This window comes from Semicossyphus pulcher, unplaced genomic scaffold (genome assembly GCF_022749685.1).
Source record: "Semicossyphus pulcher isolate SPU_LCO1_2020_fin unplaced genomic scaffold, fSemPul1.0.p SCAF_17, whole genome shotgun sequence".
Lineage (NCBI taxonomy): Eukaryota > Metazoa > Chordata > Actinopteri > Labriformes > Labridae > Semicossyphus > Semicossyphus pulcher.
This window is the reverse complement of record NW_027211681.1, coordinates 14,934,622-15,003,544: the sequence shown is the minus strand read 5'-3', so window position 1 is coordinate 15,003,544 and position 68,923 is coordinate 14,934,622. Positions and strand designations below refer to the sequence as shown.

General features: G+C 41.0%; 1 protein-coding gene across 2 annotated transcripts; it reads left to right on the top strand.

Annotated features, from left to right (window-relative positions):
• Positions 1 to 11,279: 11,279 nt before the first annotated feature.
• Positions 11,280 to 39,809, top strand: rnf24 (ring finger protein 24). Of its 2 annotated transcripts, XM_069665930.1 has the most exons (6): positions 11,280 to 11,763; positions 23,064 to 23,213; positions 27,679 to 27,721; positions 28,450 to 28,491; positions 33,124 to 33,203; positions 35,625 to 39,809. In XM_069665930.1, the coding sequence occupies exons 2-6, from the start codon at positions 23,071 to 23,073 to the stop codon at positions 35,764 to 35,766; spliced, it is 450 nt and encodes a 149-aa protein (XP_069522031.1). In that variant the 5' UTR covers positions 11,280 to 11,763; positions 23,064 to 23,070; the 3' UTR covers positions 35,767 to 39,809. The 2 variants fall into 2 exon arrangements, with proteins under 2 accessions (XP_069522031.1, XP_069522030.1); XM_069665929.1 differs by lacking the exon at positions 11,280 to 11,763 and having other exon boundaries at positions 23,010 to 23,213.
• The last annotated feature ends 29,114 nt before the right edge of the window (positions 39,810 to 68,923 follow it).

Sequence of the window (68,923 nt, the reverse complement as noted above, 5' to 3'; positions counted from 1 at the left end):
TAAAAAGCAAGTTATAATTTTAGAGTTGTGTCTGAGTAGCATGATAAACAAATGATTGATGCTTGTTAAAATTTCAAGGAAGGGTTGTTCCAGCACTCTAACCTACTTCTACTAATAACTACACGTCATTAAATTGTTTGAGAGACTGGTTGTGTGGCAACTTAGGAACCTGCTAACTGCTTTCCTGAACCCACTGCAGTTTGCATACCGGCTTCACCTCAGTGTAGAGGATACCATCATTTTCAGGACACAAAAGGCTTTAAATACCATCCAGCCCTGTCTTCTAAGGAAAAGGTTGTGGCGATGCAACTGCTGGATCTCAGATCACTGACTACCTCCCTGGCAGACTGACAGTGTGTCAGTCTCTTGGATGAATGTGTGAAAAGCAACACTGGTGCACCTCAAGGAACTGTACTTGAACCGTTCCTCTTCACTCTAGATGTAAGACTTCTGTACTAACTCAGGTTCCTGCCCCCTTCAGAAGTTTTCAGAGGACTCAAAGCTTTGTCACAGGCTCCTGCAGATCTTCTACTAGCTGGCTGTAGCTGCCAGGGCTCTGGTGGTGGCAAACACTTAACATGAATCTCCTCTTTGATTTTAGCGTGAGAATAAACACAAAAACAAACAGTAAAAAGCAAGTTATAATGGCAGAGGTGTGTCTATAAACAAATGATTAATGCTTGTTAAAATTTCAAGGAAGGGTTGTTCCAGCACTCTAACCTACTTCTACTAATAACTACACGTCATTAAATTGTTTGAGAGACTGGTTGTGTGGCAACTTAGGAACATGCTAACTGCTTTCCTGAAGGCACTGCAGTTTGCATACCGGCTTCACCTCAGTGTAGAGAATACCATCATTTTCAGGACACAAAAGGCTTTAAATACCATCCAGCCCTGTCTTCTAAGGAAAAGGTTGTGGCGATGCAACTGCTGGATCTCAGATCACTGACTACCTCCCTGGCAGACTGACAGTGTGTCAGTCTCTTGGATGAATGTGTGAAAAGCAACACTGGTGCACCTCAAGGAACTGTACTTGAACCGTTCCTCTTCACTCTAGATGTAAGACTTCTGTACTAACTCAGGTTCCTGCCCCCTTCAGAAGTTTTCAGAGGACTCAAAGCTTTGTCACAGGCTCCTGCAGATCTTTTACTAGCTGGCTGTAGCTGCTAGGGCTCTGGTGGTGGCAAACACTTAGCATGAATCTCCTCTTTGATTTTAGGGTGAGAATAAACACAAAAACAAACAGTAAAAAGCAAGTTATAATTGCAGAGGTGTGTCTGAGTAGCATGATAAACAAATGCTTGATGTTTGTTGCAATTTCAAGGAAAGGTTGTTCCAGCACTCTAACCTACTTCTACTAATTACTACACGTCATTAAATTGTTTGAGAGACTGGTTGTGTGGCAACTGAGGAACATGCTAACCTGCTTTCCTGAACCCACTGCAGTTTGCATACCGGCTTCACCTCAGTGTAGAGAATACCATCCTTTTCAGGACACAAAAGGCTTTAAATACCATCCAGCCCTGTCTTCTAAGGAAAAGGTTGTGGCGATGCAACTGCTGGATCCCAGATCAATGACTACCTCCCTGGCAGACTGACAGTGTGTCAGTCCCTTGGATGAATGTGTGAAAAGCAACACTGGTGCACCTCAAGGAACTGTACTTGAACCGTTCCTCTTCACTCTAGATGTAAGACTTCTGTACTAGCTCAGGTTCCTGCCCCCTTCAGAAGTTTTCAGAGGACTCAAAGCTTTGTCACAGGCTCCTGCAGATCTTTTACTAGCTGGCTGTAGCTGCTAGGGCTCTGGTGGTGGCAAACACTTAACATGAATCTCCTCTTTGATTTTAGCGTGAGAATAAACACAAAAACAAACAGTAAAAAGCAAGTTATAATTGCAGAGGTGTGTCAATAAACAAATGCTTGATGCTCGATGCAATTTCAAGGAAAGGTTGTTCCAGCACTCTAACCTACTTCTACTAATAACTACACGTCATTAAATTGTTTGAGAGACTGGTTGTGTGGCAACTGAGGAACATGCTAACTGCTTTCCTGAAGGCACTGCAGTTTGCATACCGGCTTCACCTCAGTGTAGAGAATACCATCATTTTCAGGACACAAAAGGCTTTAAATACCATCCAGCCCTGTCTTCTAAGGAAAAGGTTGTGGCGATGCAACTGCTGGATCCCAGATCACTGACTACCTCCCTGGAAGACTGACAGTGTGTCAGTCCCTTGGATGAACGTGTGATAAGCAACACTGGTGCACCTCAAGGAACTGTACTTGAACCGTTCCTCTTCACTCTAGATGTAAGACTTCTGTACTAACTCAGGTCCCTGTCCCCTTCAGAAGTTTTCAGAGGACTCAAAGCTTTGTCACAGGCTCCTGCAGATCTTTTACTAGCTGGCTGTAGCTGCCAGGGCTCTGGTGGTGGCAAACACTTAACAGGCTAGTAAGAAGGGGCAGCTCTGTGGTCCAGTTGGAACTGGACAGTCTTGAGTAATGAGCTATGGCAGATGGGCAGCTCATTCAACCAACGGATTATCCAATCCAGTCACAAAACGAATTTATCAAGCTTCCATTCAAAAATAAAAAGGACCAAAGCTGCTGAACTTTTTTGTGTTTTTATTTGTTGGTTTAAATTGTCATTAACTCGGACTTGTGCCAACTGTGTTATCTAATCAAAAAACAGAAACACACGGGAGCGATGAGGAAACAGATAAATCCAGAATCACAGGTAACAACAAAGACAATGAACCAGCACAGAGACAAGAGAGCACAGAAACTTAATAAACTTAGGAGGTGATGCTAATCAGACACAGTTGAGACAATCAAAGGGCAGGTGAAAACAATCAGGGCAGGGCACATACCTAAACCGCATACTAACGTACTGCCTACTACATAGTCAAACAGTATGTACTGCATACTGCCTACTAACCTGACTATTAGGATACCCTTGGCATCGTACTCAGAGCCGTCTTCTCCGTATCACGTGACTTAATCGTTTATGTACGTCCGGTCTGATCTCCGGTCCATCTCCGCCATAGTAGAAGCTGAATAGCCGCAATGCATTTTGGGGCGGTTGAGTACAACCAGTGAGCTCCCGTCTCATACTCAAATATCCAGGCCGATCTAATATACATCCGGGCATTTCTCGCATACACAAAATTATATACTATGAGATGGGAACGCACGACATACTCAATTTGACGTCACAGTTAGTATGATTAGTATGATTAGTATGATAGTATGCGGTTTCGGACACACCGTTTATCAAACAAGCGGGAAACACAAAGGCAGGAAATGGACCAACACGAGAGACAAGGTGACAAAGTAAAACCAGAAATGATTGAACCAAAGAGACACAAGTGAAATACTTAACTAAACAAGACTAAATACTGACAAGAACACAGAATAAACTAAATACAAAACTAAACGATGAGAACTCATGACAATAAACAAAGTGACAAGGTAAAACAAGAAATAATAACTGAACACCGAAATACAAGACAAACCCAGAACTAAACTAGAAACTCATGACAATTTCCACTTCTCTATCTGAATCAGCGGAAAAGGCTGCAGTCCTCTTTGACCTTGTTTTCTTAAACTAAAGCTTTCTGGTTTGTTGGATGAAACAGGGCTAATAAGTTGTAGAAAGACGCTTCAAGTCGAACCCTTTTGGATTTGATCCCAGTCAACAGAGTGGTATGTGTGGTGTAGAGAAAGGAGCATTATGTTAGCTTGTCTTCTGCATGTGAGCTTAAACATTTGATATTATTATAAAGTAAGGAAACATGAGGGAAAAAGTTAGACAAATATGAGAAGCCTGATAACACTCCCATGTATGTACAACTAATTGTCCTCAATACATTTAACAACCACAATTTCCATTCAACACAAAGGGAATATAGTTAAATTGATTTGTGACAAAAAGTGTGTAGGTGGTTTTATAATCTGGATATCAGGCACTTTAAAATTCAACTTTGCCATCTCTTCGACTTGATTTACTCAAATTATTTTGTGGTGAATTGTATCACAAACTCCTTATACCTTTCATTTTAATCATCTTCCACTACCATGATTCTTGATTTCCTTAACTGAGTATGATGAGTTAGGACTTCAAATTGATACAGCAAAGGAAGAAGAAGCAGTAAGATACAAGTTTTCTAGGAGGTAGGAAGCAGACAAAACAAGACATGAAGAGGGAGCGGCAGGATAAAAATATAGCTTCCTTCCTTATCTTTGCCCTGAAGAACAAAAAAAGGACGTATGAATTATTGTCCAGGCCTTCTGCTGTACCATCCGGTGGTCCTACAGCGAGGACATGAATGGGTGGTGAGCGATAACCCTTTGACCTGACCTGTTCAAATGTGGAGGTTATTTTAGAAGTCCAGGAAAGGGATGAGAGACCGGCGCCCTGATCCAGTCATTCTATGTCCTGCAGCTATTAATACTTCTTCTACACAAGTAACACGTACTGTACGTACCCGAAAGGTTTCGGAAATGATAAAACATTACAGATCAAAGTTCAGTTAAATGTGCTGATGATCTCAACTAAATCAGCATTAATTATCACCGTATAAACTAATATGGCAAACATGTCAGTACAACCTTGCTTATTTACCCACCAAGCATTAATTGGAGTCATTTCTTGCACACCTGACTCAGGTGAGTCCAAAATTTGTTTTAGCTCTGTTTTGGTCTCCTCTACCACCTTAGAAAAATATCTGGTTCTTTTGCTTCACTTCTGGTGACTTAATTTTTTGCTTGGTCTTTACACCTTTGCATTTCCTGCTAAAGATTACACTCTCAGAAGTGTTCTCACAACTTAACTACTATAACGCCAAACTTGTCACCACTATACATGACTTCCCATGCGTACCAATGAGCTACGGTCACCAGCAGGTCGCTACCTGTGTCTGTTAGAGATGAGAGGTTCGACTCTTTTTCACTTGAGTTTGTATGAGACACTCATTAAAGAGAGTTGGGTTTTCGAGTTATTCGAGTCACTTAAGTCACCTGAGTCACTTGGACTTAATTGATCAATTTGGTCATTTCGATACTCGGAGAATCTTGTGAGTCATTTCGATACTCGGAGTATCACAACCAGTTTGATACTCGGGTGAAAGCTGAGTCACTACGCTTAACCAACGAGATGAGTTCCACCCACTCCTAATATGCCCACTGATTCACACATAAAACTTGGATTATCTCAAAGACAAACTGTTTACTTTTTAAATATCTCTTTTGTTGTTAAAGTCCGTCAGCCAGGTGGCGAACTGTGGGAGTGAGTACTGAGTTGAAACAAGCGCCGAAGTGGTTGTTTTTATCACAGGTGGTCTCGCCTCAAATTCACAGTTTCTAGTGACTAGTTGCAGGTGGGAGGGGTGAGTCAGTGAACGAGTTCGTGGAGATGAGGACTTGTGACTCTCGAGTCAGTAAAAGGAGTCGTTCGTTTGAATGATTGACTCATGACTCGCACAACACTAGTGTCTGTCTGCTGTTTTGTGCTTTACAGGTAGTGTGCACTGGGTTTACAAGGGCTTAATGATTAAAAACAGCAACTTGCCAGATGATTATAAATGACACATTTTCTTAAAGAAATTATATTGGACAGAATTATGGGTCTCCTTCACAAATGTGCAAAAAAGACAGCAGAGCTGCTTTTAAGATACATTTGCAACAGTTGATCCTTGCTGCAAAAGTTGTGCATTGCAACACTCCCCCTTACTTTGCTCCACGTGAGGTCAGAAATCACACTTGTTTCCATCTTGCCTGTGTTTGTCACTGGACCCGCTGCCTCGTCACAGGCCACCCTGCTACGTGTGTGTCTCAGCGGGAAAGCTGGGGGAGTTATGTGACCATGGACCTCTCCTGTTACAAAACATACACTGCAGCCGCACAACCTTGCTGATTCTAAATGTCACGCAGACTGCAGAAGACTTTGATTCTCTCACATACATGGAGGATGTTTGACTAATTTTCAATCCAAGCTGACAGACTTTTAAACATTGAACAAAAACAAGTAGTCTGTAGCTGATCTGTAACTACAGCAGGAGTTCACTTTCAGTGGAAAAAATGTGGACGCATACAGGCTTGTTTGTTGAATAACTGCAATGGTGTGTATTTAAAAAGCAATGACATGTTACATATCTCAAGCTCAGATAAAATGATTAAGACAGCCTGAGCCAATAAAAAATCAACCATGATGATTCATCACCATATCAGTAAGGATATATCCAACCTTACAAATAAAAATAAATATATACCCAAATACAGGTAAGGTATATCATATGAACAGCAGTTTTGTCACATTTTCAAGATACAATTGGTGTTTTTATGCACTAAATCAAGACAGAATTTTTCTTACTCAGCAGGACAGGACTATTCGAGCAGCCATGTTCTGGCTGAGCGATACAGTGTGGATGCTATTTTAAACAGTCCAATACTTGCTTACACTAGTCCAGAACTTGCAACATAATCATGACATCTGTAATACAGTAATTGCACTGGAGGAGATCTTATGTTTCAGGAGACTCCACAGTATTCATAAAAAGCACCACTCTGCCCTCTACAGGCCAGCTCCACACCTCAACCAGGCTGTAGACGGGGCATTTAAAACAGTCTCATAAAGTGCACCTTAGCCCACATGACCTCATCCACATAAATCACATGTTTCAGTTCAATAGAAAATTACAAATATGAATAAGAAATATAAAGGCATATTAATAACCTTGCTACATATTTGGATGCAGAAAGCCAAAATATAACACTTATCTGAATCTTTTATACATCACTTTTTTGGAGTTTTGGAGTGTTTTAAAATCACACAGAACACCTTTAAGATAGAGATTCGGTCATCTTAGTAGACCTTAGCCTAACCTAAACATGTAATGCACTATCATAACCACCAGAGGGTAGCACATAGATATTAGTGCAATGACCTTTGTACCCATGCACTTATCAAACATGTCATATTTTCACTTCATGTGTCTGCCTGCAGTGCACACACTATGTTGACATACGGTACAGTAGGTCTGTGAAATATGTCTAACTGTCTAACTACATCCTTAGGCTTCACAACTTTTGTGTCAAATCTAAACACAAACATACAGCTGATTTAAAACACCTGAACAACAAGAGTGTTACACTGAATTATATGCATACATGAATTATATATGCATACTGGAGGCTGCAATCTACCACCAACAGAATATGTAGTGGTTCACATAATAATAGATGTGTAATCAGCTCTATTGATTCGTATTACAGTAACTGCACTATGCCTTCTTTTATTATGTTACAGTGCTGTTAGAGTAAGTGCTCTTATAGAACATACTGAACACAGTCCCGCTGCGCTTAAGATTGAGTGCATTTATCATCTTCCCATGCTGAGATGCGAGACGTCTTCTGCAATTGGGCAATCATTTTACAGACAAACTGGACGATGTAAAATGTTCTACACAATTTCCCCAGTCGTTAAACCGTCTGGACCACTGTTATTACCTCCAAGACTAGATACACACACGTTTGTGTTTATTCCAATCCTATAGCAGGATTGTGGGTAAAATACTGAACACAATGTTAAAGCCAGTCTAACAGGTTTGGCAGCTTTATTGAGTCACATTATACTGTGTTTTGGACCGAGACATTGTAATAGCACACATTTTTGAAACACACAGGAAATTGGGGGCAATCTTATGATGCTTTAAACTGTTTGACTCCAGTTAAGGTAGATTTTTTCAGTCAATCATTACATGTTCTGATTAAGGAGCTTTCTCTTTCGGCGTGACAGATATTAGAAAATGTTGTCAAGGTTGTGTTTGTTCTGGCCATACACAATTACTTTGACCCACGGCAGAGTAAAAAAGAACAGGAAATAGTGTTTTCCAAACACACGTTTTATGATGTTTTGTGGTGCTGATGACAAAACAGCCTATTCTATGCGCAGTGTTAAATCATCTGAGACAGTAGTGTAAGTGTATAAGCGGAGATAATGGCCATCAACAGGCTGAAGGAAGTGTAACATGGTGATAATAAACCTCCTCTCTCCAATTCTTGTGAAATAATCCCTCCATTCAGTCAGTACCAAGCAGCAGCCTCCTCCTGCCCTCCTATGGAAGGGAAGGAGGACCAGAGCCAGTCTTGTACCTCGTCTGCAACCCTTCAATTGCCCTTTGTTGATGCTGCCATCCTTCCCCCCCGGCCAACCCCCGGCAGCCCATTCAGGAGTGTCACATGGCACTCCCACTCTCAACCCATCTCACAATGCAGCCCTGTCATTGGCACCTCATTGACATGCTCTCATAGTGATGTGCATTGGGGAATGGTTGTGTTCCTCCACTACTTTCAAAGGAAATGAAGTGCCGGCTGGGTGGCCAAAGTGTGGCTTCCTGGATACCGTATTCATATTTCTTAAGAGGAAGTGCTAAAGTGTGTGTGAGTGTGTGTGTGTTGGGAGTTGGCAGCGAGGTTCAGTAAATGTGTTACACCAAGTGTGTGTTACTATGGAAAGGACATATTTAAATGTTGGTGCTAGGCTTCTGTGTGAAAACCCTGGCCTGTTGCAAGAGAGGTAACATAATATTGGCGTAAAAGACAAGTTGAATTATAGCAGTTATGATGTATGTAAATTACATTGGTTCCAGACTTTTTTTTCCAGACACCCACATCTAATTAAGTCAAATGTTGGGACTCATCGGCTCTGGTCCGGCGACGTTAGCTTCTGGGAGGGATGGCCAACTTTTCGTAGGTTTAGGTGTAGTGGTTAGCGATAAAATAAAACGTCTTTTTCTGTGAATTGCATTTTTTACAGGGCGACTGTGGCTCAGTGGAACAGTCGGTCATCTCCCAATTGGAAGGTTGGCGGTTTGATTCCCAGCTCCTTGGTCCAAGTGTCCTTGGACAAGACACTGAACCCTAAATTACTCCCAAAGGCACTTGCATAGCCTCTGCCAACTGTGTATGAATTTGTGTGTGAAAGGGTGAATGTGACATGCAATGTAAAAGTGCTTTGAGTGGCCGGAAGACAAGAAAAGTGCTTTATAAGTGCAGTCCATTTACCTTTGACTGTCTAACTAGCAACTCAGCAAGGATGGAGTTGGAGTGAGGCCGTCTAAAAGCTAACTGTTATCTTCGCTCGCATGTGGGTGGCATCAGTTCTAGGGTTGCATTACGGATGTTATGTGTGCAACCTCCTTTGCTCTCCACACAGACAAACCAAAACTAAAGGCCGTTGAAACGATACTACTCGGACTACAAACAGAACCAGAACAAATGTCACTTGCCTACAGATTCTTTATTCATCAGCAGAACCTGTTAATGTAATAAATTCAGTGTGATTATCAGGCTACATTAAGCCATAATGCTAATGGGACATTTGAGATCTGACAAAAAGACTTCCCATTAACTGACACTCCAGATAACAAGAGTTCATCTATTATATCACTTCGGACCAATTGTTGCTCTCTCATGTTCAAAGTTCTGAGAAAGTGTGTTGATTTTTTGTTAAACCTACTTCTAGAGAGTGATGTGTCAGCCTGGATGGGGGCAGCTCTTTGAGGGGAAGTTGATGCACCCCATCTGTTGAAGAAACCTTGGGCTAATTTGAGTCAGATAAAACGACATTGTGGACATGTTAGTCTACATGCAGCAGGCAAATTAGATCACACAGTCTCTCAAAGCTGACGTAAATGTCTATATTCAGGTGTTAAAAGATAGGACTAAACCAAGTATTTTAGCATTTAGAGCTAATTTAATCGGCTCAATAGTCTAAAACAGATCTTGATTGTCTGTCTGTGAATATGTCTGTTTCCTGTCTGTCTCCACCTCTGACTAAAATCAAATTACCTTCATGCATTACTTCATTTGTTTCGAAATAAAATTCAATGAACAAGGTTTGACTTAAATTTTGTCACAGTAGACAGTTTTTTCTTTTTTAATGAACACTTTCATATAATAAATGTTGTGATTATAATGATAATTAATGAAGTTTCAAGAGTTGTCGTATGTCCCTTATCCTGTAGAATGGCCTAATTTGAAATATTTCTGAAACTAAGTTTACATTATTCTGCATATGGGCATATATTAATTATCTTTGTAGTGTAGACATATTTTGATCCATCTCCAGAAAGACACGTGGCACATGACATGTTTAAGAACAAACTGACACTGCCTGAATTGTACAGTAACTAAATCCCAGGATAAAAATAGCCCTGACTTCTAAACTCATATACTTTGAGTTATTACCGCCATGTCTGACTCTCTTTACCAGACTTTTCCTCCCCTCACTGAAAGAGGCAGGAGTCATCACCATCTTCATTGAGAAAGACCAACAGCAAACAGTTCACTACAGCAGGCAGACGTGAGTAAACACTGTTTGCTGCTGTTGCAACAACTACACTGAAAAAATAAAGGTTCCAGTTTAGAACCAGTGGTGTTTCCTCATGGTGAGGAAATTTACACTTATCCTTTTTGTGTTTAATGATAGAAATGAATGAAGTTCTTTTCAGTACAGAATACCTAAGCCCTCTATTCATTAACATAACAACCCTCTTTAGTAGCTATCACTTTCACTTTTAAATTAAAGCAGGCTACACCCTATGCCATTGCCTAAAAGTACAGCCACTACTCAATGTTGCAGTGTATAACTGTAATTTTAATATCCAATGCTGCAGTGTTTACTTGTTATTTTTTAATAGCCTTTATTTTTATTTTATTTTGTCTTTAATTTTATTATTTTCTTGGGGGGGGGTTGGGGTGACAGATGTGTGATGTCATATGTCTTGTAAGCTACTGGATGGCTAAATTTCCCTTGGGATCAAGAAAGTATCTATCTATCTAAAAATGTAATTGGATATACAGAAATAAAGGACAAATCAACAAAAACTGTAGTGCATTCTAGGAATAATATAGGCTAATTTAGATAAGTTCGCCTATATTATTCCCAGAATGTGCAATACAATCTTTTGTTACATTGGTTATTGTCCTACGTTCATATCATATATTTTATTTTAAATGAATTCCCTTATTATAATTTAATTTATGCAAATTTAAATTGACTAATTTAATGGAGATAAAAGACTCTCTGGAAGTGTATCTTTTAGCATCACCACATTTAAAGCACCAGTATGCCCCTGATTGGTTCTTAGTTGAACACTAATTTTACAGGATTGCAATCAGCTACGTGACCATGTGCAGCATCCCCTCCCTCCCTCCCTCTCATGCCAGCATCACTCCCCTCGTACACGCTGTCCTCAAAACCTCCCGCAGCATTACTCGCATCGGTCTGCGTGTGTGCTGAGCGGACAGGGAGAAGAAGGAGGTGGGACATAGCTATTGGTGGTAGTGGGCTAGCAAACATTTACGTGCGGACCGTGCAGACTGCCAACCACGATTCCTTTTGCCAACGACGTTTTTGGGGAAATCACGAAGAGAAAGCCCCACACGGGATCCCCACCTCCCTGCCAACAACATACATTTACCCACTACAGTTTTTTTGCCTCCGTTTCCCACTAAGACCCAGCGAGGTCCCCGTTAACCACAACCAAGACGGTCGTCAACATCACAGGCGGGGTGCTGTGTGATGAGGTCGCCCTGCAGCGGCAGCAGCGGTTTGGTCAACTTACGTTAAAATAAAGACGGCTTTTGTTGCCAGGACAGTCTTCGCTTCCAGTTTGAGTCGATTTGTCGCCTTTTTAAGCCATCAAGCATCCCAAGTTTGTGAAGAAATACACAACCGAAGAACATACTACTGGGGAATCGCTGGTGAGTGAACGGTACTGTTTTTAACCCTTTCGCGCGACCTGCTAACGGTTATAATGAACGTGCTTGGCAACAAGGACTGATGCCGTCGTCATTCAAGTAAAATATCAGCCCAACGTATTGTGAATTCAGTAGTTTAGCCTGTCAGCTGTTGTAAAATGTTTGCAGACTTATTGGAATAACATGCCAATGTGTATGAATTGACCTCACACTACTTGATATATTATGTGTGTGGGTAATTTGCTGTCAGATAACGTTAAGTAACATTAAGGCTAAGGTTAGCCGTTAACACTGCTAGCTCGCGAGCCCACGCCCAGCTATCACCCGTACGTGCTGAACGTGAAGATACAAACACACTAAGAATTGGTTAAAGTTAGCGACAACGGAACGATTCCAGCTTACCCTTTATGTAGATAACATTATGTGAAATCATTAGAGATAGCTGACACAGCAGCCAATGACTGTTCAGAAGTCACCTGGCTCAATGGTGCCATATCACCGGTATAAGCGCTCATTTTAATCATGTCAGTGCTTTTCAGTGAGGTGCACTGACAGAGAAGCCACCGTGATTTAAACCTAAACTCCCTTCACTATTATCCACACAGCGGTCACTATTGTGAAAACGCGTGGTGGGGAAACAGTAGGGCTTTTCTCTGTGTTTCCGTCAACAGTGGCAGCATTGTGTGGGCTGTAACACGCCTGAGCTAAAACACGCTAATCCCCAGAGAGGGGTTTGGCTTGCAGCAGCTCGAGTATGAGGCTGAATAGGTTGTATGTCAAAGAAAAATAGTGCTTGTGGTCGCCAATTTAACAAAATGCTACATGATAAGAAAGTAGTGTTGTTTCTGAACCATGCAGAAAGATTTTCCAGTTATTCGGTTTAGCAATCATTATTATGAAAGGCAAGGTCATATAACGTCCTCCCCAGAATCCGTCATGATTGACCATCTAAAGACAGGATCTGTAAATCACAGTATGAAACAACCTTGCTTTTAGCCTTCTTCTTTCATACAGTGGTCTAAAGATAGAGTATATCATATGTTGTTCAGATTGTAAAGCCCACTGAGGCAAACAGAGGTTTGTTGAAAAGCTTGAGTCTTGCATTTGCACAGTATGCGGTGAATAGTGGCCTGCACCAAAGGTTAAAGTTTGTTAAACTTGTGACCCCTGCGAGTGCTAACATTGACGCCCCTGTGCACATGACTGAACATCATGTCTGGAATGGTTTTTTCAAAAATTGATAAGCAGTCCTTCTGGTTAAAGTAATATTGATACTCAGTTGTAGATCTGAAGGTGCTGCTAGTATATTTGAAACCTTACTGTGGAAACTGCTGTCAAATAATAATATGCAATGTACAATGTCACAAAAAAATTTTCTCCCACCTCTGACTGTGCACTACTGTGTCAGTGGTTATTTGACCACACCAGAAGTTCAAATTTGATAAACTTTCTGTGCACTGATCACTGAAAATGATACCATAACACACGACACTGTAGTCATGACTGTACCTCCTGTCCAACTTGGAGGAATACGTGATCTTGATTTCTTGAGCTCTGATTATAGACAGAATTGGTATAGACAAGAGATGCTTGTCAATATGAGTATTAGCACTCCCACGATCTGAGCCTGAGCTGAGGTGGTTAAACATTGCACAAGTGGAGCACAAATAAGGGATTTACCCCTGAAATTCTGGACCAATAATGATTTTTAAGATAACACCTTGGTCGATAGCTGATGCAGCGATTTGATGTGTAACTATTCTAGCTTGAAGTGCCTCCTCTTGAATGTCATTTGAACATTTCTTACATACTTCATGTCCTTGAACACTCTCAGAAACATTGTTAATTTCTCTATGGCCAGCATTTTCTATCACTTTTATTTAAAAACAAACCACAAGTGTGCTCTGCAGCTGTTGCACTCGTGCATCACGCCAGGGTTGTATGTTCTTTTCCAAATCAGCAGCTAGGTATGCTAGCTAGCTACTGTTGTCCAAACAGAGATTGCCAACACAACATTTAGCCATTGTAGAATAGATGCAACACTGCTTTTGGTGAATGTCATCTTATTTGTTGATAACTTGATGGCAGTCAACAAGGTCATGGTCAGCTACAGCTTTGAGTGATAAATCTCTGCATCCCTATCTCTATTGTATCCTTTAGTAGATGTCTGCTCTTTTGAAGGTCGTCTTGGCAGCTTTGAAGCGTTCACGTTGAAAGACTATCGTCCTTATAAATAGGGAGAGAAAATGCAGAAATTACTAAACAGAATAAAAACACAATGAAAAGCTCATAATGAATCACCCCAGTCAAAAATATGTCAACGTAAGTAGCAAATAATTGGCATCAGGTCATTTTTAGGTTATAATTTTAAGTAGGTTTTTTCAGTTGTAAGACACTTCATCATCTACTTTTTGATTACTTTGTGCTGCCAAAGAAGCATCATGGATCTTTTAACAGCTGTTGATTTGCAGATTGGACCATATTCTAGCGATAGGCCTTCCTTCATTAACCTATGTTGATTAAGTTATTATTCCAATGGATCAATGTAGGTTTAACATTGGGCTTCTGTAATGGATAGGTTTTGGTTTTTAGGTTTGAAAAAGGTTTAAGACAGTGTGGAAAAATGGGGGTCAGCTGTGTGTATTGACACCAAATATTACCATGTATACTTATATAATGAAAGGAATTACTGGTAAGAAGTTAACACCTTGTGAACACTCTTATACAAAGGTTCAAGTCAATGGGAATGTGATTTCATGCTGTATGTACTAATACCAGTTGTGTAATTTTCCAGTTAAGAGGAAATGAGCTTTAGTGGGCATTCATGAGGTGTAGGGAACTTACTTGAGGAAAGCAGTCAGAGTTTAAATACCGCATTACATAAAATATTTAAGACAGACTAGTGTCTCATTTACTTAACTGAACATTGCTGAGCACGTATAGGATAAATGTGTGTCTAATTTGTTTTTCTTAAAGACCTGTAATTATGCAAATCATTCACCAACAAAGCAGAAATCTCCACACACAGGAAAAGGCTGTGAATGTAAATTTAATTCCTATTGAGGTTTCATCATCAAAGCTTGCAATTTCTGTATCCTGAATTTTTTTTAAATTCGCAAGACATTGCAATGTCAGTTTTTCCAATATTGTACAGCCCTATCGGAATGTTTCAAAGTTTGTGAACTCGCCACCTTTTATATGCTCCGTTTTGGCTGCGGTGACTATTTGTTTATTTGCTTCAGGTCAGTAGCTGATAACCCCAAGAGCTGATGTGACTTATATTTAGCTCATGTTGTTTTCATCTTTCATCTTGACTTACTCACCCTCACATGACTACAGCTTTTATTTATAGTGACTGTGACCCTGCAATTTGTAGACCAAGGGTCCGGTTCCTCTAACGCGGGTAACGGTGAAAATAAGTCTCATAGTAATGGGCTTACTACCATTTCAATATGATCTTATACAGTTTTTAATTTCCATTAGAATAACTCACAAATCTTTATTTAGAGGAGTGTGAGTGTGACTACTAGCTACTTGAACGTGAAAAAATAACTTGTAGTGGCACTGGATGTAGTGGGGACAAGAGTGCTAGGGGACAGCTGTGTGTGTCAGTTCCTCTTGTTTGTGTCAGATTGTGTTACTGTGAGTGTCCACTGAGGAATGATGGGCTTCAAGGGGAGGGAGAGAGAGCAAATATAGGTCATAACAAACATTACATTTTTGTCCCATTTTATAGATAATTACTTATAGTCTAATTTTATTGCCACTATATGTTTTTCATCTTTTAGTGAGCTGCGTTTGAGCTTTTTTCAATTGATGTTACAGTTTCATCACTGGTGTTAAAATACTCTATTTGTCATGCTAATCTATGTGTTGTATTAGCCCCACAAAACAGGAGAAGCTTAATTTCCCAAGTTTAATGCAGTAACTCTAAATCAAATACATTTTTGGCAGTTGGTAGTTTTCAAATCTTAAGGCTTGGGAAACTTGTGATTGGCAACTTTTGTTAATCTTAATGTCTAATATCTATTTTAGATGATAAAAAAAATCATCAAAAACAGTCACTTATTTAATTTCATTATAAGATCTGATTATAAACACTTCTGGGGACTCTCAGAGATGAACTGCCCACAGGGGACCGACCCTTAAAAACGACATACCCGACCATCGGTTGGAATAGAGTTCCCCGTGTTCAGAGCTTAGTTTTAGTGGGTTTCTTGATAATTACAGAGTTGAAAAGGGGGAGTGCTAATTGAAACTCCACTGTCGGTCCATCCGTCCGCTTTTTGGTCAATCAATGTATTCTTATGTCTGGACCATTCACTACATTTTTCATGGGTGACTCTTTTTTTTAACATGCTGCTTTGATGCTTGTGGTTAAGTCAGATTGTATTGATTTCCAGTCTTGATATGATAAACCCAACACTTGACACTTATTACATTAGCCCAGTGCCTGAGGTCAACAACACATGGACCATCTAGTATGTGCCAAGGTTTGATGCATTCTTGTGAATAAATGTATGCAAGTGCTGGACGGCACATGCAGACGAATTACATGCATATCCAGTTATTGGAATTCTATCAGCAGCCTGCATTCATTTGCCTGTGTCCGCTCCACTGCGGTCCTGTGCCTCCCACTTCTCCATAACTGGAGTTATAGCTACAGCGACCTACTTACTGCAGAACTTGGCCCAACTCTGGAAAAACAAGCTTTTCGTGATGCATTTTTAAGGGCTAGAAGTGGAAACTGTTGGCTACTTTCATAAGTAATGGGGTGCGTGATAATAAATTTCATCTTCATTCCTCTCAGGAGGTAGAATAATACAACTCTGCTTCATCTTTCAGTTTAAACAGAGAAAAGAGCCTTTTAAAGCTGTCTTCACTCGTCTCTGACAGCTGAATCCCATGCCTGTACTTTGTATGATCTGTGACTGATGTGTATTTCTTTCTCTCTCTTTAAAAGAATGATTGAACTCGCTTCTCTAAAAGATTTTAACTAGAAGTCTTTATGCTTTCATGGACTGTGAGATATGTGAAAGGCCAGTGAAACCTGCTCATATGAATGTGAGCATTTCATTTACCACAGGCAGCACATTTTAAAGAGTCCCTCGCTCTGCCTCTGAGGCCCTGGTGTTTGTTGCTGCCCTTTGGCATATTAAGTTTCAGATGTGCAAATCTCATGGCCGGCCATGGCTGCTAGTGGAAATTTCCACTTCAGATTTGGACAGCATCTTGTGAAAGGGATGTTGTGGGCTGATCACAAGAAACTCCTGAACCAAGCTGAGGTTATGGGGCTGTTTTTGAAAGGGATTTTTATATTTGATTAAAAAAAGAAATGCTTAAAAGATTTTGGAGGATATTAAAGAACACTGGTGCATTAAACGAACAAGACAAAGAGCAGTTTAACTCATCAGCTGCATGACACTTTTTCACATGACAGATATATGAAAAATCTTGAGTCCAGAGGTCATCATCCCTATTTGTCTATGTGATGTGTCTACTAAAGGTTAAGCCACTATTGATTATGAGTAAGGTATAGAGGAGGACTGGAGGGAGGGAGGAAGCTTTACAGTCATCGGTGTACGAAGAATTAGTTATGTAATGAAGGAGAAAGGGAGGGTTAGTTGTTCAGATGTTTTGACGGTTCTTGGGTTGTCTGAAAACATGTTTCTATTGTAAACCACCATCATATGATTTCATGAGTTTATCTTTTTTTGTCAGGCTAAAGTGTAAGTGGCTAACCACAAGTGGCAAAATAGTTCTCAAATTTTGGTGACACTTAAAGGGTCAGAAGTCTTGTTGTCCAATATGTCCTGTGAACTAAACCGACATGTATTTTTCCTTTTAAAAAACGTCTGCACTCTTGGTTGACATGACCCAGGTCAAAGTGAAACCACTTCGTTACCCAAATAAGTGCTGAATCATTGGCCTAGAACAGACGGTCCTTCAGGGAAGTGATGTAGTCTGGGTTAATAAATACTCAGAAGAATTGGCTGGTTGTAGTGAAACTATTACAAGCCCAGAGAGGGAAAAGTGTAATACTGGGGAGTTGTTTTGCGTCAGTGAGGCAGGTAAGGAGTGATGTTATCCTCAGATGAAGCTAAGAGGCCCCACACGTGCACCACAGCAGCTTATAGTTCTGTTTACTGTTAATGAAACGCGTACTGTTGGTAGAATATCTTCATAGCTTGTATGTTAGACTTCTGAATAGTTTTTTGGATAACTATATGTGATGCTTGAAAGGCTGCCCCCGGTGTGCATTCATGTATTTATGTATGTGTTGAATCTTAAGTAATTATTAGGATATGTGTTGCAAGGAAAATCTCTGTTTTTAGCAAGCGCACTGCCCCCTTTATATAATAGCAAAAGGTTTGTGGCCAGAATAAATGCTTCATTTTTACCTTGTTTTTCTACCAAACTGTAAACTTCTTTCCTTTTGCTTTTTCTCACTCTTTCATGTCACAGAAGTCTGAAATTTAGATTTGTTTCTGTTCCATCGCACCACGGGAAACCATGCGCAACGACTGCAAAGAAGGATTTGCTCATTTCCTATGAATGTGAAGCGTGGTGCATGATCTCGTTGCTGCTTATGTAATAGGGTGAGGCCATGTGAAAATGTGTGAGTGAGGGAGGCAGATGGAGGCTGAAATACTGGGAAGAGGAGAGCTGATGCAAATCACATCTGCCCTTTTTCAAAGCAGAAGACGCTGCTTGTTGCCAAGTCATCGCATCCACCCTGAACGCTGTTTGGACACTCCTAGGCTTATCGTCCATGTGGGCTTGTTCACAATACAGCTCATTTGTAACTAGCTTACATCTCTAAATCACTTGCCTCACTGGACATTATTTCCACAACTAGGTTTATACCCATTGAAGCGTGCAGGTTTGGCTTTCGTCCTGAGTGGGCCCTTCAGTTTCAGAGGGAGTGGGGCAACAAGATATTTTTAGACGCACAGGAAGCTATCTGCTAAGCCACGAGTATGGTTAGTCTTTAACATCATGGCAGGCAGACGCTTTGTTCTTGGAAAATACAGATGGGTGACAAATTAAACCCAGAATTAATTGTCTTTTAAGATGTAGAGTCGTTCCTGGCTGCCAGAGGAGCTTCAATTAGCCTTGGCTTAGATGTTCTGTCTAAGTGTACTGGTGAATTCGTTGATATCCTTCTCATTGTGGCATTTTAGAAGTACAGGTTGATCCATTTGAAAGAGACCCCCGAGTTTGACGATATGACACCCCAAAAACATTTTTTTTCTGGTACAGTATGTGTCTTGTTTACCGCTAAGGAGTTGGATTTCTAGATCACTTGATGAACCCAAGATCCTCTATGTCAGTGAATCTTGATACTGTGGCGTGTTGCAGCGCATGAAGGGGGCAGCCCTCTGTAGGAGCAGAGGACTTACTCTAAGAGGAACCTTTTTAAACCTGTCAATGCGTTGAACCTGCGTTCAAAGGCATACTGTCACATCGCTAGTTCATGGAACCTAAATGACCTACATGTCTGACCTAAGGCTGTCCTTAGCACTGTAATAGTGGACTTACTGTTTGTCTTTCAGTCCTGCTGTAGCTGCCTTTGGCAAGGGAATTAGGTTATAGTTCAGTGTGGGAGTTAACCCGTTTATTGTCATAGCAGCACCATAATTTTGGATGGATGTGTCATAGAAAATCAAGAACATGATGTTCATGGGCATTTTTCAGTGGTGTATTTGTTGTACAATCAACAGCATATAGCAGTGACCGACTCATGATTTTTTTTTTTAGTTGATGCAGGAGCTGCAGTCGGGGTTTCTTGGAGCAGATAACTTTTCACTTTTTTATGACTTCTTATGCTGAGTTACAACAAACTCTAAAGATTGATCCCCTTCGCACATGATGTTAGCCTTAAGGTGAGTTGAATAACAAGCCAAGAAACCCCAAAGGAGAGAACAATATACGTATCAGAATTGTTTAAGAGGTGTATTGAAGGATAAAAAGAAAATTATCTGATGATTAAAACAGCATGATCTTGAAGCACATGAAAATTTTAAAAAGCAACATGGCCCTCCCAGCCCTACTATTTTTATCCTGACCCTTCACACTGATCAGATAGGGAATGGTTCGGAGTTCACTTACCTTGTCTAGCTCTTAAAATGTAAATCATTTCCACGCATAATGAATAACATTGTTGGAAATGGCTTTGCTATGTACAGTCACAGAATATTACAAAATATGTTTGGTGTTTTTGAAACGAAGATGACTTTCAGAGCCTTTCCTCACATGCCTTGATCTAGTTGTCACTATCAATAATGTCTACCACCATCTGAAATATGCTGCAGGAGCATGTCAGCTTCGGTGGAGCCACAGCTGTAATAAACTGATCTGCTGACCTCGGATCGGAAACCGTGCACATTAATCCACATAGCTTAGTTATTTGAAGTTATTTGGACTTCATTATGAGTCCCCTTTTCTTACTGCACTATCTACTATGTAGGATGATTTGTTGGTATGTTGGTCTCAGATTTCTCAAGAGGTGTTTGTTTATGTGTATGTGTGTGTGAAGCATGTTGCTCCGCTGCATCTTGGCACCTAAGAAAAGCAGGCGGAGGACGTTGAGTGAGAAACCAAACAGAGTCTGAGGGTGAAGCAGGGCTTGAGTTTGACGTTAGAGCGTTTGTGATCGGGGTAAATAATGATTCAAAAGAGTCAACAGGAGACAACCCACTGACAAGGCTCTCAAGGACAAGGTCATGTCGCTTCTGTAGGGCCTCTGTTATCGATCTTTGCAGACTTTTCTCCTCTTCAGCATGAAGGCGCCGCTCGGGTATGTTTATGTTCACCGGCAGTCCACAGCAGTTGGCACCAGTACTTCTTTTTTTAAACTAGTAACAGTAAAGGCACTTAAAGAGTAAATGCTTAGTGTGGTAACAAGCAGGAAGCTAGTAATAAGTTATCTTCATTCACTCCATTTCATGGCTTGGAATTGATTTTTATATAGTTAAATTGCCAAGAATCCTTTGAATATCATGGTTATTATGGCTAAACTACCGACTTTGGTGAGTGAGAGATTATTGTGTTGCTTTCATGTGTCCCCAGAGTAATTGTTAGTTTGTGTGTGACATGTAGCTCCTCATCATGTTTGTATGTTCAGATGATCAAGGCGAGCTTGTCTGGGCTGTGTTTCTAAGGGAAAAACAAGAGAGAAGCAGGGTTTGAGTTTGGCATGAAGCATTTGAATTGTGCAACACAGAACCATTAAAATTATATTATTTAACAGAATTAGATAAGTTGGGAAAATTAGTAGCTAAAGTGGCTCGTATTGTTAAGACCCAGGCTGAATCATGGATCATCCCAGGCCTCAGAGTACGGGCTTTTGATTGAATGTGTCCTTATAACCTTGACCCTTCAGGCTCCATGTACAACATCCTGAAGGCAATTCGTGGGTCTCATACCAGTGGTTCAAACGATATTTATTTCTTGGAGCCTCTGACAGCAACTCTCTCTCTTCATGGGAGCTGCGGGTGCTTGTGGGTTTGTTATACTCATCTCCGTCATGTCTTCAAGGTAGCAAACTATTTTATCACTTGTCTAAGCTCTTTGCCCTCATCCATTCTCCTCGCCGCTGCATATCAGTGGCTGCATAGTTTCTATGAGGTCAGAGCTCTTTGTAATTATCATATGAAGGTTTGTCCTTCAGAGGTTGAAGCAAGCTTATCTGATAATATTGAAGTCGTAGTGACACTCAGGAACATATGCTGGAAAGAGAAAGTCAAGTTACTAATCCTGTCAACCCCGCTCTCTGATATCATGAGCCAGGTGTCTTAGCAGGAACACTGTTCATTGCTACATTAAGGCCGCCCTTCATAACTGCCAGTATTGACTAGAGTTTGTTATAAAGAGGCTTCTGAGGCTGAGAAAAGTTTCCGCATACTCAGACACCTTAGGCTGACTGTGATGCACAGATGGTGTTATCACAAACAATGGAGGATTGTCAGTGGCCTCAACGAAACCTACAAAACTTTCCACTTTCCGTAGGAGTGTAGAGGAATGAAGCTCTGGGTGTTTGGTGAAGGAGAGGGTTACAGGACTAGGATCCCAAAGGAGTAAAGTTATTCCTGTCCTCCCCTCCCCCACACTGTGGGTGGGCATGTCTAGTCATGTCCCTTTGGTGTATTGTGTAAGAGCACTTGACCAATAGATACTTGGATTTTATGAATCAGTTTTTCAAAGGACAGTTTTTGTGTTTTTATAATTATAAAAGCAAAATGAAGAAACTAAATGACAATTAAATAAAGAAAATAAATAAATGATGATGATATGAACAAAAACTCCAGCTTTAATGGTAATTAAATGTACCTTCTCATGAGTGTTGGATACCCAACATTACTTTTTTCACTCTCTTGAATAACAAAGTTGAATTTTAGACATGAATAAAAAAAACATCTCATTAAAGTTAATTATTAACAACACTTGTCTTATTTAATTAGAACATTAAACCACCACAAATGTAAACCCCTCCCTACCAACAGTTACCCTCCCAAACCGATCCCCTCAACCTCCAGCCCAACACACTCTCTCATCAGGACATCATGTGAGAGCACTGTCGTGTGTCTCTGAAGAAGCACACGTGATATTCTGTCTCATGTCAAGGCGTCTTAGCTGTGAGGTTAGTTTGGTGGTTGAATGATCAATTACAACTATTGCGGCGTTGACTGTCATGTTTTGAAAAGCTGTGCAGGAATAGTAATTGTGCATATTTCTCTGTAACATACCTTTTTGTTTAATTACTCAAATGTTTTAAGCATCTGTTTGTTTCTGTGGGACAAAGAGCCCGTCTTCATGTTCTGAAAGGGTCAAGCTTTGTCAGAGATTGGTGCACGTGCCACCTTGGCAGGAGTCTAAACTCAGTGCTATTACAAATACAGTTTAGGGGGATTACTGAATAATTCTAATTAGTGGCACGTGCCTGTGAGTAGAGGAAAAACAGGTCTGTGTAGCACCTTCAACTCAAGGGTTTCTCTCCGCTTACAGAGATGCTGTTTAGTTTTGTTTCTGTATTCATTGAAGTCCCTATCACATTGGTATCATGAAAAGTATTCTGTTGCATGTTAATGGGTGAAACAACAACACGAACAGTACAACCACACTAAAAAAACAACATCCTGTAAGATAGAAAGCAAAATCAATTTGAAAGTGGAACTTAAAATTAAGTTTCACTTTTCCTTTGTTGTGGTGTTAGTCGCAGTTTTGTTTCGACCACAGTGTGCGTTGAAGTGTATGAAAATACTTTCATGCTTTCAACACGTCATTTGTTTCTTTCCATACAGACTATCCATGAGCTCCGATTTCCCGCACTACAGTTTCAGGATGCCAAATATAGGGTTCCAGAACCTTCCCCTTAATATCTACATTGTGGTGTTTGGGACAGCCATCTTTGTTTTCATCCTCAGCCTCCTCTTCTGCTGCTACTTAATAAGGTAAGATCCATGCACCTTTTAACTTTGGATTCAGCTCTGCTTAGATTTGTATTGTGTTGTTTGTTGTTGCTTTGCTGTATGTGTTTGTGACCGTAAGTGTCATGCAGGGCTCGTTTTGGCAGGGCAACATTGCCTATTTAATGAAGCAACAAAGGGGTTGTTCAGATACAAATATCAGCATCCAAAATGCCTCAGATTCAGCCTTAAAAGTTGGATTGGGTATCTGCTAGTGTGTAAATCTATGCTTCAATCCAATATCATAATTAATGAGCCCCCCCAAAAACTCGTGACAGTGAAAAATCAATCCTTCTTTGTCAGTCTAAAAGAAGTAGCCTCCACAGCAAGTTGGGCTGTGCTGCAACCATGAATGTTTTTTGTCTTCTGCTGTTTTGAAGAGGCAAAAATGTATCACAAATTAAACAGTCGATTTCCAACCATTGTTGCTTATCTTCCCTGAAAACTAAACCTGAGATTAAAAATGTACCCAAATTTGTAATTCATGCACATTTGGTTAGAAAGGCAGCGTGATGACATTGAACATAGTGTACCTTTTTCTGACTAACAAACTGCGAGCACCACTTAACATGTGAGAAATTATAATAAGAACTGAGTCTTTATTCTCCCAGCCTGCATTATGCAACTGTCCTCATAGCACGTCCTTGTTCATTTTAGGTCACTTTGGCTCATGAATTATTTGTTAAAAAGTGCCCCTCATGTACTACTTCATTGTAGCTGTAAACAGAAACAAGATTCACTGTCAGGTGCTGATGTTTCTTAAAGTAATACCTTAATATTATTGCCAACCTTTTATCTTTTTTTAACATATCTGCACCCTGAATTTGAACTGTATGGCACTTGGTCATAATGGCTTCTAGCTAAGGCTGCTTTAAAGTAAAATTGTGTTTTTTTCCCTCCTTTTTTAATAAATGTGTTTTTGTATTTTTCTTGCTGATTGTTATTTCACAGGCATTTTTTTTTCAACAGCACAGTTTGGAGAAGGTAGCTTCTATTCTACAATTGGAAATGTTCCATCTGAAAAGTTTACACAAACAGTAATATGTACATTATTATGATCATGGCACTTTGCGTCAAACAAAGTAGATAAAGTTTCTTTTTTTCCCCTCCTATGAGCCCCTTAATCTCCTTAAAGGCGGGGTATTATGCCAACTTAAACCTTTATATTTCACTCTGTGATACCTGTGGAGTAGCTTAGCATAATTTACAGTAGAAAAAAAACCCTTATTTTTCTCACACTGGTGCTCTGTGCAGGCCCTCATACAGCCTCTGTCCTGAAACGACTCAGTCAGCTCGATCACTTTAAGAAACCCCGCCCCCACAAGCCTACTTTCTTCTGATTGGCCAGCTCTCCGAAGTCTGCTGGGGTGTGCAGCATGTAGATAAACTGTGAAACCTGGCGTTCACAGCAGCCTGCAGACTGAGCTGAGAAGCCTGGGGATTACTCCAACATACTTTTACCTACAGATTTGAAACTTCACCCACGTTTAGTCTGGACATCCAACATTGTAACATTATATATATATATATGTCTTAAAATGTGAAACAGCATAATACCCCCTCTTTAATGTTCTCCACATGTTCCTACTCAATCTAAATTAACTTTTGGATGACTAAGTCCGTTTATTTATAACCATAAATGTTCTTTTGTTAAAGTTCCCATTTTAAGTATAATCCAGTAATTATTTCCCATAGAGGATAGGTGGAAGTGGTTACTAGTCATTCTCTGGCCCCTCTCTAGCCCCTCTTGCCTTTTTAACCCCACTGGTGTAATTAAATTGTCCCGGCTGCTGCTCCTGCTGGGGTTTTCATCTGGCAGCAACCAAGTGAACAAAAATAATGTCCACCATTTTTTATCTAAGACAGTGAGAAGCAGCAGTTTCCAACCAAATTCGCCCCTCGCCACCCTGTCATATCCTATCTTGCAGGGCAAATGGTAAGTAGGTTAACTACTACATTGTTCCACCTATTCCTCATCTAACTGTAAAGAGACACTTTGATGCAGTACCATGATTAATTACGGAAAGTTAAGGTTGCCAGTCGTAGTCACCAACTGCAAAAAGAGCGATTTTGCTCCATAAAAGGCGTCTAAAGATGCAGTCTCCCAAAGGACTTCAACACACCATCATGCATTGAATACAGTTAAAAGCCCCATTGCTGAAATTCTAAATACATTTTAAATTGATTTCTCAGTTAAACTCACAAAGGGGGAATCCTTTGGTTTCTGTGTATGTCATGTTTGCACTGACAGCTGAATGAAGGCACCGAGGCATTTACGCTCGTGCTGACATGTGACAGGTCATTATTCCAACAGAGACAAACATTCGCACACACTTTGACACAAGGCAGACACTCACAGAAATACTCAACCATCTCTGTCAGTGGGTCTTCAGTCCACACACACACGTGAAATATTCAGCACACTTTGCAAGGATTGAAAAGTATTTCTTCACTATAGGGTGTTACTGAAGTGACACGAGGCCTCAAATAATGAATTCATGAGCTAGGCTTATATGTTTATGAATGTGACGTGTAAAGAAACCCAGATCTTTCTACTAAGCAGATTGTTACATTTATTGAAGTGACATACCACAAGGCAGACCAAACCATTCAGACATTCCTGACTACACAGATTTCTGACATATCAGAAGGTCATTTGGACATTAGTTTTTTCACTTTTCAGGCCATTATTGACCATATAAAAATGGCAGCCATTATAATGTTGTACTTCTGTATTCCAGGTTGTAAAGTGTGTAAATGAAGGGCATTATTCACTACTTCCCAATAATTCAGCAACTGAAAATACAGATGATAGTGACTTTCCAGATTGACATCAGCCCTATTTCAAGGGAAACAACATATTTTAAACCCGCTAGCTACGGTTAGGCAACAGCTAATGTAAGCATGCAGCCTCCTAGCTAATAGAACCATTAGCTTGGAAGTAGCCGAATGCTAAAATAAAATTTTTAATTATTTTTTGCGTATGATTGGAAAGAGAGAAACAAACCTAACTTTTAAAAAGAAACATTTAATAGCTCTTTAGCCAGCATCAAACAACAACTAATATAAGCATTTAACCACTAGCTGAATAACATTAGCGTTAGCTAGCAATTAACCATCAGGAATTTACACCTTTCCAATTTTGTTGTACAAATCATTCCCAAGTGATCTGACTGATTCCTAGCTAACGGTAATGTTAGCCAGAAAGTGTCCGAATGCTAACATTAACTGTTGTCTAACAGTAGCTCTTACCCAGTTAATAGATAATAAAATATGTTGTTTTAACTTAAGATTTACACTGTCCATTGTCTTTTGGTTGCTGATCAATTGAGAAGCGGTGAAATTACAATGATTTGTATGATTCTCTATGTTAATACGACTTAGAACCTGAACCACAGCAGTACGACGTTATACCATTATAATTTGAGCTTCCCACCCTGAGAGGGAAATTGCCACGATGTGAATACAATGAATTCTCCTTGCCCATTTTGACACTGTTCTTAAGGGTCATTGAGGAACCCAACCCAGACACCAAAGACCCCCTTCACCACCTATGATCGATTGTCCCCTACCCTTGGGAGTCTTTGCACCTTTTACTGCTGACCTCTTTCAAAATGTCAGTTTCTCTCCTAGACTGTGCTGCTTGTTTTACAGATCCCTCTCACTCTGCTGCGAGAGGTTAAGGTTACTAGTAATGGAGGTAAATCTTACAAACCTATGAATATTTTTCCTATCTCTACTGCTCTTGTTTTCTTCAATGTTTTCTACATTTTGTATTCTAATTGTCAATGCCTAGATTCTCCTCTTATCCAGTGCTCTGTCTGTTCTTTCTCTGTTCACTGAGTTGTTTCGTTTTTGCTCATTCAAAAGAGCGATGTGTATTAAGAGTTACACCAAGAGTTTCATATAAACCTTAAAACCATTGTGTGCAACTCTGGGTACTCTCTTTTTATATTGACCTTTGGAAGCCATTATAGAGGTCTCAATAACCTGCAGTAATGCTTTAAATGTGTGATCCAGTGTGTTTCATGTGATACTGTGAGTTGATATTTTACTTGGTTTTACTAGTGTTTGTTTTGACAAGAAACTGAGGCCTCAGGCCTTTTTAAGAATATTTGTTAATATGTCACTTTGCCTGCTATGCAGACTGAGCAAAACAAATATTTGACAGAGGTCAGTAAGATGTTATTTTAGTATTTTGATCCTTTATCTAATTGGTTAATCCTATCATGGATTGAGAATAGATTATTAATTCTAACACACATTTAGTACCTCCATGATACTAAAGTAGACTGGTATCAGAAGGCAAGTATTTAATATGGAAAGTACTCCCATATTTCTACTTTTTCTTTTTCCCAGGATGTATGAATATTGTGTCTCTATCTGAGGTAGACGGTTGAAGAAGGTCAGTAACTAATCAAAAAGGTGTTTTGTCTTTACGTCTCCCCAGGTTACGGCACCAGGCGCACAAAGAGCTATATGCATACAAACAAGTAAGTGACTCTAGTGACGCACGCACACACACACATTGCAGTGCAGAAATTGGAAATCCCACTTGACTTACTGTTTTGCACAAATGAAGTCTCGTAGTAGGTTTAGGAAAATTAGGAAGACCCCTCTGGTCCTTAAACGTCAGTTCAGCTTGTGCAGGTATTCGTTTTTGACTCCTGTGCTAGCTGTAATTCTATGGTAAGAATATAATAATAATAATAATATAATATTCACAGATTTTAGCAGTCTACTCCCTGAAAATTCAGAATTCAAATGGAAGAAAGTCTCTCATCTGGAAAAATCAGGTTCACAGTCAGCTGTGGCTGAGCATGACAGCAGAGTACAGCCTGCAAAGCTAGTAAGAGGAAGCGATGGAGGACAAACAAGACTCCCATGTCCTTCAATTATGTAATACCTGCCTGTGCCTATTCTGGGTACAACATGTCAAGTTAAACAAAATCACATACACAAACAAGCACACACACTATCACTGTAGACGTGATGGTGACCCTTAATTAGCCTGTTGAAGTATCTTATTACCTGCAACTGAAACTATGAGTCCAGTTATGTAAGACTACCAAGCTCGTGTATATATATATAGCACACACACGCGTTTGTGCACATGCACTTATTTTAAACCACAAACAGTATTATATTACATCTTATTGCTAAGTGTTACATTTGTATGTGTCAACCAGTGACTAATCGTTTCTTGTCTTATGCCTCTCAGGTCATTCAGAAGGAAAAAGTCAAAGAGCTAAATTTGCATGAGGTAAGCACCCATCTTCTTTATTTCAGATCTTGTCCCAAATCCCAAACATTAGTCTCTTTAACAAACTCTCTTTTTGGGAGAACATTCTCTAATGTAGCTCGACGAGTACACACTGTTCTGTTATGTCAGATCATTTGGACTAACAGTTATGTGCTACTTTACTGCCTCTGCAACAATGTCCTCAAATTACCCAGGTCATCCTTTTTGTACCTCCAATCTTCTTGGTTGTGCAGTTTTGGGAAACCCCCAAAGCACTCTCCATGAAATGTTGCTTTAAAAGGCTTATGTCAACACAATATCAACACATGGAATGGCTGGAAACTTTGTTGTGGCCCACACCTCTGTTTGTTTATCAATTTGTCCCTACTTCTGTTTTGGGGATTTCAGGGGTTTTCCTCTTATTGCAACAGCGAGGCATAAGCTACATAGCAATTAGAATCGTTCTATTTTTAACTAGCATGGTATGGTTGAGTCATGAGTGTTCTCCTTACCATTATTATGTAATGCTGAATGTCAGCTCAGCCTGGTTGGAAAAATACAAGCAGAAGTCAGTGTGTAAAGCAGCTGCAACAGCTTCGCCCTGGAAAACCTGGCAGTCCCCAGCCAGGAACACAATCCCTTTAACACTGCAGTGCAAATTAAACCTTAACAATAGCATCTTCATGTGTGCTTTGACACGAGGCTCGACACTTTCTTGTAATCAGTGTTGGAATTTCCTGCTGTGCCACGAGGCCCCCTCTTTGTTGTTTATGTTATTAGAAGCTGAAAGAAAGCATCAGAAGGTGTCATGTGAGACTGCGGCCGAATAACCAAGCTGTATTTGTTTAAGGACAATAATATTCACGCACACAGCAGCCTGGGTGGATGACCCAGTTTGAAAGGCTCCCACGCCAAAGGATCACCCTGGAGACACGAGTATAGGCTCAGCTGTGTGGATTCAATCAGCATTTTAATGGAATATCTGCAGTAGGAGCGCTCGTATGGGATCAGTTTACTGGTCAAGTCATGTTAAAGTTTTTCTTCAGTGTAACCCAACCACTTCTCCTTTTTGTATTACACTCTGATCCATATCTTCTTTTAAGTGTAGCATAATGTGTGAAAGAAGACATTAATGTCAAGAATTCATGTCATACAATGTGTGATTATTTTTGTATAATTGCACTTAAACACAAATATGTGTTGTTTTTCTGAGGCAGCAGATCATATTGTGATGAGTAACTTGGACTAAGGTCTGCAGTGAGAAGAGCATGAAGGAGAGCTTCACATGTGCAAGACAAGCTGTGGAATTTGTTTCAAATCAGCAAGTGTGAAAAGGTTGCAGTAATTGTACTTGCAGCCTAGTTTTCTCAACTTTAAGCTTTGTTTCTTTTTACATGATTCATTAGCAGACTTTTCTACTGTAGAATGGGAGCACCTTTTCTGAGGATTCTAAAGCTTGGTTTTCAAACAGATATCTAGTACACAATTTAACCTAACCAGTATGCTGGTATGTTTCTGTCACTTATAAGGGGTTTTGGTCCATAGCTTTTTTGATTGTCTATGTGCCAACACTACAAAAGTAATGTGATTTTGTGCGTACAGCATTGTCTGGGTTGCCTGTATGAGCCTAAGTTTCATAAATGTTCATGAGGTACAAATGTTGACATGGGAAAAAAAAAAGAGAGTGCAGATCTTAAAGCACTTGGTAAATATGTTTATGAATTGTAATTAAAAATACTGAAAGTACTATGAACGTGGATGGAAATGGTTGAAGTGGTGCCAATGGTACGATTAGGGCAACATGTCCTCATCACTGGGGATTCGGAGGACAGGATTATTTGTTCTGCATGCTGAATACCCACTCAAGTTAGCTAATGCTTATTCTGGGTAAAATTATTTTCTGGTGATTATTCGTTGACTCCTGCCCTCTTTTTGTTTCAAACTCCCTCAGCTGCTTGGCTAAGTATTCATTATTTTTGGACTCATATTTGTTGAACTTTTGTTTAATAGCTCTACTGTCCCAGGCAAAAACATATTGATTTGTGTCTAGCAGAACTATAAACAATTAAACATATAATCACTGACAGGCATTAGTTAATGTGTTTTTCTTCAAATCTGTCATCAGGTTATGTTACTTTCCAGCAGTCCATTTGTTTATGAAAATTGTAACCAAAGGTTACAGCGTTTATTCACTTAATGGGGAGAAAGAGGTTCTGTCAAAAGTTGGCGGAGGGTTCCAGATCCCAACTGTGAGCGTGACACCATAAACAAGGCGCTGAAAAGAACAAAAGCACTGATCTATTCACAAATAAAGAGAGCAAAGCAGACATCTTAACACACGATTGTTCTGTGTCCAAAAATCATCAGGAGAGAAGCTAAGAGCTCCCATGCTGTTCTTTTCATCCCTCCTTGTCCATCCAGTGCCCATAAAGCAGAGCGGAGAAAGAGGATCTGTGTGGCAAAAGGACTAATAGCTGCAGGATTAGACCGCCAAAGTAACACCGCCAAATTAAGTCTTTTTCATGAAAGTCTGATCCACTGGTTGGATGAAGTTTTGTCATGGATATGTTGTGTAGAGTTGGTTCACATTTGCAGTTGGCCATTTTTTGTTTCAATGTGAACTGTCAAGTTCCCTCTGCGATGTTGTCGTCGTCACTGCAACTGTTGGTCTGGTTGTTTTCAGCAATGACCCTCCCCCCGTACCGTGCATCCGTCTCCACCAAAAGGAGTCAGTAGTGAAGGATGGACAAAATTAGTTAGAGCATTCCTATAAGTATACACGGCCAGGGGAACACATGATAAAGCAGAAGGCGGATTGGTCCATAGTCAGGCCTGTGTACTTTCCACTGCAATAAAATGCAAAGGAGTTGATCATTTCTGATTGGTTGATTACTTGCAGTGTTTTATTTCACCCGCAGTGTTTAAAAGACTACTGCTGCAAGCTCACTGTTATCATCATTCTTCGAGATTTCCGCCAATTAAACAACGCTTTAATTAAGCCTAAGTGCTCAATGTTTCCCTAAAAAGAGCTTGACATAATGCTACGACATTAACTCGGCAAAAGTATGTGCGCGCACTGCCTGCGCAAAGTTATCAACATACAAATAAAGACTAAAATGTCTCAGAAACTCGAGCCAATGAATAGAAGTTAAACAACTTTCCCAACTCTTAGTGAGTTAGTTCACATTCTCATCATTTTACCGGACTTAAGCCGAAAATACACATGAGGCCAAAGCTGACGCTAGCAGAGTGTAACATACACATCAGTGCAAAACTATCTTGCATATTCATGTCCAGGCATGTCTCCCTCACTGCCATGTTTCGGGGTGGGTGGGGGGACGCTGCATTCAGGTGCGCTCAGAGACATGAGTGATCAGACATGTGACATTTTGTACAACGCCTCTTCCGTCACGTGTGAAAAAGGGTGTAAGATGTCTGCGGTTTGGCAGTTTTTGGCTGCTACAATAAGAGCAGGCATGATATCAATTCCACTACAGGGGAGACTTGATGTTTTCTGCAATTAGGTGGAAAAAAACATGTGCCTAATGTATCGGTATCGAAATTAGCAAATCGGCAAAAAGGGTCGGAAAATATCGGCATATCGGATATCAGCAAAAAATCCAATATGGTGCATCCCTAGCTCAAACAGATTCTCACACATTTATCTGGAATAGAATATTTTCACCCTGGATAATAGCGTTGATGCACTGAAGACATTGTACATGCCATTATATCATCTTTGGCATTGTATCCATGCATATCATTAGCATCTTTATGATCTATTTGAAGTAGCTCAGTGATAAACAAGTTGTCAGTTGTTTCCTAAATACAAACTGACTCAGTAAGCTGAATGAAAGGGTTTGTTTGGTATTGCTGTAGAATTAACATTCTTCTAGTGTTTGCCAGTCGGCTAAATATGCAGATACAGAATTTGAGAATCTAGCAGTTGATAAAGATCTCCCTTTATATCTCACTGTAGATTTACCATGAATAACCATGCAACACAGTTGGCTAATGCTAGCTGGGAGATCATGACCTGAAGGAGTCATGCCTGCTGAACGTGTGTGTGTAAAACAAACATACAAGAAGCCAAACACCTCCAACCTGTCCGTCAGGGTTTCATCAGTGACCCTGAAAAGGACACTGGCCGGTTATATAATACAACTGTTATCACTGCTGTTAATCCATAAAAGAAACCTATTTGGGTCTAAGTTTTAATTCGCACCAATGTCCTGTCTACTGTTGTTCTGTAGCTGTCTTTCAACTTTTTTAATGCCTCGTATTTTGCACACAAAAGAAAAGAAATCCTTATGTCCATCGCAGCAATTTTTACTTCTTGTAAGTAGAACATTGTGGCTGAATGAAGCCTCTGCACACAGACTGGACTGAAGTCTCCAGAGTGGGTTAAGTCAGAGTTGCACAACAGAACATAGTGGGTCAGTTACTGCTCTGTTGTTGTGTCAAATGTTTTGCAGATGTTGGCCACAGTTGTCTTTTTCCTGGAGTTCTTGACCTTGGTTGTTTAGATAGTTTGTTTCCAATCCCCAAACAAAGAGCTTAGATTGAGACTGAAAGAGAACAACCAACAAATCCAAAATCTCTGCTTCGCCTTGTTTGGAAAAACACACCTCTAACTCCCCCTCTCCCTTTCAGATATGTGCGGTGTGCTTGGAGGAGTTCAAACAGAAAGACGAGCTGGGGATTTGTCCGTGCAAACATGCCTTTCATAGGAAGTAAGTATAAGGTTCAGCTGACATTTATGGACACGCATGTGGGTCAAGGACACATCGATCAGTACAGATTTGGGTTATAAAGTAGTACATTTCCATTCATCCAAGAAAGAAAGAAAAATGTTATTGTCACGTCATTGCACGGATGAAGTATGCTTACAGCGATAGAAAGTTCCTAATTGTTATTTTAGTGCATTAAGCTAAAGCTTAAGTGTGTATGCAGTGAGGAACGACACAGGACATGATGGATTGCTTGAGCCAACTTTCCCCCTTAACCCTCCTCCCTCTCTGTGCCCTGACCATTACAACAGAGTTGTTTATATCAGCACGACACCTCCCTTGGCCTAGTTTTCCCTCCAATTGCTGCAAGAGTGGTCACCACTCACTGAATCCACTGTATAAACACTCTTTTTAGTGTGTGTGTGCACGTTAAGCCGTGCTGTTTCAGAGTGAAAACAGACATTCCAAGCAGACCGTTACTAAAAACATCCAGCAGTGGAGAGCATGCTATCCTCTTACACAGACAAACACAGACAGCACAACACAATAAACTGCCAAAGTTGATGTACAAACATTTTAAAGCATTTCTGAAGTCCCTACCGGCAACCAGAAGTGACATTTCATTAAATAATTTTGATTTTACAGCTACATTACAGCTAAACACTTCCTTACTTGCTGTAGTAAACAAATATTTTCATTACTGATTTATCATGTGATTGGGATTTTATCTGGAAATCTCAGATAATAGTGAAAATTACTCATTAAAATATCTCTGAAGCCAAGGGGGTGACTTGCTTTTCATCAACACCAGTACAAAACCCAATACACTGAATTAACAAAGACATAAAAGTGGCAGATCCCCTCATATGTTAAGCTGTAACCAAGCAATGTTTAGCATTTAGGCTTGAAACAACTGAAACCAAATGATTGTCAGGATAGTTGTTGATTTTCTCTCAGAATAGTTAGCAGTTAATTGACAGACACATTAAAGTAATATTTAGTACCAGACCACAGAAGTTGATGTAACTTAACACACACACAGACTCTGTCTCTGTGACGCCCCAGCTGGAGAGCAGAGCAATCTCACATTAATGTTGATGTGTTATGTCACGTATTGTTTGACATTTGCACTTAATTAGTTTGGTTTTAGAAAGTGATTGTCAAACTTGTGCACACATGTGAAACGAGCAGATTTAGCGTGCCTCCTTCTGACCCCATGAATCTGTCAGCCTGTGGGCAAGGAGGGAGAGAGCTGGACTACTTTATATTACTGGCTTATACACACAAACTGTAATCTTTGACTGTGACACACACATGTAGAATTAAAAAGTGGCTGTCAAAGTTTGTATTTTGCTTCTTCGCAGAAAGCAGAGGTTGCGGTCAGCTTGGATTCTTAGCTGTTGCTATGGATTACTAGGGCGATCGAAGATTCTCAGCTGTACATAATGATTTTTTGGTCTCTATCAAAATCAATATAATTGAATTGTTTTTCAGAATCTGACACAATAATAATGATAAATGTTTTTCTTTATTTTACACAGAGACTTCTCTTCAACTTTTAAAGAATTGTGTGACAGAGACATTTACAGAGTTGGTCATTTTAATATAAAACATCTATTTGTCTCTGGTAGACACATTATGAAACAGCTGCCCTGTTTCTGCATCATTGCAAACGTATATTTGCAATTTCTTGTTATTTACAATACAACATGTACCGTAAAATCCAGAGTTCAAGTTACACCGTAATATAAGATGCAGTCTGTTTTTGGGGGTATCCCAGGGGAAACCGCCCAAAATGTATTTATTAATAAAAACATGTATAAAAGTAATTTCTACACTATTTAAATGTATTTCATTTAAAACACATTCAAAGTCTAGCCTACCATCTGTTTTCACTGTGTTATGCAAACGGTGAGGTAGCTAGCAGCCTATGTTAACGCTGATGGTTGTGAGGGTAGCGGCTGCACAGGCGATCTTGATGGCTCATATCCGTGACGAAATTTTTGCTAGATTATAGCGCCATCGTCTGGGTAAAATACCATAACACTATAAAATACCGCTCTCTGCATTTTATACTGATATATTGGTTGCAACTGTATGTAAGACGCAGACCACTTTTTAGATGAGAAAATGCGTCTTATACACCGAATTTTACGGTATATAATTAGCAGCCAAATTCCTCCTAAACTTACAGATAACACTGTCATATTATATATTATGGTAGAATATGATTCTCTCATCTCTGCTCTTATGCACGAGCCCGCCAAATGCTGACACATTAACAAGTGGTCTGTGTCCTTGTATAGAAGATAGAATGGTGAATTTGTATAAGCTAACCCAAGTTTACAGTCTCTCATCCTCATCTCTCATCTCCCCGTCTGCACGGTCATAACCACACGCTCACTGCTAACTCTTATCTTCCAGGTGCCTAATTAAGTGGTTGGAGGTGAGGAAAGTGTGCCCGCTGTGCAACATGCCCGTCCTGCAGCTCGCCCAGCAGGCCGGCAGCTCAGATCCCCCGGCGCCAATACAGCAGCCTCTGCCCGGGATCGAGCACCTGGTGTAGCGGACTCGCAGCCCTGTCGTACAGTACACTACAGAAACACACAACCACACATCCCATCGCTCAAACTCTCACCTGCACAGGTACACTTTTGTGTGAGTCTGTGGACAGAGTGGAGAAACTGGAGTTACTGCGCAGATACTCACAAAAACAGAGAATCTGCAGCCATCGTCACCTCTCCTCTCCTGGCATGGGTTCACAGAAGGATTCCCTGTTCTCAGTTCTGACTGATAATCAGCTGTTTTCGTTTTTTCCTTTTCCGCGGACAATGAAGAAGAGTTGACGTAGAAGAAGTTTCCTTCAGAAACTTTTTCACAACCAAAGCACTTTCTGGGGACACCAGCTAAAGACCAGGAAAAAAACACGAAAGCCAAGAACTACAAAATACTAAACTATCATTTTTTTAAGAAGCACTTTAGGAGAAGTCAAACCTTAATTGCTTGTGTTTGTAGTAGCAAGGTCATGTTTTATATTTTATCATTCATTTTTATTTCTGTGTACAGTACAAAGCCACATGGCTTTAAAAGTTTGATTTTTAAACAAAAAATCTAATCTCAAAGGGACAATATGTCGGTAGATATCAGTACACATGGACAATGCTTTGTGTTGTTATTGCACACAAACACAGAATGAAGCTCAAAGCAACCTCGAGACTTAGCGTCTGACTAAATGTGAAAGGTTTGAATGTGTTGAGACCCAGACTCTTTCACACTAAGCCTATAGAATTTGTTCCCTCCTCCCCTGTTTGTCCTTCATCACAATGTGACTGTTTCAGTGAAAACATGAACAAAATTTATTTTCTTCAAAAGAAATGTACCCGGTAACATCATGTGTATGGGAGTGCTGTTAGGCAAGCACAGACTGTATACACTCTCCAAGACTTTACTCATGATCTTCCTTTATCACAAAAGCAGTTCAGAACTTCCCTGACAGAAAACTAGAGTAACTAAAACTACTGTGATACTATTTACAGTATTAGTGTGTAATACTGGTGCTTTATATAGAGAGCTGTTATACAGAACAAACACAAGTAATGAGGCAATATTAAAACAAAGATCTATAAAACATCACACAAATGTTCCAGTTTTATTTTTGCTCTGCTGCTGCATCAGTTTGACTTTATTGAAGCTGAGCTGTGTGAATGTTACCGTGGCTTGCTTCAGATTAAGGCAGAAATACTTAACAAGAAAACATTGTTGTGTATTTACCTTAAACTTGCCTCACATATCCTGATAGAAAATGACAGATATTCAGTGTAGGAAAACGCCAGGATGGTTTGTGTAAAGTTTCCTACTTCACCTTTGCTGCAGTTATTTTTGCTTCCACCCCAATAGCCTAGTTGTATTTATTTTTTAATTTATTACCATTTCTTGGTACAGCTTCACAGAGTGAACGAGTGACACCTGCCTCAGATTTACTGCCCTCAACATATCATCAGCATATCTTTTGGTCATGTTACAAACACTCGCATATCCACACAGGCAGGGGGCTCGAGGGGGGGCCCCACCTCCAACCCTGCCAGAGAGTCAGTGGTCAGCAGGTTGTAATGAAGCAGCATTTTCATTCACTCACACATACATACAGGGTAGTTCTGCTTTTTGGCCACAGGATTCTGGTGCTTTCGGCTGCCTCCCTCTCTCTGTACGGTACAGGGTGCTTTTTGTTTTGTGCCACACATACAGTAACTCTGATCCCTGTCGCCTTTTGTGGTGCAGTTTTTTTTGTCCTCTTCTCTTGTTAGCAGCATTTGGTGGATGTGTTGTGGGTAAATTTGCTGAAGGTTGGCTTTTAAAAAAAAAAACCTGTAAGTGATGGGCCTGAGATTGATTGGAGATGCACTTTACCTGTGATAAATATTGTTAAATGGCATCAAACAATCTCTTTAAAGGAAATTACTAGAAATTGAACATGCTATCAGGACTGAAACAAAGAACGTACACTAGTTTAACATTTAAATCTGACTTTACAGTTTGATCTAGTGCTGTAAAAGCCCCTTATTTAATGTTTATAAGTGTTACTAAACATGCTTTTATTTTGAATTCAAATTACTTAAAAAAAATCAATTTCCATCCAACTGACAGTATAATTGTATATATTCAAAAATAGAACAAAGAGCTTTATGTTGATTGTGCCTTTTAACAATCCCAAATCCTCAATAAGACTCTTTATTCTGCCACCAAGCATGTTTAGAGCATAGGTGTGAAGGATTTACAAAGGGACAATGCATCCACCTTCTACGGCAGGAGATCATTGTTACCGTGGACTCTGTTTGTTAAGCGTCAAACCCCAAAGGTATGAAAAATGTCAACTGTCAGATGTGTGGTGTGTAGCTCTGACATTAATGCCCCCACTGATGGAAAACTATCGACATTTAAAATCCCCGAAAATTCAAAGAAACATCTTGTCCTCATTAGCCATTTTGAACAAAAAGTGCCACAAGATGTAATGATCAGAAAAAAATATTTAATTGCTTGGCCTGTTAGTGAAGTTGTGGCTTTATTTTGAAGGAAATAAAGCGACACAAGGGCCAAAATAAGGGCCTTCTGCAGTATGTTGTGTGATGTACAGTATTTGGTACCTTTTTGCTTCTTGGCCTCTGTTACAAAGAGGCTGCGACTGTTCTGTTTAACTTGTATCTCACTGCAAATGTTACAGTATGTAAACCAATATTCTCCTACATAACAATATCCCAAAAACTTTCATATATATACTCTACATGGGCGAGTATTTCTGCCACTGTCCCTGAACAAAGACATATTTTGTAGCTCAGCACCAATAACACGAGTCTTAAAGCTTTGCTCCTGCTAACAGCGTTGTCTCAGAATGTAAGGTTCACGACAGGAAGCGAGGAATATGAGGAGTTTTAAAGTGAAAGCATGCTATTTTGCATAGTCCAGTTGCCACTGATATCACCATTGATAAACGTATGTAGACAGTAGTGTCAGTAGTGGTGTATTTATACAAAAGGTGCACAAAGAAATGCTCCTACCTGTAAACTAAATGGCAGCTTAACACTTCCTGCCATTTGGCCATCTTAAGTGTTGTGTTTGATTGTAAACACTTTTAGCCTTTCCACATTAACTTCCCCCTTTTCTTCCTCGTGTGTTGTCCTAATCCCACTGAAATCAAAAGTGCCAACCCGATGTGAACATTTACAAATCAAGTCCCAAGCCTGTTAAAAAGAAGTTTTGTATTTCGCAGAGAAGATAGGTGAGATAGTCTTTTTCAGATTATGGCAAAAAAAAAAGAATGAAAACTGAGGCGGTCATGAATAAATTGATAAATGGCTCCCCGACACTGAAATCACCATTGACGTCAGAGCTGCTTGTGATTTTAGAGTGGTATAAATATACAAGACACAATCAGGTGAAACGTGACGGCGGGGAACGCCGCTTCACGTCAGAAATGTGCTTTAGCTCAAAGTAGAGTGCGTCTGAATGATTGCAACAGAAAGCCATTAATAAGTGACTTTGGGCAGACCGTGCTCTGGCAGGATATGACAAAGCTCTGCTGTCTTATTAAAAAGATAAGAAAAACTAAGATACAAACATTTGGTACACACATCCTCTGTATAGGAGTGGTCTTCTTATATTCCCATGGTTGGTTTTAGCGACCAGGCCATTTAGGAGTTTCAGTCTCTATCACTGCCTCCCTGAAGTGAACTTCCTTTGTATTGTGTGTTATTTATTCCTCCGTAGCCTAACCCTTCCAACTCACAAATAACCTTACTGTCTGTGTGCAAATAAACCCTCACACTTTTACCAGTGCTCCGCCCCGTACCCACAAACCCCCTTTTTGTTAACACTGATTATGTTTGTGGACTCTCACAGACATTGTTTGTAAAACTAAGAATTCTGCAGCAGAATATTTTTGGAGACAATTGCTGTACAGTATTTGTAAGCTCTATTTTTGTATATTGCTATTTTGGAGAAAATAATATGCCTTTTTTTTCTTTTCTTGTTTTTGCTAATTTCATGTTTATTCATTTTAAGAAAATGTTGCATGTGACTGACTTGACCTGTAAATAAAATTTCCAAGTTTTGGAAGGTTTGAGTGTTTTCTCTTGCATACACAGTCACAAATAAAAAAACATTTGCTGTAAAACTTTTTTATTTTCTTCCCATACAAGATACACAAAGTATATGTTGTCCAGATTTACTTATAAATACAAATGTGCTCAGAAGTTTGATGAAAATCTTTAACTATTTAAAACTTAGAATTGGGTAATTGTGATATTGAAGAGATGCATCTTTAAAAATTGTGAAATACTGCCACCTTGTGGGTAAATTGCATTGGCTCAAGTGAGCTTCATTGCCTTGAAAAAACTTTTTTCAGTTCTCTCCATAATACGATGTATCATGCTCTCTTATGAATACAGTGTAGAAGTTGTCTGAAATTGGATCACACTTCTGAACAGAGTCCAGCTCTGCAGATGCAATAATGGGCTGAAAGTGACATTTAACTCACAAAAAGACAATAATCAAACAACAGAGACACCTAGTGGTGATATGTTATAACCTTAAATTCAAGGAGGTTCATCTACTGCCCCTTGGCACCCCAATATCTCAAGCTCAAGGCCGAGCAAGTTCAACAGAACCATCGTATCTTTTACTTAACTATAAGTACTATTAATACAGTACTAAAATACTCTGCTGTCACAGAGGTGAACTGGCAGGGTCTTAAGTCCCCCCCTAAGATAATGAAAATATTTTTTGGATTAGAAACTGTACTATATACATATGGAAACAAAGACCTGGCCTATATGTATATAAAAATGCTTAATATAATCGTTTTTGAGAATTACGTCATGACGTTCCAGTGATGCAAGTTACTGTTGACCGTGGACTGTTGCTACTTGTTGTGTGACTCGATTAGTTTTTTTTTTGTTATAAGATAAGATAGATTGTTATTAATACCGAAGGAAATTATAGTGCCAAAAAGCTCCAAGCAGTACAAACAAGATAAATTCAAAAAACAACTCAAATATAAGTGAAAATATAAAATATACTTCAGTGCCAATGCTCGGGACTCTCTGCCAGGAGTGTCTGCCCAGGAGTGCTGAGTGAAGGACCAAGACAGTGTCCCAGAATGGTAACAACCCTATTTTTGATGAGAGCTTTGAATTCCAGATCAATTTGCCAGGACTTGCCGTACTGCGCTTTGTCCTGCTGGATGACGACTACATTGGAGATGAGTTCATTGGCCAGTTTACCATTCCTTTTGAGTGCCTACAGCCAGGCCATATACATGTCCCCCTACAATCTCAGACGGGAAAGTATCTAGCAAACGCCAGCCTGTTTGTCCATCACCAACAGGTGGGGTGGAGGAAAGGCACATAAGAGGGTTCTATCTGTCAGGAAGTGTAGGAAGGCCCAGGAGTACACCACAACCAAAACCCTTGGAACAAGGTAGTGGACAGGGTAGCAAAAATCTGCTTATTGCATTATGCAATATTTTATGTGTAGCATCATCAAGAGAACTGTATGACAATTTCTACTTCAGTAAGTCCGAAGTGATGTAAGTCTTTCTGATCGGACTCATTTCACTTGCTGTTGTGAATAAAGGCTTGTTGCTAATTGTGCTCTATTAATGTTACAGAAGAGAATTGTAAGTAAGTGATATTGTTGAACATTTATGAGGTTTATGAATAGTGTGATCATTCGTGAGGGACAATTACTGCCTATGAGAGGACAGGACTGAGAGGACACTTATGGCACTGCTTTAAAACTCCCCTGTTACGACCCAGCCTAGGGAAAACCCTGGCGTAACATGAAATGTGAGACTCCCCTCTTCCCAGCTCCCAAGTACCACCAGCAACACAGACATTGCAGCCCTTAACAGGGTTTATTTACATTTGTATAACTTTGTGGTGGGCTAACAGCAAAATAACAAACAAAAGGAAACTAAAGTTTGCCAACCTAAGCTTACCTACTCAAATACGAGAAACAAAAACACAATTCACTAACCTAGCTCCTAACCAAAAACAGGAGAAAAAAGGTTAAACATAAATGCTACCCATCCCTACCAAACCTGGGCTGTTATAACAGTTAGCAGATCACATTATAAACAACAGTCTTGTTGGCTGGTAGTCTGGTTTGAAATGAAGAGAGGAGAGCCCGCAGCAACTTGTGGAGGCCAGCCTTTAACCACAAGCTTAGAGACTCAGCCAATCAGCTACACTCACCTGCAGCCCATCACACACACAGGCACCACAGCAGAGAGGAAAAAAGAGATCCACAGCACATACAGATGAGACCAAAACACATGCACTAATCCATGAAAAATCTTCATACGACCTCAGGGTCGTAACACCCCTGCATGAGCAAATATAGATTAGTAAACAGCAGTGTGTATTTGGCTGATGAGCAGGCGCAGAAGCCTTTCAGTGCATTTATCATTTGTTTGTGATACAAAGCTTGTGGGGAGAGAGTAGTGTAGGACTTGTCATGGGTTGTTTGACAATAAAAAAGTGCTTTCTCTACCTGGGGAATAGGTGTGAAAAGAACTGCATAAAATAGTAAAACGAAAAGTTTGCAGTGCTTTGACATTCATGAAAAATGCATGATTCATCTCTTAAGTGGTTATATACTTCTCCTCCTCCTCTGACAGAACAATGCATTTGTACAATGCATATTGTACTGAACTGTAATGTGCTGTCAAACCTGGCCAAAAATTATGTTTGATTATAAAAGAACACATAGGTTCAAGAGACAAACTTACTTGCAAATATATATTTATTTAAACATAAACATGCCTTTTAAAAGATCAACATAGACTTCCTACACCTTGGGGATTTGAATTCTCCACCATCGTTACCACGCGCCACACGGTTGTTGTATTAGCTCGCTTCAGTTAGACTAAAGATTATTGTTCATGTATCACAGTATAAAGTGAAGTTGTGTACATTCAAAGATGCTCTGTAACCAAGAGAGTGCGTGCGACGACAGCCTGTTGATTCTTTTTCCACATTTAATATTTATTTGAATAACCGAATATCTTTTTTTTTTTTAAATTACAATTCGGTTATATATTGGAATTCAAGACACTTCAAAAGTCGCCCAATTCAGCTGGAAAAACCGTGGACCTGGCTGTTATGATTGGATGTTATTACATGTTTGGCCGCTAGGCGGCAATACTGGTTTAGTCAACTTACCGTACGATTAAGCAGGTAGAGCAAGACTGCATTAAGACACATGTATGTTGTTGAGAACGTGAGTCATTAAAATAAGTTACTTGCTAACAACACGGCCTCATCCTTGGAACACGAACATGACACTGGCAACCCTGGCTTCGCATCCCATTAAACTTTGATCATGAAGCCTGATGACCCTCTAAAGCTTTGTGTTTATCAGTGAAAAACATGAACTACACAGCATATGGGCACTGTGGAGCCTGTGGAGACGAAATTTATACCGTCTCCTCCCCGTGCGGTATGATAACTCTGATAAACTTATAAAGGGTTTTCAAGGAAATGCGGGAACGATCACAACGCTATTAACTTAGGGGCAGATCCTGAGAAACACACATCAGTCACTGCGCTGCATGATTATAAACTGCTCACTCCTGGATCACATTATAAATTCAGATAAACTGCTAGGATCACACTATGGATCATATGGATCGTCCCGTATTAAAAAAAAACTTGGATGCAGTCTCCTCACAGAATAAATACAGATACGATCTGTCTGTATTTCCGTGCGTGTGATTTATGCGCATGCGTGTGGAACCCCCCGGTCCGTCATTGATCAAAACTATTTTTGCTACCGTCTGTACGGTCCGTGTAGTCAGAAAGGTTGGGAACACCTGCTGTACATTAAGAAAAGTCCTGACTGTGTACAGACACACACACACACTAACTTTCATAAACACACATACAGATCAGTAAATTACCCCTTTTCCATGTTGGTTTGTTTGCTTATTTATTTGTGTTTTGTTTGTTGTCTTTTCTTTTCATTTCTATCTGATTAATTAATACATGTGTGGCCGAAGGGAGGGAGTGAGGAGAGTCGAGAATAGCCAGGCAACGCCACCTGGGGAATTGCACCCCAGGAAATACAAAAACCACTCTTACTTTAGAAGAGCACACAGGTTCGTTACACCAATATGTTTAAAGAGGACGAGAGACGGACTTCCACATACAATAAGTTTTATTAATTAAAATAATTGAATAGGTCTAAAAGAACACAAAGATGTCACAAATGCACGGCCTGAGTGTCAAAATAATAAAGCACTGTAAATTGTGGTAAAAGCATAAACAAATGGCAGGAACAGGGCTAAGGCTTAGCTTGGCGGACAGACTAAAGCAAAGCAACCAACAAAATAAACCCACTACTAACCACCACGTGCCACACCAAATTCAGGGAAGTGAGAGGGGAACCACCACTGGGGGAGTCTGCCGCACGCTACACCCGCTCTGTCCTAGAAAAGAAGAAAACAAAATTATAATACCACGTATGATGGGACACTCAGGCAGATGGATTGTACAGCTAAAACAGAATGATACACACACACACACACACACACACACACTCACTCACCCAACAGACAAAGAAATGAACCTAATAACTAATTAAATGGAGACCAAATGCGAATCTATAAGAAAACAAAGTAACAAGATAATAATGAACAAAAAGAAACTTAACACCAAAAACTCAGCTGTGAGCAGGGACCAGGAATAATATTCCCTTTAAATAAGCACACGAACCCAACAGCTGAATATTAAACTAAATAAACCACAAAAGAAAATATTTAACCCAAACGAATAAACCCAAATAAACGAAGACAGAAAGGAATTAATCAAATCAATAAGAGTTGTGGTGGGATGGAAAACCCAGAGCTGCGTGGGCACACGGCAGAATTACTGTGTCCCTTTAATCTACATGTAGACCACGCAGCAGCAGAAGAAGACGGCGGAGACGAAGCGACCGCACCAGGGCTGGGGGGCCGTGGACAGCCGTCCTTCACGATGCCCAGCTGGTAGTCCGCGTCACCGAGCCGTGGCAGCGCAGCCCCACACAGAGCGCAGGGGGAAGAGGAGAGACAAACTGTGGCCTCAGCAGCTACAGCAGGACAGAGAGCAGGACAAATTCAACACGAGGACAATAAGCCAGCAGACGTCGGTAACAAAAGAGCCAGCTTACCCGAGCGAAGAGAGCTTAACCCCTGGCCCAAAACACCTTCACGGTTTCCTGGTGAGGGCAGAGAGCAAACTCCACACTCCTCAACCTCCTCACAAAACGGCACCAATCAACACGGCCGACAACACTGTGGAGCCACAAAATCACCGCAGCTGTAACACCATGATACACAATAAAATCAGTCTATAAGTATAGCAACACTCGCCTACCGTACAAATCCCACTCGGGGTAAACAACCGGAGCACGCCAGCAAGCCCTCTCTCAGTGAACGCCAGGCAATGGTGTGCGCACCCGCGAAAGCGCGACTAATAACAGGTGGCACCGCTGCGCAATCAGGCACAGGTGGTATTGATTGAGTGGAGGTGGAGCAGCACTCAACCTGCCACACATGCTTTGGTAATATTGTGTTTTACATTAATGTCACTAAAATGTATGGACTTGTTTTGATTTGAATTGAAATGGAACTTCAAAGCATCAAAGGATTGGTACTATGACATCATCACCAAGTCTATATCAAGGGGAGTGGTGGTCATATCATTCCAGACCTTTCAATAAATGTGCTACTGTGAGAAAGACAACTAGTGAATTTATAAGAAAGGCAGACCTCAGATATAGAAACATCTTATCAGACATTCTGCAAATTTAAGCAGCATTTCATTTGAACCTGACTAAAACCAGCCAAAAGATGCAGCAAACAGCAAACCAGAAGAGGAGGCTCGTCAGACAGCCGGTCTTCGGTGGAGTACGGCAGAACAACGCGAGGGAGCTTGAAACCCTTCGTCAAGATGTGCGCCAGCTCACCGAACTGCTGGATAAAGAAAAAGCTCGCTGTTGCAGTGAGATGAACGAGAAATTCCTCATCAGCACAGAGTTGGAGAACGTCAAGAAACAGTTGGTGAAACAAAAGGCCCTGAAGGAGGGGAACAACAGGGGAAAGGGCACCAAAAGAGACCTGGACGGGCTGCAGAAGTCCAGCAATGAGGAAACTCTTAGTGTAACCAAGATTGCCACGCAGGTAATGGACACCACTCAGCAAAAAAAGATGAAACATCTTCATGCTGACGACGAGGACCAGCAAGTGGCACACTTGGTAGACACAGAGAAGTTAACCGCAGAACTCCAGGGGGAAAGGGAGAGAAACAATGTCCTCCAAGACGAACTGGAGAAGATGAAAGTTTCTTACCATGAGCTCAGCCTCAGGTATGAAACGGACGTCCTCAGTGCCAGACAGCTGGTGGAGACCAATAAGCTTGAGCTTCAACAGCAAGTGGAGGCTCATGTTGAAAGAGTTTCACAGGACCAGTATGTGATATCGACCTTGCGAGCTGAACAGGACGCCCTCCGGCAGAAGATGGCAGAGGAGATCGGCAACCTGCAGAAGACATCCTTTAAGAAGGAGAAACAGCTCTGGACTGAGATCGAGGAGTTAAAAACTCAGGTCGGTGTTCAGAAACTTGCTGAAAACAATTCTGTGGAGCTACAAGCGGCACATAAAATCCGCCAAGAAAAGTTAACAGCTGAGCTCCAGGACGAGAGGAACAACACCAAGCTTCTCCGAGAAGAACTGGAGAACTTGAGAGTGTCGCAGCACCAACTCAGCCAGCGACACCAAACTGATGTGCTCACTGCGAGACAGCAGGCTGAGAGCCTTCAGCAGGAACTTGAGACCCAAATTAAGTCTCTCCTCAACAGGGTGACGGAAGACCAGGTTCTCATCTGGAAATTGGGGGCTGAAAAGGCCATCATGCAACAACAATTAGCAGACGAGATAAACACCCTGCGGCAGAACATTGTTGAGAAGGAGACCAGTTATTGTAGAGAGCTGGGGAAGCTAAAGACCGATCTTAGCATCCAGCTCTCAGGCAATATTGAGCTTAGGAAAGAACTGCAGGCAAACAACTGGGCCTCAAAAACAAAGAAAGCAGGATACAAGACTCAAGAAGAAAGCATGGAGATCGACACTAGTGCAACCGCCAGTACTTCAGGAAGTGCGGACACAACATACCCCCAACCTATGGAGGAGGTGTTGGCCGGAGTGTCTGTGGAGCAGCCTCAGACCACAACAGCACCGACGCAACCTTCCACGTGGAAAAAAGGCGGACACTTCCGGGGGTTCAGGAAGCCTGAGAAGTGGAAGAAATAGTAACATCTTTTCTTCCCCCCTCCTTCCTCCCCCCTACTCCTTCCCCTCTCCTCCCTTCTCCCTCCCCCTCTCCCCCCTTCTCCCTCCCCCTCTCCCTTCTCGTAGACCTTTCTCTCAGCCGACATGTTGATTTGCAGTAGGCTCAAGTCAAGATGTCAGCTGTGAAAAGGGTCTGTTTCATAAGGGGGCATGGCGGTTGCAGTGGTTAGCACTGTGACCTCACAGGAACAACCTGCCGACCAGCGGGTAACTTTCTGTGTGGAGTATGTTCTCCCCATGCCTTCATGGGTTTTCCCCGGGATGCTCCGGTTTCTTCCCAAATTAAAAATCAGAAATCAAATGTAAAATGTAACATTCCTTCATTTATAGTTGTATTTTTTGGTTCTAACTTGTACTTTGTGTTTATACTTACCTTTATTTTTCACTTATACTGTTAATGTTGTGCCATATGATTAAATTCTGTGTTTTTGTTTCACACACACCACTAAAGAACAACACTAGGAATGGCATTGATAGCTTGCCTTGGTGCCAAAAGGTTCTATTCAGTATTTTTCCTTATTTGTATGGTTTCACCTGAGGTGTACAGTGGCTGGAGTAAAGGTTAAATTAAAGATTAGTATGCAGATGAGATGGGTTGTACATTAAAAAAGACGTTTTTCAAGGTTATAATATAATATAATATAATATAAAATATATATATATATAATAGAGTTGGTATCAAAATATTTATTTCTTGTATTTCTACTAAAAATAAAACATTGATAATTTTAGCTTTAAATTATCAGCAGTTACTTCTTTTAAATCAACTCCAAATCATGGCTGTCTATAGCAGGTATATAATTTACTTCATATAGGCCTAGATTAGATTATACAGTACAATAAACATTTAAGATAGACTAGTCACTTTATAGAAAAATTTGTGAAAACAGTTTTCGCAAATATGCTCCCAAAAATAAATTTGGAAAAAAAGACGAAAAAAAAAGAATTTTAGCAAAAAAAGGAGCACTGTTAAAAAAAAAGGGGGTAAAACTTAAAGGGGGTGACATTAAAAACACACAAACTGAGATATTGTGACTTCTAAAAGAACTTTTAATACAACATTTTAACGCACAGGATCATCTAGATATTCTCAATCTATCACTAGTGCCTCACATGGTTTTACATTTTTACATAAATTATATACTTTGTTTCCAAATGATAAACAATGACTATATTCTGCAAAAGTCACAGAACACAACCAAGTTACACTGTGAAGACAAACTTGTAGAGAACAACACTGAAGTGACACACAATCAGACCACTCGTGTACGTGATCCCAGCGTGTGTAGCAGCAGCGGTGTTGGTGGTGGAGTTTGTGTTGGTTGAGTTTGTTGTTATCGCCGCTGTGGTCGCTGCTGCGTTGGCTTTGGTCGTGGCAGCTGGTACCATAGCTGCGGCGGCTGTGGCTGTGCCTGCGGCGGTCATCGCGGCTGTGGCTGCGGTGCCTCCTGCAGTCATGGCTGCTGCAGTCAGAGATGCTGCAGTCGACGACCCTTGAGAATTTGCTGATGCTATCAACAAGTAAAGGAAACAACATTATAGGAGAGGACTGCATCGTTTTGTTCACAGTGTATTGTACTTTACAAGAAAAAGTCTTACTCACCGACGATCAGGAGCTGTATCAGAATTGTCAGAAGCATTGTTAATCTCTGTTACACCTAAGAAAAAAAAAGAACAATGACTTGTTTTACACTTTAAAGAAGTCATCGATTGGAATTTTCTACAAACTAAAAACAAAGTACTTACAAAGGTCTCTGGATTTTACTTGTATGGATATCCGCCTTTAACCTTGATGTTAATGCTGCTCATAATCTGTGCTGCATGATTATAAACTGCTCACTGCTGGATCACATTATAAATTGAGATAAACTGCTAGGAACCCACTGTGGATCATATGGATCGTCCCGTATTAAAAAAAAACTTGGATGCAGTCTCCTCACAGAATAAATACAGATACGATCTGTCTGTATTTCCGTGCGTTTGATTTATGCGCATGCGTGTCGAGCCCCCCGGTCCGTCAAAAATATTATCGCTACTGTCTGGTCCGTGTAGTCAGAAAGGTTGGGAACACCTGCTGTGCAGTAAGAAAAGTCCTGACTGTGTACACACACACACACACACACACACACACACACACACACACTTACTTTCATAAACACACATACAGATCAATAAATTACCCCTTTTTCCATGTTGTTTTGTTTGCTTATTTATTTGTGTTTTGTTTGTTGTCTTTTCTTTTCATTTCTATCTGATTAATTCATACATGCTTTGGTAATATTGTGTTTTACATTAATGTCACTAAAATGTATGGACTTGTTTTGATTTGAATTGAAATGGAACTTCAAAGCATCAAAGGATTGGTACTATGACATCATCACCAAGTCTATATCAAGGGGAGTGGTGGTCATATCATTCCAGACCTTTCAATAAATGTGCTACTGTGAGAAAGACAACTAGTGAATTTATAAGAAAGGCAGACCTCAGATATAGAAACATCTTATCAGACATTCTGCAAATTTAAGCAGCATTTCATTTGAACCTGACTAAAACCAGCCAAAAGATGCAGCAAACAGCAAACCAGAAGAGGAGGCTCGTCAGACAGCCGGTCTTCGGTGGAGTACGGCAGAACAACGCGAGGGAGCTTGAAACCCTTCGTCAAGATGTGCGCCAGCTCACCGAACTGCTGGATAAAGAAAAAGCTCGCTGTTGCAGTGAGATGAACGAGAAATTCCTCATCAGCACAGAGTTGGAGAACGTCAAGAAACAGTTGGCGAAACAAAAGGCCCTGAAGGAGGGGAACAACAGGGGAAAGGGCACCAAAAGAGACCTGGACGGGCTGCAGAAGTCCAGCAATGAGGAAACTCTTAGTGTAACCAAGATTGCCACGCAGGTAATGGACACCACTCAGCAAAAAAAGATGAAACATCTTCATGCTGACGACGAGGACCAGCAAGTGGCACACTTGGTAGACACAGAGAAGTTAACCGCAGAACTCCAGGGGGAAAGGGAGAGAAACAATGTCCTCCAAGACGAACTGGAGAAGATGAAAGTTTCTTACCATGAGCTCAGCCTCAGGTATGAAACGGACGTCCTCAGTGCCAGACAGCTGGTGGAGACCAATAAGCTTGAGCTTCAACAGCAAGTGGAGGCTCATGTTGAAAGAGTTTCACAGGACCAGTATGTGATATCGACCTTGCGAGCTGAACAGGACGCCCTCCGGCAGAAGATGGCAGAGGAGATCGGCAACCTGCAGAAGACATCCTTTAAGAAGGAGAAACAGCTCTGGACTGAGATCGAGGAGTTAAAAACTCAGGTCGGTGTTCAGAAACTTGCTGAAAACAATTCTGTGGAGCTACAAGCGGCACATAAAATCCGCCAAGAAAAGTTAACAGCTGAGCTCCAGGACGAGAGGAACAACACCAAGCTTCTCCGAGAAGAACTGGAGAACTTGAGAGTGTCGCAGCACCAACTCAGCCAGCGACACCAAACTGATGTGCTCACTGCGAGACAGCAGGCTGAGAGCCTTCAGCAGGAACTTGAGACCCAAATTAAGTCTCTCCTCAACAGGGTGACGGAAGACCAGGTTCTCATCTGGAAATTGGGGGCTGAAAAGGCCATCATGCAACAACAATTAGCAGACGAGATAAACACCCTGCGGCAGAACATTGTTGAGAAGGAGACCAGTTATTGTAGAGAGCTGGGGAAGCTAAAGACCGATCTTAGCATCCAGCTCTCAGGCAATATTGAGCTTAGGAAAGAACTGCAGGCAAACAACTGGGCTTCAAAAACAAAGAAAGCAGGATACAAGACTCAAGAAGAAAGCATGGAGATCGACACTAGTGCAACCGCCAGTACTTCAGGAAGTGCGGACACAACATACCCCCAACCTATGGAGGAGGTGTTGGCCGGAGTGTCTGTGGAGCAGCCTCAGACCACAACAGCACCGACGCAACCTTCCACGTGGAAAAAAGGCGGACACTTCCGGGGGTTCAGGAAGCCTGAGAAGTGGAAGAAATAGTAACATCTTTTCTTCCCCCCTCCTTCCTCCCCCCTACTCCTTCCCCTCTCCTCCCTTCTCCCTCCCCCTCTCCCCCCTTCTCCCTCCCCCTCTCCCTTCTCGTAGACCTTTCTCTCAGCCGACATGTTGATTTGCAGTAGGCTCAAGTCAAGATGTCAGCTGTGAAAAGGGTCTGTTTCATAAGGGGGCATGGCGGTTGCAGTGGTTAGCACTGTGACCTCACAGGAACAACCTGCCGACCAGCGGGTAACTTTCTGTGTGGAGTATGTTCTCCCCATGCCTTCATGGGTTTTCCCCGGGATGCTCCGGTTTCTTCCCAAATTAAAAATCAGAAATCAAATGTAAAATGTAACATTCCTTCATTTATAGTTGTATTTTTTGGTTCTAACTTGTACTTTGTGTTTATACTTACCTTTATTTTTCACTTATACTGTTAATGTTGTGCCATATGATTAAATTCTGTGTTTTTGTTTCACACACACCACTAAAGAACAACACTAGGAATGGCATTGATAGCTTGCCTTGGTGCCAAAAGGTTCTATTCAGTATTTTTCCTTATTTGTATGGTTTCACCTGAGGTGTACAGTGGCTGGAGTAAAGGTTAAATTAAAGATTAGTATGCAGATGAGATGGGTTGTACATTAAAAAAGACGTTTTTCAAGGTTATAATATAATATAATATAATATAAAATATATATATATATAGAGTTGGTATCAAAATATTTATTTCTTGTATTTCTACTAAAAATAAAACATTGATAATTTTAGCTTTAAATTATCAGCAGTTACTTCTTTTAAATCAACTCCAAATCATGGCTGTCTATAGCAGGTATATAATTTACTTCATATAGGCCTAGATTAGATTATACAGTACAATAAACATTTAAGATAGACTAGTCACTTTATAGAAAAATTTGTGAAAACAGTTTTCGCAAATATGCTCCCAAAAATAAATTTGGAAAAAAAGACGAAAAAAAAAGAATTTTAGCAAAAAAAGGAGCACTGTTAAAAAAAAAGGGGGTAAAACTTAAAGGGGGTGACATTAAAAACACACAAACTGAGATATTGTGACTTCTAAAAGAACTTTTAATAGAACATTTTAACGCACAGGATCATCTAGATATTCTCAATCTATCACTAGTGCCTCACATGGTTTTACATTTTTACATAAATTATATACTTTGTTTCCAAATGATAAACAATGACTATATTCTGCAAAAGTCACAGAACACAACCAAGTTACACTGTGAAGACAAACTTGTAGAGAACAACACTGAAGTGACACACAATCAGACCACTCGTGTACGTGATCCCAGCGTGTGTAGCAGCAGCGGTGTTGGTGGTGGAGTTTGTGTTGGTTGAGTTTGTTGTTATCGCCGCTGTGGTCGCTGCTGCGTTGACTTTGGTCGTGGCAGCTGGTACCATAGCTGCGGCGGCTGTGGCTGTGCCTGCGGCGGTCATAGCGGCTGTGGCTGCGGTGCCTCCTGCAGTCATGGCTGCTGCAGTCAGAGATGCTGCAGTCGACGACCCTTGAGAATTTGCTGATGCTATCAACAAGTAAAGGAAACAACATTATAGGAGAGGACTGCATCGTTTTGTTCACAGTGTATTGTACTTTACAAGAAAAAGTCTTACTCACCGACGATCAGGAGCTGTATCAGAATTGTCAGAAGCATTGTTAATCTCTGTTACACCTAAGAAAAAAAAAGAACAATGACTTGTTTTACACTTTAAAGAAGTCATCGATTGGAATTTTCTACAAACTAAAAACAAAGTACTTACAAAGGTCTCTGGATTTTACTTGTATGGATATCCGCCTTTAACCTTGATGTTAATGCTGCTCATAATCTGTGCTGCATGATTATAAACTGCTCACTGCTGGATCACATTATAAATTGAGATAAACTGCTAGGAACCCACTGTGGATCATATGGATCGTCCCGTATTAAAAAAAAACTTGGATGCAGTCTCCTCACAGAATAAATACAGATACGATCTGTCTGTATTTCCGTGCGTTTGATTTATGCGCATGCGTGTCGAGCCCCCCGGTCCGTCAAAAATATTATCGCTACTGTCTGGTCCGTGTAGTCAGAAAGGTTGGGAACACCTGCTGTGCAGTAAGAAAAGTCCTGACTGTGTACACACACACACACACACACACACACACACACACACACACTTACTTTCATAAACACACATACAGATCAATAAATTACCCCTTTTTCCATGTTGTTTTGTTTGCTTATTTATTTGTGTTTTGTTTGTTGTCTTTTCTTTTCATTTCTATCTGATTAATTCATACATGCTTTGATAATATTGTGTTTTACATTAATGTCACTAAAATGTATGGACTTGTTTTGATTTGAATTGAAATGGAACTTCAAAGCATCAAAGGATTGGTACTATGACATCATCACCAAGTCTATATCAAGGGGAGTGGTGGTCATATCATTCCAGACCTTTCAATAAATGTGCTACTGTGAGAAAGACAACTAGTGAATTTATAAGAAAGGCAGACCTCAGATATAGAAACATCTTATCAGACATTCTGCAAATTTAAGCAGCATTTCATTTGAACCTGACTAAAACCAGCCAAAAGATGCAGCAAACAGCAAACCAGAAGAGGAGGCTCGTCAGACAGCCGGTCTTCGGTGGAGTACGGCAGAACAACGCGAGGGAGCTTGAAACCCTTCGTCAAGATGTGCGCCAGCTCACCGAACTGCTGGATAAAGAAAAAGCTCGCTGTTGCAGTGAGATGAACGAGAAATTCCTCATCAGCACAGAGTTGGAGAACGTCAAGAAACAGTTGGTGAAACAAAAGGCCCTGAAGGAGGGGAACAACAGGGGAAAGGGCACCAAAAGAGACCTGGACGGGCTGCAGAAGTCCAGCAATGAGGAAACTCTTAGTGTAACCAAGATTGCCACGCAGGTAATGGACACCACTCAGCAAAAAAAGATGAAACATCTTCATGCTGACGACGAGGACCAGCAAGTGGCACACTTGGTAGACACAGAGAAGTTAACCGCAGAACTCCAGGGGGAAAGGGAGAGAAACAATGTCCTCCAAGACGAACTGGAGAAGATGAAAGTTTCTTACCATGAGCTCAGCCTCAGGTATGAAACGGACGTCCTCAGTGCCAGACAGCTGGTGGAGACCAATAAGCTTGAGCTTCAACAGCAAGTGGAGGCTCATGTTGAAAGAGTTTCACAGGACCAGTATGTGATATCGACCTTGCGAGCTGAACAGGACGCCCTCCGGCAGAAGATGGCAGAGGAGATCGGCAACCTGCAGAAGACATCCTTTAAGAAGGAGAAACAGCTCTGGACTGAGATCGAGGAGTTAAAAACTCAGGTCGGTGTTCAGAAACTTGCTGAAAACAATTCTGTGGAGCTACAAGCGGCACATAAAATCCGCCAAGAAAAGTTAACAGCTGAGCTCCAGGACGAGAGGAACAACACCAAGCTTCTCCGAGAAGAACTGGAGAACTTGAGAGTGTCGCAGCACCAACTCAGCCAGCGACACCAAACTGATGTGCTCACTGCGAGACAGCAGGCTGAGAGCCTTCAGCAGGAACTTGAGACCCAAATTAAGTCTCTCCTCAACAGGGTGACGGAAGACCAGGTTCTCATCTGGAAATTGGGGGCTGAAAAGGCCATCATGCAACAACAATTAGCAGACGAGATAAACACCCTGCGGCAGAACATTGTTGAGAAGGAGACCAGTTATTGTAGAGAGCTGGGGAAGCTAAAGACCGATCTTAGCATCCAGCTCTCAGGCAATATTGAGCTTAGGAAAGAACTGCAGGCAAACAACTGGGCCTCAAAAACAAAGAAAGCAGGATACAAGACTCAAGAAGAAAGCATGGAGATCGACACTAGTGCAACCGCCAGTACTTCAGGAAGTGCGGACACAACATACCCCCAACCTATGGAGGAGGTGTTGGCCGGAGTGTCTGTGGAGCAGCCTCAGACCACAACAGCACCGACGCAACCTTCCACGTGGAAAAAAGGCGGACACTTCCGGGGGTTCAGGAAGCCTGAGAAGTGGAAGAAATAGTAACATCTTTTCTTCCCCCCTCCTTCCTCCCCCCTACTCCTTCCCCTCTCCTCCCTTCTCCCTCCCCCTCTCCCCCCTTCTCCCTCCCCCTCTCCCTTCTCGTAGACCTTTCTCTCAGCCGACATGTTGATTTGCAGTAGGCTCAAGTCAAGATGTCAGCTGTGAAAAGGGTCTGTTTCATAAGGGGGCATGGCGGTTGCAGTGGTTAGCACTGTGACCTCACAGGAACAACCTGCCGACCAGCGGGTAACTTTCTGTGTGGAGTATGTTCTCCCCATGCCTTCATGGGTTTTCCCCGGGATGCTCCGGTTTCTTCCCAAATTAAAAATCAGAAATCAAATGTAAAATGTAACATTCCTTCATTTATAGTTGTATTTTTTGGTTCTAACTTGTACTTTGTGTTTATACTTACCTTTATTTTTCACTTATACTGTTAATGTTGTGCCATATGATTAAATTCTGTGTTTTTGTTTCACACACACCACTAAAGAACAACACTAGGAATGGCATTGATAGCTTGCCTTGGTGCCAAAAGGTTCTATTCAGTATTTTTCCTTATTTGTATGGTTTCACCTGAGGTGTACAGTGGCTGGAGTAAAGGTTAAATTAAAGATTAGTATGCAGATGAGATGGGTTGTACATTAAAAAAGACGTTTTTCAAGGTTATAATATAATATAATATAATATAAAATATATATATATATAATAGAGTTGGTATCAAAATATTTATTTCTTGTATTTCTACTAAAAATAAAACATTGATAATTTTAGCTTTAAATTATCAGCAGTTACTTCTTTTAAATCAACTCCAAATCATGGCTGTCTATAGCAGGTATATAATTTACTTCATATAGGCCTAGATTAGATTATACAGTACAATAAACATTTAAGATAGACTAGTCACTTTATAGAAAAATTTGTGAAAACAGTTTTCGCAAATATGCTCCCAAAAATAAATTTGGAAAAAAAGACGAAAAAAAAAAGAATTTTAGCAAAAAAAGGAGCACTGTTAAAAAAAAAGGGGGTAAAACTTAAAGGGGGTGACATTAAAAACACACAAACTGAGATATTGTGACTTCTAAAAGAACTTTTAATACAACATTTTAACGCACAGGATCATCTAGATATTCTCAATCTATCACTAGTGCCTCACATGGTTTTACATTTTTACATAAATTATATACTTTGTTTCCAAATGATAAACAATGACTATATTCTGCAAAAGTCACAGAACACAACCAAGTTACACTGTGAAGACAAACTTGTAGAGAACAACACTGAAGTGACACACAATCAGACCACTCGTGTACGTGATCCCAGCGTGTGTAGCAGCAGCGGTGTTGGTGGTGGAGTTTGTGTTGGTTGAGTTTGTTGTTATCGCCGCTGTGGTCGCTGCTGCGTTGGCTTTGGTCGTGGCAGCTGGTACCATAGCTGCGGCGGCTGTGGCTGTGCCTGCGGCGGTCATCGCGGCTGTGGCTGCGGTGCCTCCTGCAGTCATGGCTGCTGCAGTCAGAGATGCTGCAGTCGACGACCCTTGAGAATTTGCTGATGCTATCAACAAGTAAAGGAAACAACATTATAGGAGAGGACTGCATCGTTTTGTTCACAGTGTATTGTACTTTACAAGAAAAAGTCTTACTCACCGACGATCAGGAGCTGTATCAGAATTGTCAGAAGCATTGTTAATCTCTGTTACACCTAAGAAAAAAAAAGAACAATGACTTGTTTTACACTTTAAAGAAGTCATCGATTGGAATTTTCTACAAACTAAAAACAAAGTACTTACAAAGGTCTCTGGATTTTACTTGTATGGATATCCGCCTTTAACCTTGATGTTAATGCTGCTCATAATCTGTGCTGCATGATTATAAACTGCTCACTGCTGGATCACATTATAAATTGAGATAAACTGCTAGGAACCCACTGTGGATCATATGGATCATCCCGTATTAAAAAAAAACTTGGATGCAGTCTCCTCACAGAATAAATACAGATACGATCTGTCTGTATTTCCGTGCGTTTGATTTATGCGCATGCGTGTCGAGCCCCCCGGTCCGTCAAAAATATTATCGCTACTGTCTGGTCCGTGTAGTCAGAAAGGTTGGGAACACCTGCTGTGCAGTAAGAAAAGTCCTGACTGTGTACACACACACACACACACACACACACACACACACACACTTACTTTCATAAACACACATACAGATCAATAAATTACCCCTTTTTCCATGTTGTTTTGTTTGCTTATTTATTTGTGTTTTGTTTGTTGTCTTTTCTTTTCATTTCTATCTGATTAATTCATACATGCTTTGGTAATATTGTGTTTTACATTAATGTCACTAAAACGTATGGACTTGTTTTGATTTGAATTGAAATGGAACTTCAAAGCATCAAAGGATTGGTACTATGACATCATCACCAAGTCTATATCAAGGGGAGTGGTGGTCATATCATTCCAGACCTTTCAATAAATGTGCTACTGTGAGAAAGACAACTAGTGAATTTATAAGAAAGGCAGACCTCAGATATAGAAACATCTTATCAGACATTCTGCAAATTTAAGCAGCATTTCATTTGAACCTGACTAAAACCAGCCAAAAGATGCAGCAAACAGCAAACCAGAAGAGGAGGCTCGTCAGACAGCCGGTCTTCGGTGGAGTACGGCAGAACAACGCGAGGGAGCTTGAAACCCTTCGTCAAGATGTGCGCCAGCTCACCGAACTGCTGGATAAAGAAAAAGCTCGCTGTTGCAGTGAGATGAACGAGAAATTCCTCATCAGCACAGAGTTGGAGAACGTCAAGAAACAGTTGGCGAAACAAAAGGCCCTGAAGGAGGGGAACAACAGGGGAAAGGGCACCAAAAGAGACCTGGACGGGCTGCAGAAGTCCAGCAATGAGGAAACTCTTAGTGTAACCAAGATTGCCACGCAGGTAATGGACACCACTCAGCAAAAAAAGATGAAACATCTTCATGCTGACGACGAGGACCAGCAAGTGGCACACTTGGTAGACACAGAGAAGTTAACCGCAGAACTCCAGGGGGAAAGGGAGAGAAACAATGTCCTCCAAGACGAACTGGAGAAGATGAAAGTTTCTTACCATGAGCTCAGCCTCAGGTATGAAACGGACGTCCTCAGTGCCAGACAGCTGGTGGAGACCAATAAGCTTGAGCTTCAACAGCAAGTGGAGGCTCATGTTGAAAGAGTTTCACAGGACCAGTATGTGATATCGACCTTGCGAGCTGAACAGGACGCCCTCCGGCAGAAGATGGCAGAGGAGATCGGCAACCTGCAGAAGACATCCTTTAAGAAGGAGAAACAGCTCTGGACTGAGATCGAGGAGTTAAAAACTCAGGTCGGTGTTCAGAAACTTGCTGAAAACAATTCTGTGGAGCTACAAGCGGCACATAAAATCCGCCAAGAAAAGTTAACAGCTGAGCTCCAGGACGAGAGGAACAACACCAAGCTTCTCCGAGAAGAACTGGAGAACTTGAGAGTGTCGCAGCACCAACTCAGCCAGCGACACCAAACTGATGTGCTCACTGCGAGACAGCAGGCTGAGAGCCTTCAGCAGGAACTTGAGACCCAAATTAAGTCTCTCCTCAACAGGGTGACGGAAGACCAGGTTCTCATCTGGAAATTGGGGGCTGAAAAGGCCATCATGCAACAACAATTAGCAGACGAGATAAACACCCTGCGGCAGAACATTGTTGAGAAGGAGACCAGTTATTGTAGAGAGCTGGGGAAGCTAAAGACCGATCTTAGCATCCAGCTCTCAGGCAATATTGAGCTTAGGAAAGAACTGCAGGCAAACAACTGGGCTTCAAAAACAAAGAAAGCAGGATACAAGACTCAAGAAGAAAGCATGGAGATCGACACTAGTGCAACCGCCAGTACTTCAGGAAGTGCGGACACAACATACCCCCAACCTATGGAGGAGGTGTTGGCCGGAGTGTCTGTGGAGCAGCCTCAGACCACAACAGCACCGACGCAACCTTCCACGTGGAAAAAAGGCGGACACTTCCGGGGGTTCAGGAAGCCTGAGAAGTGGAAGAAATAGTAACATCTTTTCTTCCCCCCTCCTTCCTCCCCCCTACTCCTTCCCCTCTCCTCCCTTCTCCCTCCCCCTCTCCCCCCTTCTCCCTCCCCCTCTCCCTTCTCGTAGACCTTTCTCTCAGCCGACATGTTGATTTGCAGTAGGCTCAAGTCAAGATGTCAGCTGTGAAAAGGGTCTGTTTCATAAGGGGGCATGGCGGTTGCAGTGGTTAGCACTGTGACCTCACAGGAACAACCTGCCGACCAGCGGGTAACTTTCTGTGTGGAGTATGTTCTCCCCATGCCTTCATGGGTTTTCCCCGGGATGCTCCGGTTTCTTCCCAAATTAAAAATCAGAAATCAAATGTAAAATGTAACATTCCTTCATTTATAGTTGTATTTTTTGGTTCTAACTTGTACTTTGTGTTTATACTTACCTTTATTTTTCACTTATACTGTTAATGTTGTGCCATATGATTAAATTCTGTGTTTTTGTTTCACACACACCACTAAAGAACAACACTAGGAATGGCATTGATAGCTTGCCTTGGTGCCAAAAGGTTCTATTCAGTATTTTTCCTTATTTGTATGGTTTCACCTGAGGTGTACAGTGGCTGGAGTAAAGGTTAAATTAAAGATTAGTATGCAGATGAGATGGGTTGTACATTAAAAAAGACATTTTTCAAGGTTATAATATAATATAATATAATATAAAATATATATATATATAATAGAGTTGGTATCAAAATATTTATTTCTTGTATTTCTACTAAAAATAAAACATTGATAATTTTAGCTTTAAATTATCAGCAGTTACTTCTTTTAAATCAACTCCAAATCATGGCTGTCTATAGCAGGTATATAATTTACTTCATATAGGCCTAGATTAGATTATACAGTACAATAAACATTTAAGATAGACTAGTCACTTTATAGAAAAATTCGTGAAAACAGTTTTCGCAAATATGCTCCCAAAAATAAATTTGGAAAAAAAGACGAAAAAAAAAGAATTTTAGCAAAAAAAGGAGCACTGTTAAAAAAAAAGGGGGTAAAACTTAAAGGGGGTGACATTAAAAACACACAAACTGAGATATTGTGACTTCTAAAAGAACTTTTAATACAACATTTTAACGCACAGGATCATCTAGATATTCTCAATCTATCACTAGTGCCTCACATGGTTTTACATTTTTACATAAATTATATACTTTGTTTCCAAATGATAAACAATGACTATATTCTGCAAAAGTCACAGAACACAACCAAGTTACACTGTGAAGACAAACTTGTAGAGAACAACACTGAAGTGACACACAATCAGACCACTCGTGTACGTGATCCCAGCGTGTGTAGCAGCAGCGGTGTTGGTGGTGGAGTTTGTGTTGGTTGAGTTTGTTGTTATCGCCGCTGTGGTCGCTGCTGCGTTGGCTTTGGTCGTGGCAGCTGGTACCATAGCTGCGGCGGCTGTGGCTGTGCCTGCGGCGGTCATCGCGGCTGTGGCTGCGGTGCCTCCTGCAGTCATGGCTGCTGCAGTCAGAGATGCTGCAGTCGACGACCCTTGAGAATTTGCTGATGCTATCAACAAGTAAAGGAAACAACATTATAGGAGAGGACTGCATCGTTTTGTTCACAGTGTATTGTACTTTACAAGAAAAAGTCTTACTCACCGACGATCAGGAGCTGTATCAGAATTGTCAGAAGCATTGTTAATCTCTGTTACACCTAAGAAAAAAAAAGAACAATGACTTGTTTTACACTTTAAAGAAGTCATCGATTGGAATTTTCTACAAACTAAAAACAAAGTACTTACAAAGGTCTCTGGATTTTACTTGTATGGATATCCGCCTTTAACCTTGATGTTAATGCTGCTCATAATCTGTGCTGCATGATTATAAACTGCTCACTGCTGGATCACATTATAAATTGAGATAAACTGCTAGGAACCCACTGTGGATCATATGGATCGTCCCGTATTAAAAAAAAACTTGGATGCAGTCTCCTCACAGAATAAATACAGATACGATCTGTCTGTATTTCCGTGCGTTTGATTTATGCGCATGCGTGTCGAGCCCCCCGGTCCGTCAAAAATATTATCGCTACTGTCTGGTCCGTGTAGTCAGAAAGGTTGGGAACACCTGCTGTGCAGTAAGAAAAGTCCTGACTGTGTACACACACACACACACACACACACACACTTACTTTCTATCTTACTATCAATAAATTACCCCTTTTTCCATGTTGTTTTGTTTGCTTATTTATTTGTGTTTTGTTTGTTGTCTTTTCTTTTCATTTCTATCTGATTAATTCATACATGCTTTGGTAATATTGTGTTTTACATTAATGTCACTAAAACGTATGGACTTGTTTTGATTTGAATTGAAATGGAACTTCAAAGCATCAAAGGATTGGTACTATGACATCATCACCAAGTCTATATCAAGGGGAGTGGTGGTCATATCATTCCAGACCTTTCAATAAATGTGCTACTGTGAGAAAGACAACTAGTGAATTTATAAGAAAGGCAGACCTCAGATATAGAAACATCTTATCAGACATTCTGCAAATTTAAGCAGCATTTCATTTGAACCTGACTAAAACCAGCCAAAAGATGCAGCAAACAGCAAACCAGAAGAGGAGGCTCGTCAGACAGCCGGTCTTCGGTGGAGTACGGCAGAACAACGCGAGGGAGCTTGAAACCCTTCGTCAAGATGTGCGCCAGCTCACCGAACTGCTGGATAAAGAAAAAGCTCGCTGTTGCAGTGAGATGAACGAGAAATTCCTCATCAGCACAGAGTTGGAGAACGTCAAGAAACAGTTGGCGAAACAAAAGGCCCTGAAGGAGGGGAACAACAGGGGAAAGGGCACCAAAAGAGACCTGGACGGGCTGCAGAAGTCCAGCAATGAGGAAACTCTTAGTGTAACCAAGATTGCCACGCAGGTAATGGACACCACTCAGCAAAAAAAGATGAAACATCTTCATGCTGACGACGAGGACCAGCAAGTGGCACACTTGGTAGACACAGAGAAGTTAACCGCAGAACTCCAGGGGGAAAGGGAGAGAAACAATGTCCTCCAAGACGAACTGGAGAAGATGAAAGTTTCTTACCATGAGCTCAGCCTCAGGTATGAAACGGACGTCCTCAGTGCCAGACAGCTGGTGGAGACCAATAAGCTTGAGCTTCAACAGCAAGTGGAGGCTCATGTTGAAAGAGTTTCACAGGACCAGTATGTGATATCGACCTTGCGAGCTGAACAGGACGCCCTCCGGCAGAAGATGGCAGAGGAGATCGGCAACCTGCAGAAGACATCCTTTAAGAAGGAGAAACAGCTCTGGACTGAGATCGAGGAGTTAAAAACTCAGGTCGGTGTTCAGAAACTTGCTGAAAACAATTCTGTGGAGCTACAAGCGGCACATAAAATCCGCCAAGAAAAGTTAACAGCTGAGCTCCAGGACGAGAGGAACAACACCAAGCTTCTCCGAGAAGAACTGGAGAACTTGAGAGTGTCGCAGCACCAACTCAGCCAGCGACACCAAACTGATGTGCTCACTGCGAGACAGCAGGCTGAGAGCCTTCAGCAGGAACTTGAGACCCAAATTAAGTCTCTCCTCAACAGGGTGACGGAAGACCAGGTTCTCATCTGGAAATTGGGGGCTGAAAAGGCCATCATGCAACAACAATTAGCAGACGAGATAAACACCCTGCGGCAGAACATTGTTGAGAAGGAGACCAGTTATTGTAGAGAGCTGGGGAAGCTAAAGACCGATCTTAGCATCCAGCTCTCAGGCAATATTGAGCTTAGGAAAGAACTGCAGGCAAACAACTGGGCTTCAAAAACAAAGAAAGCAGGATACAAGACTCAAGAAGAAAGCATGGAGATCGACACTAGTGCAACCGCCAGTACTTCAGGAAGTGCGGACACAACATACCCCCAACCTATGGAGGAGGTGTTGGCCGGAGTGTCTGTGGAGCAGCCTCAGACCACAACAGCACCGACGCAACCTTCCACGTGGAAAAAAGGCGGACACTTCCGGGGGTTCAGGAAGCCTGAGAAGTGGAAGAAATAGTAACATCTTTTCTTCCCCCCTCCTTCCTCCCCCCTACTCCTTCCCCTCTCCTCCCTTCTCCCTCCCCCTCTCCCCCCTTCTCCCTCCCCCTCTCCCTTCTCGTAGACCTTTCTCTCAGCCGACATGTTGATTTGCAGTAGGCTCAAGTCAAGATGTCAGCTGTGAAAAGGGTCTGTTTCATAAGGGGGCATGGCGGTTGCAGTGGTTAGCACTGTGACCTCACAGGAACAACCTGCCGACCAGCGGGTAACTTTCTGTGTGGAGTATGTTCTCCCCATGCCTTCATGGGTTTTCCCCGGGATGCTCCGGTTTCTTCCCAAATTAAAAATCAGAAATCAAATGTAAAATGTAACATTCCTTCATTTATAGTTGTATTTTTTGGTTCTAACTTGTACTTTGTGTTTATACTTACCTTTATTTTTCACTTATACTGTTAATGTTGTGCCATATGATTAAATTCTGTGTTTTTGTTTCACACACACCACTAAAGAACAACACTAGGAATGGCATTGATAGCTTGCCTTGGTGCCAAAAGGTTCTATTCAGTATTTTTCCTTATTTGTATGGTTTCACCTGAGGTGTACAGTGGCTGGAGTAAAGGTTAAATTAAAGATTAGTATGCAGATGAGATGGGTTGTACATTAAAAAAGACGTTTTTCAAGGTTATAATATAATATAATATAATATAAAATATATATATATATAATAGAGTTGGTATCAAAATATTTATTTCTTGTATTTCTACTAAAAATAAAACATTGATAATTTTAGCTTTAAATTATCAGCAGTTACTTCTTTTAAATCAACTCCAAATCATGGCTGTCTATAGCAGGTATATAATTTACTTCATATAGGCCTAGATTAGATTATACAGTACAATAAACATTTAAGATAGACTAGTCACTTTATAGAAAAATTTGTGAAAACAGTTTTCGCAAATATGCTCCCAAAAATAAATTTGGAAAAAAAGACGAAAAAAAAAGAATTTTAGCAAAAAAAGGAGCACTGTTAAAAAAAAAGGGGGTAAAACTTAAAGGGGGTGACATTAAAAACACACAAACTGAGATATTGTGACTTCTAAAAGAACTTTTAATACAACATTTTAACGCACAGGATCATCTAGATATTCTCAATCTATCACTAGTGCCTCACATGGTTTTACATTTTTACATAAATTATATACTTTGTTTCCAAATGATAAACAATGACTATATTCTGCAAAAGTCACAGAACACAACCAAGTTACACTGTGAAGACAAACTTGTAGAGAACAACACTGAAGTGACACACAATCAGACCACTCGTGTACGTGATCCCAGCGTGTGTAGCAGCAGCGGTGTTGGTGGTGGAGTTTGTGTTGGTTGAGTTTGTTGTTATCGCCGCTGTGGTCGCTGCTGCGTTGGCTTTGGTCGTGGCAGCTGGTACCATAGCTGCGGCGGCTGTGGCTGTGCCTGCGGCGGTCATCGCGGCTGTGGCTGCGGTGCCTCCTGCAGTCATGGCTGCTGCAGTCAGAGATGCTGCAGTCGACGACCCTTGAGAATTTGCTGATGCTATCAACAAGTAAAGGAAACAACATTATAGGAGAGGACTGCATCGTTTTGTTCACAGTGTATTGTACTTTACAAGAAAAAGTCTTACTCACCGACGATCAGGAGCTGTATCAGAATTGTCAGAAGCATTGTTAATCTCTGTTACACCTAAGAAAAAAAAAGAACAATGACTTGTTTTACACTTTAAAGAAGTCATCGATTGGAATTTTCTACAAACTAAAAACAAAGTACTTACAAAGGTCTCTGGATTTTACTTGTATGGATATCCGCCTTTAACCTTGATGTTAATGCTGCTCATAATCTGTGCTGCATGATTATAAACTGCTCACTGCTGGATCACATTATAAATTGAGATAAACTGCTAGGAACCCACTGTGGATCATATGGATCGTCCCGTATTAAAAAAAAACTTGGATGCAGTCTCCTCACAGAATAAATACAGATACGATCTGTCTGTATTTCCGTGCGTTTGATTTATGCGCATGCGTGTCGAGCCCCCCGGTCCGTCAAAAATATTATCGCTACTGTCTGGTCCGTGTAGTCAGAAAGGTTGGGAACACCTGCTGTGCAGTAAGAAAAGTCCTGACTGTGTACACACACACACACACACACACACACACACACACACACACTTACTTTCATAAACACACATACAGATCAATAAATTACCCCTTTTTCCATGTTGTTTTGTTTGCTTATTTATTTGTGTTTTGTTTGTTGTCTTTTCTTTTCATTTCTATCTGATTAATTCATACATGCTTTGGTAATATTGTGTTTTACATTAATGTCACTAAAACGTATGGACTTGTTTTGATTTGAATTGAAATGGAACTTCAAAGCATCAAAGGATTGGTACTATGACATCATCACCAAGTCTATATCAAGGGGAGTGGTGGTCATATCATTCCAGACCTTTCAATAAATGTGCTACTGTGAGAAAGACAACTAGTGAATTTATAAGAAAGGCAGACCTCAGATATAGAAACATCTTATCAGACATTCTGCAAATTTAAGCAGCATTTCATTTGAACCTGACTAAAACCAGCCAAAAGATGCAGCAAACAGCAAACCAGAAGAGGAGGCTCGTCAGACAGCCGGTCTTCGGTGGAGTAAGGCAGAACAACGCGAGGGAGCTTGAAACCCTTCGTCAAGATGTGCGCCAGCTCACCGAACTGCTGGATAAAGAAAAAGCTCGCTGTTGCAGTGAGATGAACGAGAAATTCCTCATCAGCACAGAGTTGGAGAACGTCAAGAAACAGTTGGCGAAACAAAAGGCCCTGAAGGAGGGGAACAACAGGGGAAAGGGCACCAAAAGAGACCTGGACGGGCTGCAGAAGTCCAGCAATGAGGAAACTCTTAGTGTAACCAAGATTGCCACGCAGGTAATGGACACCACTCAGCAAAAAAAGATGAAACATCTTCATGCTGACGACGAGGACCAGCAAGTGGCACACTTGGTAGACACAGAGAAGTTAACCGCAGAACTCCAGGGGGAAAGGGAGAGAAACAATGTCCTCCAAGACGAACTGGAGAAGATGAAAGTTTCTTACCATGAGCTCAGCCTCAGGTATGAAACGGACGTCCTCAGTGCCAGACAGCTGGTGGAGACCAATAAGCTTGAGCTTCAACAGCAAGTGGAGGCTCATGTTGAAAGAGTTTCACAGGACCAGTATGTGATATCGACCTTGCGAGCTGAACAGGACGCCCTCCGGCAGAAGATGGCAGAGGAGATCGGCAACCTGCAGAAGACATCCTTTAAGAAGGAGAAACAGCTCTGGACTGAGATCGAGGAGTTAAAAACTCAGGTCGGTGTTCAGAAACTTGCTGAAAACAATTCTGTGGAGCTACAAGCGGCACATAAAATCCGCCAAGAAAAGTTAACAGCTGAGCTCCAGGACGAGAGGAACAACACCAAGCTTCTCCGAGAAGAACTGGAGAACTTGAGAGTGTCGCAGCACCAACTCAGCCAGCGACACCAAACTGATGTGCTCACTGCGAGACAGCAGGCTGAGAGCCTTCAGCAGGAACTTGAGACCCAAATTAAGTCTCTCCTCAACAGGGTGACGGAAGACCAGGTTCTCATCTGGAAATTGGGGGCTGAAAAGGCCATCATGCAACAACAATTAGCAGACGAGATAAACACCCTGCGGCAGAACATTGTTGAGAAGGAGACCAGTTATTGTAGAGAGCTGGGGAAGCTAAAGACCGATCTTAGCATCCAGCTCTCAGGCAATATTGAGCTTAGGAAAGAACTGCAGGCAAACAACTGGGCTTCAAAAACAAAGAAAGCAGGATACAAGACTCAAGAAGAAAGCATGGAGATCGACACTAGTGCAACCGCCAGTACTTCAGGAAGTGCGGACACAACATACCCCCAACCTATGGAGGAGGTGTTGGCCGGAGTGTCTGTGGAGCAGCCTCAGACCACAACAGCACCGACGCAACCTTCCACGTGGAAAAAAGGCGGACACTTCCGGGGGTTCAGGAAGCCTGAGAAGTGGAAGAAATAGTAACATCTTTTCTTCCCCCCTCCTTCCTCCCCCCTACTCCTTCCCCTCTCCTCCCTTCTCCCTCCCCCTCTCCCCCCTTCTCCCTCCCCCTCTCCCTTCTCGTAGACCTTTCTCTCAGCCGACATGTTGATTTGCAGTAGGCTCAAGTCAAGATGTCAGCTGTGAAAAGGGTCTGTTTCATAAGGGGGCATGGCGGTTGCAGTGGTTAGCACTGTGACCTCACAGGAACAACCTGCCGACCAGCGGGTAACTTTCTGTGTGGAGTATGTTCTCCCCATGCCTTCATGGGTTTTCCCCGGGATGCTCCGGTTTCTTCCCAAATTAAAAATCAGAAATCAAATGTAAAATGTAACATTCCTTCATTTATAGTTGTATTTTTTGGTTCTAACTTGTACTTTGTGTTTATACTTACCTTTATTTTTCACTTATACTGTTAATGTTGTGCCATATGATTAAATTCTGTGTTTTTGTTTCACACACACCACTAAAGAACAACACTAGGAATGGCATTGATAGCTTGCCTTGGTGCCAAAAGGTTCTATTCAGTATTTTTCCTTATTTGTATGGTTTCACCTGAGGTGTACAGTGGCTGGAGTAAAGGTTAAATTAAAGATTAGTATGCAGATGAGATGGGTTGTACATTAAAAAAGACATTTTTCAAGGTTATAATATAATATAATATAATATAAAATATATATATATATAATAGAGTTGGTATCAAAATATTTATTTCTTGTATTTCTACTAAAAATAAAACATTGATAATTTTAGCTTTAAATTATCAGCAGTTACTTCTTTTAAATCAACTCCAAATCATGGCTGTCTATAGCAGGTATATAATTTACTTCATATAGGCCTAGATTAGATTATACAGTACAATAAACATTTAAGATAGACTAGTCACTTTATAGAAAAATTTGTGAAAACAGTTTTCGCAAATATGCTCCCAAAAATAAATTTGGAAAAAAAGACGAAAAAAAAAGAATTTTAGCAAAAAAAGGAGCACTGTTAAAAAAAAAGGGGGTAAAACTTAAAGGGGGTGACATTAAAAACACACAAACTGAGATATTGTGACTTCTAAAAGAACTTTTAATACAACATTTTAACGCACAGGATCATCTAGATATTCTCAATCTATCACTAGTGCCTCACATGGTTTTACATTTTTACATAAATTATATACTTTGTTTCCAAATGATAAACAATGACTATATTCTGCAAAAGTCACAGAACACAACCAAGTTACACTGTGAAGACAAACTTGTAGAGAACAACACTGAAGTGACACACAATCAGACCACTCGTGTACGTGATCCCAGCGTGTGTAGCAGCAGCGGTGTTGGTGGTGGAGTTTGTGTTGGTTGAGTTTGTTGTTATCGCCGCTGTGGTCGCTGCTGCGTTGGCTTTGGTCGTGGCAGCTGGTACCATAGCTGCGGCGGCTGTGGCTGTGCCTGCGGCGGTCATCGCGGCTGTGGCTGCGGTGCCTCCTGCAGTCATGGCTGCTGCAGTCAGAGATGCTGCAGTCGACGACCCTTGAGAATTTGCTGATGCTATCAACAAGTAAAGGAAACAACATTATAGGAGAGGACTGCATCGTTTTGTT

Bases quoted from the DNA above. Each gene is read 5' to 3' on its own strand.
- rnf24 (XM_069665929.1), top strand. From the start codon at position 23,014: ATGAAAATACTTTCATGCTTTCAACACGTCATTTGTTTCTTTCCATAC. The intron at 23,214-27,678 runs GTAAGATCCATG...ACGTCTCCCCAG, and splicing joins TTCTGCTGCTACTTAATAAG to GTTACGGCACCAGGCGCACA. The intron at 27,722-28,449 runs GTAAGTGACTCT...TATGCCTCTCAG, and splicing joins AGCTATATGCATACAAACAA to GTCATTCAGAAGGAAAAAGT.